Source organism: Amblyraja radiata, chromosome 11, assembly GCF_010909765.2.
Source record: "Amblyraja radiata isolate CabotCenter1 chromosome 11, sAmbRad1.1.pri, whole genome shotgun sequence".
Classification (NCBI taxonomy): Eukaryota; Metazoa; Chordata; class Chondrichthyes; order Rajiformes; family Rajidae; genus Amblyraja; species Amblyraja radiata.
The window spans coordinates 47,912,049-47,984,137 of NC_045966.1; the positions used below are offsets into that span (position 1 = coordinate 47,912,049).

At 45.5% G+C, this 72,089-nt stretch overlaps 1 protein-coding gene across 3 annotated transcripts; it reads right to left on the minus strand.

Annotated features, from left to right (window-relative positions):
• Window positions 1-18,444: 18,444 nt before the first annotated feature.
• On the minus strand, window positions 18,445-55,682 carry LOC116978603. 3 transcript variants are annotated; one of them, XM_033029868.1, is made up of 10 exons: window positions 55,498-55,682; window positions 44,237-44,345; window positions 41,698-42,036; window positions 35,331-35,600; window positions 33,040-33,387; window positions 32,693-32,959; window positions 27,218-27,325; window positions 25,573-25,659; window positions 19,138-19,179; window positions 18,445-19,013 (listed from the first exon to the last, which is right to left on the minus strand). In XM_033029868.1, exons 1-9 carry the CDS (start codon window positions 55,534-55,536, stop codon window positions 19,172-19,174), a joined length of 1,575 nt encoding a protein of 524 aa, XP_032885759.1. In that variant the 5' UTR covers window positions 55,537-55,682; the 3' UTR covers window positions 18,445-19,013; window positions 19,138-19,171. The 3 variants fall into 3 exon arrangements, with proteins under 3 accessions (XP_032885759.1, XP_032885760.1, XP_032885758.1); XM_033029869.1 differs by lacking the exons at window positions 18,445-19,013; window positions 19,138-19,179 and adding an exon at window positions 24,345-24,539 and having other exon boundaries at window positions 32,852-32,959; window positions 55,498-55,632; XM_033029867.1 differs by lacking the exons at window positions 18,445-19,013; window positions 19,138-19,179 and adding an exon at window positions 24,345-24,539 and having other exon boundaries at window positions 55,498-55,632.
• Between the last annotated feature and the right edge of the window lie 16,407 nt (window positions 55,683-72,089).

Sequence of the window (72,089 nt, forward strand, 5' to 3'; positions counted from 1 at the left end):
TGATCCATTCCGATTGGACATCTGTGTGCATCGGGCATTGTGACATCACACGATGGAACGTTCACCAGGGGCTGGGGCTGGTGCAGCTTCTGTGGGTGAGAAGCCAGTTTAGTTTTGAAATATTGGGGGGGGGGGGGGGAAGGATTTGATTAAAAACGTGTACTTAAACACGACGAAATGTAATGTGGAGCGGATACTTAGAAAGAAAAGTGAAATCTCTACCGAAATGGAAAAGATGTCGGCGAATCTGCGTCTGGTTTCGGAGTTGCAGCGAATCAAAGGAAGAAATGCGGCCGGAAGCCGTACATGTAAATGGATCCATTCTGATTGGACGTCTGCGAGCGTCGGGCATCGCGATTGGACGTCTGCGAGCATCGGGCATTGTGACATCGCACGGCGGGAACTAATCGAAAGGCAGGAAGGGATCCGGACGCCAGCCGGATGGATGGGGCGAGAGTTTTATATATTAACTAGGCCAAGTGCAGAACCGTTGGGTCTGTTTCCCCAACGGGGTTTGGGGGGGGGGGGTGGGGTGTGAGAAGAGGGGAGGGAGGGGAGAGGAGGAAGAGGAAAGGGGATAGATTTGGGAGGGAAAGGAGAGCGGGGTAGGGGGTGAGAGATGGGGAGAGAGATGTGGGGGAGGGGGGATGGGGAAGATGGGGAGGAGGGGGGGGGAGGGGTGGGGGAGAGAGGGGAAAGAGTGGGGAGGGAGAGTGGAGGGGAAGGGGTAGAGAAGTGGAAGAGTGGGGAGGGAGGGAGGGGTAGGGGGAGTGATGTACCTGCCTTCTCTCCATACCCTCTGAGCCCTTTAGCCAACGCAGTCGTTCCCTACCCATAGGGGGGGGGGGGCGGCATCACACACACTAACCACCCCCACACACAGAGGTGGAAAAGTGTATAAAGACCAATCCCTACCTGTAGCCCCCAGGGGAGACGTCGTCGTTGAAGTCGGGTCCCGGCCGTCTTAAAATAGCGTATCTTGAAGTCGTCGAAGTCGGGTCCGTCTCGGCAACGCGGGGTGGGGGGGGGTGGCGGGGCGGCATCACACACACGAAGCATCCCCACACACAGAGCCTTAAAAGTGTAATGCCCCAACGCAGCCGTTGCCTACCCGTAGCCCCCACGGGAGACGTGGTCCTCGAAGTAGAGCCGTTCCCGAAAGGCCGTTTTTAAATGGCGTCGCTTGAGGTTGTGCTGCGGGCGCCAGCAGCCGTTATGGTCGCTGGCCAGCAGGAGGCGACAAAATGAGTGAGGGGGGGGGGGGGGTGGGAGAATGTTTTAATGAAAAAAATGGACATAAACATAACGAAATGTAATGAGGAGTGGATAGCTGGAAGGGAAAGTGAAATGTCTACCGAAATGGCTGCTTGTATGGGTGAGAAGCCAGTTTATTTTTGAAAAATTGGGGGGGGGGGGGGGGGGGTTAGAAGGTTTTTATTAAAAACATGTACTTAAACACGACGAAATGTAATGTGGAGCAGATAATTAGAAAGAAATGTGAAATCTCTACCGAAATGGAAAAGATGTCGGCGATTCTGCGTCTGGTTTCGGAGTTGCAGGGAATCAAAGGAAGAAATGCGTCCGGAAGCCGTACATGTAAATGAATCCATTCCGATTGGACGTCTGCGAGCGTCGGGCATTACGATTGGACGTCTGCGAGCATCGGGCATTGTGACATCGCTTTCTGCTTTGCCCCTTATCCTTAAACTTTGACCCCTTGTTCTGGTCTTCCCCAACATCCGGAACAATCGTTTTTGCATCTAGCCCGTCCAACCCCTTAAGAATTTTATACGTTTCTATAAGATACCCCCTTAATCTTCTAAAATCTAGTGAGTACAAGGCGAGTCTATCCAGTTTTTTTTCATATGAAAGTTCTGACATCCCAGGAATCAGTCTGGTGAACCTTCCCTGTACTCCCTCTCTATGGCAACGATGTCTTTGAGCATTGGGCATTGTGACATCACACGATGGAACGTTCACCATTGGCTGGGGCTCCTGCAAAGGCATATGTAAATGATCCATTCCGATTGGACATCTGTGTGCATCGGGCATTGTGACATCACACGATGGAACGTTCACCAGGGGCTGGGGCTGGTGCAGCTTCTGTGGGTGAGAAGCCAGTTTAGTTTTGAAATATTGGGGGGGGGGGGGGGGAAGGATTTGATTAAAAACGTGTACTTAAACACGACGAAATGTAATGTGGAGCGGATACTTAGAAAGAAAAGTGAAATCTCTACCGAAATGGAAAAGATGTCGGCGAATCTGCGTCTGGTTTCGGAGTTGCAGCGAATCAAAGGAAGAAATGCGGCCGGAAGCCGTACATGTAAATGGATCCATTCTGATTGGACGTCTGCGAGCGTCGGGCATCGCGATTGGACGTCTGCGAGCATCGGGCATTGTGACATCGCACGGCGGGAACTAATCGAAAGGCAGGAAGTGATCCGGACGCCAGCCGGATGGATGGGGCGAGAGTTTTATATATTAACTAGGCCAAGTGCAGACCCGTTGGGTCTGTTTCCCCAACGGGGTTTGCAGGGGGGGGGGGGGTGTGAGAAGAGGGGAGGGAGGGGAGAGGAGGAAGAGGAAAGGGGATAGATTTGGGAGGGAAAGGAGAGCGGGGTAGGGGGTGAGAGATGGGGAGAGAGATGTGGGGGAGGGGGGATGGGGAAGATGGGGAGGAGGGGGGGAGGGGGAGAGGGGTGGGGGAGAGAGGGGAAAGAGTGGGGAGGGAGAGTGGAGGGGAAGGGGTAGAGAAGTGGAAGAGTGGGGAGGGAGGGAGGGGTAGGGGGAGTGATGTACCTGCCTTCTCTCCATACCCTCTGAGCCCTTTAGCCAACGCAGTCGTTCCCTACCCGTAGGGGGGGGGGGGGCGGCATCACACACACTAACCACCCCCACACACAGAGTTGGAAAAGTGTATAAAGACCATTCCCTACCTGTAGCCCCCAGGGGAGACGTCGTCGTTGAAGTCGGGTCCCGGCCGTCTTAAAATAGCGTATCTTGAAGTCGTCGAAGTCGGGTCCGTCTCGGCAACGCGGGGTGGGGGGGGGTGGCGGGGCGGCATCACACACACGAAGCATCCCCACACACAGAGCCTTAAAAGTGTAATGCCCCAACGCAGCCGTTGCCTACTCGTAGCCCCCACGGGAGACGTGGTCCTCGAAGTAGAGCCGTTCCCGAAAGGCCGTTTTTAAATGGCGTCGCTTGAGGTTGTGCTGCGGGCGCCAGCAGCCGTTATGGTCGCTGGCCAGCAGGAGGCGACAAAATGAGTGAGGGGGGGGGAGGGGTGGGAGAATGTTTTAATGAAAAAAATGGACATAAACATAACGAAATGTAATGAGGAGTGGATAGCTGGAAGGGAAAGTGAAATGTCTACCGAAATGGCTGCTTGTATGGGTGAGAAGCCAGTTTATTTTTGAAAAATTGGGGGGGGGGGGGGGGGGGGGGGGGGTTTAGAAGGATTTGATTAAAAACATGTACTTAAACACGACGAAATGTAATGTGGAGCAGATAATTAGAAAGAAATGTGAAATCTCTACCGAAATGGAAAAGATGTCGGCGATTCTGCGTCTGGTTTCGGAGTTGCAGGGAATCAAAGGAAGAAATGCGTCCGGAAGCCGTACATGTAAATGGATCCATTCCGATTGGACGTCTGCGAGCGTCGGGCATTGCGATTGGACGTCTGCGAGCATCGGGCATTGTGACATCGCTTTCTGCTTTGCCCCTTATCCTTAAACTTTGACCCCTTGTTCTGGTCTTCCCCAACATCCGGAACAATCGTTTTTGCATCTAGCCCGTCCAACCCCTTAAGAATTTTATACGTTTCTATAAGATACCCCCTTAATCTTCTAAAATCTAGTGAGTACAAGGCGAGTCTATCCAGTTTTTTTTCATATGAAAGTTCTGACATCCCAGGAATCAGTCTGGTGAACCTTCCCTGTACTCCCTCTCTATGGCAACGATGTCTTTGAGCATTGGGCATTGTGACATCACACGATGGAACGTTCACCATGGGCTTGGGCTCCTGCATAGGCATATGTAAATGAATTCATTCCGATTGGACATCTGTGAGCATTGGGCATTGTGACATCACACGATGGAACGTTCAGCAGGGGCTGGGGCTGGTGCTGAATCTATGGGTGAGAAGCCAGTTTAGTTTTGAAATATTGGGGGGGGGGGGGGGGGAAGGATTTGATTAAAAACGTGTACTTAAACACGACGAAATGTAATGAGGTGCGGATACTTAGAAAGAAAAGTGAAATCTCTACCGAAATGGAAAAGATGTCGGCGATTCTGCGTCTGGTTTCGGAGTTGCAGGGAATCAAAGGAAGAAATGCGGCCGGAAGCCGTACATGTAAATGGATCCATTCCGATTGGACGTCTGCGAGCGTCGGGCATTGCGATTGGACGTCTGCGAGCATCGGGCATTGTGACATCGCACGGCGGGAACGAATCGAAAGGCAGAAAGGCAGCCGGACGGATGTCGGACGGATGGGGCGAGAGTTTTATATAATAATAGAAGATAGATAGATAGATAGATAGATAGATAGATAGATAGATAGATAGATAGATAGATAGATAGATAGATAGATAGATAGATAGATAGATAGATAGATAGATAGATAGATAGATAGATAGATAGATAGATAGATAGATAGATAGATATAGATAGATATAGATAGATAGATATAGATAGATAGATATAGATAGATAGATATTAAGGTTGCCCAGCTGCTCACCTCACAATGCCTTTGCACCTGGCCCAACTGCTTCCTGGTCCGGCCTGCCAGGTTGTTGATTACATTGCTTTTAATTGAATTGAATTATTTCTTATTTAACATCACTAATTATTAACGTTAACTTTTAATTTCAAAGACAGTTTAAAAAATATAATTTGCTGTCTTCATTGACAGCTTAGATCGGACCCGCTCTGTGTGTGTGTTTGTGTGGGTGTGATTTCCAAAGAGCTGCCGACCAAAGATCATAGAGGAGCAAGATAGACCACTCCTCGAAAAACGCGTAGTATCACGTGTGTGATTGTCGACGCCATTTTATTGAGCATTTTTTTGGGCTTCCCCCACACTGTCATGGCGTCCTCATGTAAATCTTCATCTCACTGCTCCGCTATCAATTGTTCTAATCGTAAATCTAAACGACCAGACCTGTCATTCTTTAGGTTCCCCGATAAAAAAGAAAGGTAAGAAAATATTATTATTATTTTTTGTCGATATTCTGTGGTGAAAATGTTATTTTCTGTTCTCCCATCAATGGCCATTGGGAAACTAGGTTTGTCGGTACATTAGAAAGTTAGTAGACTTATTTTTAATAGATCTTTACTTACCACTATAATAAAGACAATTTTAACACTTCTGTACGTTTTTGGTTTTGTTCTTGAAAGGGATTGGTCTCGAAAACATGGCCCGCGGGACACATTAGGCCCAGTGACAACGAGATTTTTAGAGCTCAGATTCAAGTCCGAGAACGCGACGGCTGTTACCCGTTATATTCCTCGAATTGTCGAGACATCACAAGCAAAGATCACAAGCCCGCCGTGAAGAAGGGTGCAATCAAAGATTATACAACTCTGCTCTAGCATCTTTGGGTGCAATGGTGGGCCGGGGGGTTCGGCGGCGGCCGCAATCAAAGGTACGAGAGGAGCTCTGCTCTATAATCTTTGGTCGGAATGGGACGGCTGCACGTTATAATGTGCTATCGTTCCACTCCCTCTCCCCCCTTCTCCCTCTCCCCCCTTCTCCCTCTCCCCCCTTCTCCCTCTCCCCCCGTTTCCCCTTCTCCCTCTCCCCCCTTCTCCCTCTCCCCCCTTCTCCCCTTCTCCCTCTCCCCCCTTCTCCCTCTCCCCCCTTCTCCCTCTCCCCCCTTCTCCCTCGCCCCCCTTCTCCCTCTCTTCTCTCGATCTCTCTCTCCCCTCTCTTCTCTCGATCTCTCTCTCCCTCTCTTCTCTCTCTCTCTCTCCCTCTCTTCTCTCTCTCTCCCTCTCTTCTCTCTCTCTCCCTCCCTTCCCTCTCTCCCTCCCTTCCCTCTCTCCCTCCCTTACCTCTTCGCGAGAGTTGGCAGCTCTGCTATGCCTTGGGTCCAAAAGAGGATAGAAAGAAAATACTTAATGGTCTTTGTAAGAAGATTTTAATAAGCTCTTCTACATTTAAGGTAAATTGACATTTTAGAGGCAAAAAGCATCTTCAATATACAGGTCTCTCCACATAACTGAAAACAATTGCATTTAAGTGATATATCATCCATTGTTCAGGCATGTAGTTATGATCATCTTTTTTCTTATTAGTTAATCCTAAATGATATCTCCTGTAATTTCAGATGTCAACAGTGGGTCCAGAATACTCGTCGACAAGATCTCCTGCACCGAACTGCAGAGTATTTGTCAAATAACTGCCGTCTTATGTACATTGTGTGAAATTGTGATTTGTTAACTGCACAAAACTAATGCAAATGGCGATGTATTTATTATTGTATCTACGTTGGACATTTTGCTCTTTGGTGTCAGAACGCGGGGTGGGAGATTGCAACCTTCACGTGGTCCGCCCTGTTTTGACAAATGCAATCAACAGTCAAATAAGTGCACAGTCAAATAAGATCAAATAGAACAAGTTGTCCTACAACTTTAGGTTGTGCACGCCATACGCAAGAAGAAGAAGTTGTGTCAGAACGCAGTCTGAAGAAGGCTTCCGACCTGCAACGTCACCTATTCCTTTTCTCCAGAGATGCTGCCTGACCCACTGAGTTACTCCAGCATTTTGTGTCTATCTCTGTTTAGATTGGACTCGTGGGTGGAGATTACGGCTGGTCTGGTGATCTAGAACGAGGGCCAAAGTCTCAGAATATGGGTCATGATATTTAGTAATGAGACAAGGAGCAGTTTCTTCACTCAAGGGCTGGGAATCTTGGAATTCTTGATCGCGTGAGATGGTGGAAGTCGAGTCCTTGAAAGGAGAGATATTTTTTTTCAAATACGAAAAGGGTGAAGGATAATGGAGAGAATGTGGGAATAAGATGTTGAGGTGCAGGATCAACAATTATCTTACTGATGGTGGTGTGAACTTAGATGGCTTATCCTTGCTTTTATTTCTTACAGAGATACAGCGCGGAAACAGGCCCTTTGGCCCACCGCGTCCACTTTGACCAGCGATCCCCGCACACTAACACCATCCTACACACACTAGGGACAATTTACACTTATACCAAGCCTACAAACCTGTATGTCTTTGGAGTGTGGGAGGAAACCGAAGATCTCGGAGAACACCCATTCAGTCATGGAGAGAACCTACGAACTCCGTACAGACAGCACCCACTGTAAGGCAGCAACTTTACCGCAGCACCACCATGCCGCTCTTAATCCACTAGGGCACTAGGTTACAATAAACTTCCTACATATTCCAGGAATGCATCTCATAAAAATGGGAGAGGTTTAAATGCATTGTAAAATCTGCTGTCAGTTTCCTATATCGGTATTGCTCTAATGGCCTCTTTGTATCATTTTCTTTGATTTAAACCATCCACTGTTCTGCATTTAGATTTTATTTTTTCCCCTGTGGATCACAAGGCACTGTTTGTTTCAGGGGTGACTCTAATCTCCAGCGTAATTTGACAAGACAGCCAAGAGGGCAAACACAGGCAGTTCAGATCTGCTGCCTGTATCGCATGAGAGAACAAGAATGAGACCAACTTGTTTTTTGCAGATCATCAACCCCTGACTGATGTTATCAATGCCGATGGTGACTCAAGGAGACTCAACCAGGTGGTGGTTTACAAAGGTCCATGCCCATTGTTCCTCATGGCATACCACCAGCCTCAACAGATCACCGTCATAGAGTCTCACAGCTTAGAAGCAGGCCCTTCAGCTCAACTTGCCCACGCTGGCCAACATGTCCCATCTACACTAGTCCCACATGCCTGCATTTGGCCCATACCCCTCTAAACCTGTCCTAACCATCAAATGACCTAACAGAACTGTCATATGAGGAAAGATTTAAAAGACTAGGCTTGTATTCACTGGAGTTTAGAAGTATGAGGGGGGATCTTATCATATTGTCTACAGTGTACTATGTTTACAGATTCTGTTGTGCTGCTGAAAGTAAGAATTTAATTGTTCTATCTGGGACAAGCTAGATGCAGGAAATTGTTCTACATGACAATAAAACACTCTTGTTAGATGCTAGGGGATCTTATAGAAACATATAAATGAATAAAAGGACTGAACAAGCTAGATACAGGAAAAATGTTCCCAATGTTGGGCGAGTCCAGAACCAGGGGCCACAGTCTTAGAACAAAAGGGAGGCCATTTAAGACTGAGGTGAGAAAAAACTTTTTCACCCAGAGAGTTGTGAATTTGTGGAATTCCCTGCCACAGAGGGCAGTGAAGGCCAAATCACTGGGTGGATTTAAGAGAGAGTTAGATAGATCTCTGGGGGCTAGTGGAATCAAGGGATATGGGGCGAAGGCAGGCACGGGTTATCGATTGGGGCTGATCAGCCATGATCACAATGAATGGCGGTGCTGGCTCGAAGGGCCAAATGGCCTCCTCCTGCACCTATTTTCTGTTTCTAGAACACTCATCCAGCAATCCTCGAGCCCACCAGCTCATCCCGTAGTCAATTCATCAGCTTTTCCATAAGAACTTCCATCAGTTCTTCCAAAAGAATGACAATCAGACAATCACGATAATCCTCAGCCCATCAAGCAGCCCCTTAATTCATCCAGATGTCTGAACTATTGAATGCTCACTGCATCTCTTTCCATGTCGGCAAGTTAATATCCAGCTGCATGAACCATGTGAAAAGGGAATAAATAGATGCATGTGGTGCAGTGATTTGTGCAGCACTATAGGCCTGGATACCAAGAGGAGTTCACCATTGAACGGAGTTTGGACGGGGATCTTGAGGCCCCCGACCGAGGAAGAACAAAAGGAAGGGACTTGAACTTTATTTCGCCTTCCATCACAGTGCGGAATGTGTAGGAGTCACTGTGGTGAATGTCCGTATTAAAATGTGTTTTTGAGTGCTGTTGCTTTTAATTGTATGACTGACCTGGCCAATGAAATTCCTCGTATGTTGCAAAACATGGCAAATAAAATCTGATTATGATTCTGAAAAGCCTTTTCCTTCCATACTCTTTCCTCTCTGATCTTTTTGCAGTTGCCTGCCTTTCTGTACTTGTTGCAAGAGATTGTCGTGGCATCCGGCATCCTCGGAGAATGTAGAATTAAAGGCAGGCAATGCCAGTTTTAAAGATGGTTATTTGCCTCAAGATTGGATTATTGTATCTCCAGAACCTCCCCAGAGGCTCTGGGAGACACAAGGTTCAAGAGGGAACACAAAAAGCCTAATTAGGAAGAATATTAAGCGTAAGATTTCAATTAAAATACTGTAATTGATGGAACCTTGCCTTTAAATTGGTTCTTGGATGAAACCCTGATGGTTCTCACATTGTCTCTTTAAATTTACTCTCCTTTTCACACTTGCATTAAAACACACAGCCACCGCCATTCACAGTGATACTGCCCGGCAGTCTCATAATTACAGTCAACACAGCCACCTTGACAGCCACACAAAATGATGTAAATAAAAATAGTTTTCCTTGTTTAAGAAGTTCAATTTACAATTATTTGAAATTGTGGGGGTTGGTACAAAATACTGCTGACCCACAAATGTGTTGCTATGAGACATTCACATTTAAAAAATCCATGTCTCAAAAAAAGCAAGAAGGTGCCCATGTTATTTGACCAACTTATCAGATGAATTTAAATATGTAGGTATGTATGCATTAGTTTTGCTCCTAATTCCCTTTTCCAAATCATTAATATATATGGTAAACAGTTGCGGCCCCAACACCAAGCCTTGTGGCAAAAAAATCCAGAAGATTAGTCAAACATGATTTCCCTTTCATAAATCCATGTTGACTTGGACTAATTATTTTACTGCTATCCAAATGCCCCATTATTACATCTTTAATAATTGACTCCAGCATCTTTCACACCACTAAAGTCAGGCTAACTGGTCTGTAATTCCCCGTTTTCTCTCACGCTCCTTTCTTGAAAAGTGGGATAGCATTAGCTATCCTCCAATCCACAGGAACTGATCGTAAATCTATTGATCGTTGGAAAATGATCATGTGTATAAATATATATGTATGTGTATATATGCATGTATGTGTATATATGCATGTATATGTATATGTGTGTATATATGTATGTATATATATGTTTATATATGTGTGTATGTATGCATATACATTTATCCATATGTATGTGTGCATATGTATGTGTATACGTATGTATGTATGTGTATATATGTATGTGTGTATATATGTATGTGTATATATGTATGTGTATAAATATATATATATGCATATATTTATTATTACTATATAATTATATATATAATTGCCTTTATGGTTTATGCACATCATCTTACAAGACAAATGAATTAATAGTGATGATTTAAATCAAAGTTGCTTCTGATCCTTGAGAATAAACTTTATTATCTCTAACTTGCCTCTCACACACAGACACACATTCATATAAATATATAAAATATATATACGTTAAATTTAATTTTGTGCAGTGTGTGTTAAAGGGAAACTGCACAATACAATGCAAGGGAAACTACGCAAAGGAGGGGGCTGTTCCCGCTACAAGATACTCGAGGATCTTTGCTTTGGATCAAAGATTATAGAGGAGCTCTATAATCTTTGCTTTGGATCACAGCGGGTGGCATACCGGAAGTCGCGTGTCGCTCAAAGAAATGGCGGCCGTGACGTGCCGTCACGTACTACACGTCAGTCCATTGGATTTCGGAGGAGTGGTCTATCTTGCTCCTCTATGATCTTTGCTGCCGACAGCTTGCGTGCATGAAACACGGACGCTTCATTCCAGAACATTCTGAATGCGTGATGCACGGTTGCATTTCGCTCTCTCTGTCTCTCCCCATCTCTGTCTCTCCCCATCTCTCTCTCTCCCCTCTCTCTCTCTCTCTCTCTCTCTCCCCCCCTCTCACTCCACCCTGCTGTGTGGTTAGCTTGTGTGGAGGGGTAGTTATTGTGTGTGACGCTGCATGTCGCCCCCTCCAGCCCCCCCTCCCCCACAACCCGCCGTGTGCCCCGCGCGACGATAAGGTCCGCCGCCGCCATGTTCTACAATTGGGCGGGGCAGGCGGAGAGGGTTCAGAAGCAAGCCGGTTTCCTCCGGCTCTGAGCGAGCGACGCATCTAGCGAGGGAAGATTTCTCTCTGCCCGTGCAGCTCGTGAAGCCCCGCCCCTCGCCCGCCCAGCTGTCGGTTTCCAGAGAGCTAAACTCCTGTCTCACAGTGTGAGTCGTTAGCGTTCCCGAGTACCTGCCATTAGCGTTACGAGTTCCGACGTTCCCGCTACGTTAATTCTGCGTGATTAAAAGTTTGATTTGTTTTAACTCGTGGGTGGACTTGCACCGTGAGACAGGGCCATTAAGCGCAGCCCACTCACTCGCCCGGTCCCCCCCCCCCTCCACCCCCTCGCCTCCTCTCTACCCGTCACAGGGGGCGACCTCCTCTCTGTCCGCGGCCCGATCCTCTGTAACGCTGGCGTAAGCTATTGGCAGTCCTCAGCAAAGATCCTATTGCGAGCTATAGGCTCTTTGGTCCTCTGGTCACTCCCCCTCCCCTACCCCCTTCCCAGCCCCCCTCTCTATCTCCTCCCCTCTCACTCCCCACCCTCCCTCTCCTCCTCTCCCTCTGTCTCTTGCCCTTCTGTCTCTGCCCCTCTCTCTCTGTCTCTCCCCATTCTCTCTCTGCCCTCACTCTCTACCCCACTCCCTCCCTCTCTAGACGCGCCTGCGAGTTGGGGGCTATGCGTCAGTGGATAGGGCGGTTATGGTGTAAAAGGAGCAAATTAATAATATTAATATATTATCAAGGGGGGTAGTTAGCGTGTGTGGGGGTGGTTATTGCGTGTGATGCCGCTGGTGAGGCTTGCCGGTGTTGAGTCTTATCTCTTGCCTGGCATATGTAGTCCATGTCTCACTGTCATACAGCAGTGTGCTGTTGTAACAGGTGTTGTAGACCACTATCTTTGTCTTCACTGTCAACTTTGGGTTGGTCCACACTCGAGTTGTGAGGTGAGCGAGATTTGTAGCTGCCTTCCCGATCCTCTTATCAATCTCTGTGTCCATGGAGAGGTTGTCGGTGATGGTGGAGCCGATGGACGGCATCAAGTTTGTAGTCATCGATGACAGGCAGCGCCTCTGTATCCTGCTCTAAGACAGTGTGTGAATGTGTGTGTGTGTGTGAGTGATTGGTGGTGGTCGGAGCGGCCGTAGGCGCAGAATGGCAGCCACGCTTCCGTCAGTCTGCCCCAGGGCAGCTGTGGCTACAGAAGTAGCTTACCACCACCGAGTGTGACTGAGGAGTGAATGAATAATGCGATGTAAAGCGCCTTGAGTATCAGAAAGGCGCTATATAAATCCCATCCATTATTATTATTATTAAGACATTCGTCCTCTTCAGCTTGATGGTCAGCCCGAAGTGCTTGCATGCCCGATAGAAGTGGTCCATCAGTGACTGTAGTTCCTGCTGGGTGTGGGACACAACTGCAGCATCGTCGGCAAACAACATGTCTCTGATGAGAGCTTCACGTACTTTTGGAACACTACGCCAACCTCTATCCCTCAGTACAGCGGTTGTAAAAGGAAAGCACCGCTGGGGGGGGGAGAACACACACATGTGGGGAGTCTGACCCAGGTCAGCACGGCTGGGCTGCCAAGGGTAAAGTTGCAGGGAGGGCAGGAGCATTAAGGAGGGGGGTGGGGATCATGCCATCAACTCAGTAGCTCGGGTGGCTGCGAACGGCTGCAGGGACCAGACAGTGGAACTGCAGCTACTCCCGGGGCTCGCAGGCGACGTGGGAACTGCAGCTGCTCCCGGGGCTCGCAGGAGACCTGGGAACCAAAGATCATAATCTTTGCTGGGAACTGCAGCTAGTACCGGGGACGCGAGGGATCTGGGAACTACAGCCAATCCCGGGGCACGCAGGCAATCTGGAAACTGCAGAAAACTACCGGGTAATTGAGAAACATGTGAAAACTATATTATTACTAATTTATGTATTATTAGTATGTATTATTACTAACTTAGTTAGTATGTATTATTAACTCCTAAGGCGAAAGATGTGGCCCGCCATCTGCTCACAAACATGGATCCTGGCCCCTATGAAAAAAATGTTGCCGACCCCTGGACTAAACCAAACCCTTGATCCTGTCCCGCTAGCCTTTTAAAAAAAAATTAGCACCTCAAATTAGGGGTGCGTCTTCCACGCATCTTCATTGCCAGAAAATATGGTCATTGTTTAATGCGGCTCACCCACTACCTTTTTAGGGCAAGTAAGAATGAATAATATGACATTGATCAGTAAAATCCACATCTTGTTAAGAAACATAGGGACAGCAAAATAGCCAAAGTAGACAATAGTTATCTATTAGCAACAATGCACATTTTATTCATAGAATCGGTGGTTAATGCTTATTTTAGAAAAAGAAATGTGTGTTGCGGACAACCGCCTAATTGTTTTTGAAGTAAAGGGTGAAACTATCAGCTAAATTGAACCTTTGTAGGAAATCATCTAACAATTCAGGAATTATATCACATGAGATATTGCTTGTGTACCTTCAAAATAAACTTGTTTCAGTTGTATGAGTGCCAGTTTAACTCAAGATAACACCCAGCAACGGATGCTGTGAGGTGTCTTCTCTGGGAATCTATAAAACCAGACGGGAAGAGATCAATCCCAATCTGTCCAAGAAATGTCCAAGATCACCGGTTTGGTGGACACTCTGGTCAGTCTTGGTCATTGTAGAACCCATTGTCTGTTGTTAATATGTAGTTCAATAGAACCTATAGCAGGTTTACTGATTTCCATAGCCCAAATATCAATTACCTTTCTATAATCAGACATAATTAGGAATAAAACATTATTTGAATTTTTTAATTATATTTTGTGATTGGAAAAGGCCAACAAATAGAAAGGCCTGGTATAAGTTGCAGAGAGGCTTGAGAGAAACTGGTAAATTAGTTGCAGAGTAATGCTAATTCCCTGGTCTCTCAGCAATTTCTGTCCTTACTTCATATTGCTTCACAGCACCAAATAAACTGCAGAACCAGCAGATTAAATTCAGATGCTACACGCTTCGAAATTAAAACTCAAAATGTAGTATATGGAAGGGGTTACCATTTCAGTGAATATGTTTGTCAACTTATTAAAAATTATAATCATAGCAAATACTGTAATTGGATTGGTAGAAGCAAGATTTGTGTGTCTGAAAATCCTGATGCATTAAATTTCTCCAAACCTACCACTTCCAGATTGTCTTTAAATAAACCTCTTATAGGAGTAGTGGTAAAACTGAACAACAGATTCACACACACTTATACAGATTCACATTTACCTTTAGGCTCCAACAATGATGTGCATCTATGCTCCTTTGTCTTTTACAATATGAATATTTTTGATTGTTCTTTATAAGATATTTTAAGAAGTTATTCATTCACAAAGCCAAATAATACCTTGGGTCTTGTTTCCATATTATAATCTTATTTATTTCTTGTTGCCAGTAATAAAGAGTTCCCCAGCAAACCATTGGTAGAACTCAGCAGGTCGAGCAGCATCTGCTTGGGGGGATGGAAAATTGTTGACGTTTGAGGCCGAGACTCTGCATCAGGACAGAGTGCAGAAGGAAGATAACTGGTATACAGAGAAAATGAGGAGGGATAAATCAGGACTTAGTCAATGATAGGTGGACTGAGGAGAGGTGAAAAATTATGGGTAGATGGGGGGAGGTGGAGTTGGGATCAGAGGCAGATAGATAAGTAGACAAAGATACAAAAAGGCAGATGGAACCAGATTGGGGGAGAGAGAGGCCGAAGGTGGAGATATCTGGTAGTGTGATACAGAGGCTACCACTGCTGGACCAAATGCCAGCATCCTCAGTCTCTTGTGTTTGCAGAAGAATTTAGCATATCTGGTTGGTTTATTGAGCTTTGAACCAATGCATTGAGGGATAATAGCACCATCAGACGAATTTTTTTGCAAAGAAGGGTGGCTGATCTTCCACACAATAGCCCACAGAATCCCACAGAAATGAAATCAAACACCAGAGGATGAAATACAGAGTGCAGTTTCCCAAATTTCTAGTGTTATCTGGAATTTTACTTAATGAATAAATTAGTGATTATTCATCCCACACACCATGCAATGGGATAGAATAGAGATGGAGCTAAATTATATTGAGCTTCCTTTAATTTACTATGAACACAAAGTTATCCTTATGTCTCTTGCAACACATATCCAACAATGTTATTTCTTGTTGCCAGTGTTAAAAGCTTCGGACTTGCAAACCATGGACTAAAGCAGGAATGGTGCAATGTTGAGTGAATTAATGAAATAATCTTTGTTATTAATAGGTTCATTTGGATATAGAAAGCAAAATTCAATGGCATGCTACATTGTTTGATTTTTGTTGGTTATTGTACTCCGGAGATATTAATATAATAATAATAATAAATTTTATTTATGGGCGCCTTTCAAGAGTCTCAAGGACACCTTACAAAAATTTAGCAGGTAGAGGAAAAACATGTAAGGGGAATGAAATAAATAGTAGAGACATGACTAGTACACAAAGTAAAGACAGAATACAAATTCAAAACACAATATGAGGCTATTAATGCACAGATGAAAAGGGAGGGGGACGTGGGGCTAAGGATAGGCAGAGGTGAAGAGATGGGTCTTGAGGCGGGACTGGAAGATGGTGAGGGACACGGAATTGCGGATCAGTTGGGGGAGGGAGTTCCAGATCCTGGGAGCTGCCCTGGAGAAGGCTCTGTCCCCAAAACTGCGGAGGTTGGACTTGTGGATGGAGAGGAGACCGGCTGATGTGGATCTGAGGGACCGTGAGGGTTGGTAGGGGGAGAGGAGGTCAGTGAGATATGGGGGGGCCAGATGGTGGAGGGCTTTGTAGGTGAGGATCAGGATTTTGTAGGTGATCCAGTGGGAGATGGGAAGCCAGTGGAGTTGTTTGAGGACTGGAGTGATGTGATGCCAGGATTTGGTGTGGGTGATGAGTCGGGCGGCTGCGTTCTGGACCAGTTGGAGTCGGTTGATGTAGGTGGAGCTGATGCCAAGGAGAAGTGAGTTGCAATAGTCCAGTCGGGAGGAGATGAAGGCATGGATGAGTCTTTCAGCAGCGGGAGGTGTGAGAGAGGGTCTGAGTTTGGCGATGTTGCGGAGATGAAAGAAGGTTTTAATGACATGGCGGATGTGAGGCTCAACGGAGAGGGTGGAATCAAAGATCACGCCAAGGTTGCGGGCCTTGGGAGATGGGGAGACAGTGGTGCCGTCGATAGTGAGTGTGGCTTTGGAGCCTATGAGGAGGAATTCTGTCTTATCGCTGTTGAGTTTGAGGAAGTTATGTTGCATCCAGGTTTTTATAGCTGACAAACAGGAGTTGATATGGGAGAGGGGAGTGTTGTGGGGGGATTTGGTGCCGAGGTAGATCTAGGTGTCATCAGCGTAACAGTGGAAGTCCAGGTTGAAGTGGCGGAGTATCTGACTAAGGGTGAGGATGTAGATGATGAAGAGGAGGGGGCCGAGTACGGAGCCTTGGGGAACGCCTTGAGTGACTGTGGCTGTAGCAGAGGTGTGGTTGTGGAGAGAGATGAAGTGGGATCTGTTGGAAAGGTAGGAACGGAGCCAGCTGAGTGCAGAGCCTTCAATGCCTAGGTCTTGTGAGTCTGGTGAGCAGGATGTTATGGTTCACTGTATCGAAGGCTGCGCTCAGGTCGAGGAGGATGAGGATGTTGAGGGAACCAGTGTCAGCAGAGGTGAGGAGGTCGTTGAGGACTTTGAGGAGAGCAATTTCTGTGCTATGGAGGGGGCGAAAGCCAGATTGGAGGGATTCAAGTAGGTTATACGCAAGGAGGTGGGAATGAAGTTGCGACGCAAATATACGCTCCAGGGTTTTTGAAAGAAAGGGGAGGTTTGAGATTGGGCGGTACTTAATGAGAGAGGAGGGATCAAGACCAGGTTTCTTTAAGATTGGTGTGACAGCAGCAGTTTTGAAAGCGGAGGGGACAATTCCTTGGGACAATGAGGAGTTGAAGAGATTAGTGAGGTAGGGGCAGAGAACGGGGAGGCAGGACTTCAGCAGGGGAGTGGGGAGGGGGTCGAGGGAGCAGGTAGTGGGTTTGGAAGAGCTGATGAGTTTGGAGATTTCAATAGGGGTGACCAGGTCAAACTGGGAGAGGAAGCAGTGTGGAGGAGGGGTAAGGAGGTCAGTGGAGATGTTGAAAGGAGGGGCCTTGGTAGGTGGTGGAGTAGATGCTGTGGAGTCGGGTACAGGGGATAAAGATTGATAGATGGTGCTGATTTTATCAGCGAAAAAGTGGAGGAATGAGTTGCAGAGATCCGGAGTAGAGGTAGGGAGAGTGTTTGCTTGAGGTTTGAGGAGGTTACCCACTGTGGAGAAGAGGGTTCTGTGGTTTAGGCAGGGATCAGTGAATATGGAGGAGAGGTAGGCAGATTTTGCAGCAATGAGGGCATCTTTGTAATCAGTGAGGTGGAGTTTGTAAGTTTCAAGGTGGACTGTGAGAGATGATTTCTTTGTGAGTCGTTCAAGTCGGCGACCAGTCTGTTTCAGTTTACGAAGTGCAGGTGTGTACCAGGATGAAGATGTGTTGAAAGTTACGGTTCTTGTTTTGAGGGGGGCCATAGTGTTAAGGGAGGTAGACAAGGTGGAGTTGAGATGGTTTGTGAGATCATCAGGTGAGATGGGGGCTGAGGCCAGGGGGAGAGTGGTGGAGAGGTCAGAGAGATGGAGGGGATCAATGCATTTTAGATTACGGAAGGTGATTTCTCGGAGGAAGCGAGGGCGAGGTGTCGGAGAAGGGATGGTGAACCGTATAAGCTTATGATCAGAGAGGGGGAAGAGGCAGGGATGGAGGTCGAGTACCGGTTGATTTGTGGAGCAGACCAGGTCAAGGATGTGACCTTTGTCATGGGTGGGAAAGGTGACGTGCTGAGTGAGAGAGAAGTTGTCAAGTAAGAAGGCAAATTCAGATGCGAGCTTGCAGGTGGGGGAGTCCATGTGAATATTTAAGTCACCAAGTAGCAGCAGACGTGGGGAGAGGGATGAGGCAAGTGTGAGGAGTTCAGTGAAGTCAGATAGGAAGGAGGGGTTTGGTTTAGATGGCCAGTAAATGTGGATGACTGTCATGGAGGAAAGGGTTTTGAAGGCGAGGAATTCAAATGATGCTACTGGGGGGGAAGGTGAGTTCAGTGATCCGAAAATTCTGGTTGAAAATAACAGCGAGGCCACCTCCATGGCGGGAGGGGCGGGGTTTGGAAATGTAATTAAATGTAATTAAATGTAATTAAATAATTTAATCAGCAGCAAGATTACATTTACACATACAGGAATTTATTTTTGATAATGCAGTTATTTGATCTATACATTGCAACTGTAGAAGCTGTGAAAGAGCTGTTGAAGTTATATTAGGTAAGCCAATATGGTTTCTAATGAAAATATCAATTTTTAATTGATGTTCACGTTTGAAAGGGCTGGTGCAATCAGAGGAAGAAAGCCACAGGAGCAAAAAAAACAAAAAACAAATTGCTGGAGGAACTCAGCAAGCCAGGCAGCATCTATGGAGGCAGAGGGAGAGTCAATGTTTCAGGTTGAGTCCCTGCATTTCGACCATCCTTTATCCTCACCAGATGCTGCCTGACCCACTGAATTCTCAGGCAATTTGTTTTTTTGCTCCAGATCCAGCACCTGTAGTGTAGTCTTTTTTATTTCCAAAGCTACAGAACTGTTTGCAGATAAAGTCACCAATTCTTGAACATGTTATATTCCACATATCGATTTTTAAACTCTTCCTTTTATTTTCTGTAGCTTATTCATACGTAACTTATGCTACTTGTATGTAGATAAGCGATGAATAGTCTTCCTCTGAAATGAACGGGATCTGCAAAGAGAAATTAACCACCGTGAAATGTTATTTCACTTCGACATCAGAAAGAAACGTTATAAATTTGTTGAAAATGTTACGAAAGACGATTCATTTCATTGAGAGGAATCAATTTACTTACAGCATTTGAATATTGTTTGGTGCACCAAATCTGGTTACTGTCCTGTAGTAAATTTCAAACAACACAATTAAAGGATAACATTGACAACAATAAACTTCAAAGATATATCATTTAACTTGTTGCATTTAATCTATCCAGAGATTAATGAGCAAGACACTGATTAACTGTTCGCTATATGTGCGAGTCAGTACCAGAAAATGTTCTACACATGTATTTGTTAGCAACATCTCCAATAATGCAAGCTACCTCAGCTTGGATTATAGAAATCAAAGCCTGGTTCAAGCATGCCCCCAGGCCTCCCCCTCCGTTCACTTCCTCTCCCCCATGCCCCACAACCTCAAAGGGTGTTATCCTGAGTTAAGCTGGCACATATACAACTGTCGGCGACTGTCATAGTCATAGCAGGTCGCCGAAAAACCGGCGACTGGATCCCCACCACCCCCCCCACGACAATGTCTACAACAATCTACTACCTAGTTGACATCAAGCTACGGCAAGCTACCGACAACCGGCGACCCATTAGGATGCCCACCTATGACCACACCTATTGGCGCCATGTCCACGGTTGCCAAAATTTTTGAACATTTCAAAATCCAGCGGCGACCAGAAAAACGCTACGACTCTTTGGGCGACTGAGCAGACTATTCACGACCATACAGGCGTCACCCCGGCGACCATGTGGCGACAGCCAAGTCGCCTGCAGTCGCCTAATAAATTGCGTGTGGGACAGGCCCTTTACTTCAAAAACAACGAAGCGGTTGTCCCCAACATCCATTTTTTCTCCTAAAATAAGAATTAACCACCAATTCTATTAATAAAATGTACATTATTGCTAATAGATAACTATTGTCTATTTTGGCTATTATGCTGTCTTTATGTATGTTCCTCAAGATGCGAATGGTACTGGGCAGTGCCACACATTATTCATTCTTACTTGCTCCAAAAAGGTAGTGGGTGAGCTGCTTGAAACAAGTATGTACCTCAGATGGAGCAAGAATTAACCACACTAAATTAAAAATTCCATGAAAGATTCAAGCAAGTGGTTGTCCAAGACTTTCTGCCATTAGAACACGAGAAATGGGATATGAAACATCAAACGTTTTGAACTCTTGACTTTCAAGCTGTTGTTCTTGTGTCATAATGGAATTGCTGCCTTTAATTTTAATTCATTATAGTTTGGTAGTTAAAACATAATGCTACCCAACTCTATCCTCCCCAAACTAATTTTTAATTGAAACCCCTATCTGTCCATGTTCGATACCCAGTTCTGACTATTTTAACACAGCCCTGCTTTTCCTTTCATCATCGAATCCTCTGAAATAGCCGAGAGTTGTCCACAGGATGGACAGCTGGTGTTGAATGGGTTGAATGCTGCAAAGTCTATTGTAATTTCAAAGATCATTTCTAATCCAAATAAGAAGCAATGGCTAAAGTCATTGAATATATATAAGGTAGACAAAAATGCTGGAGAAACTCAGCGGGTGCGGTAGCATCTATGGAGCGAGGGAAATAGGCAACGTTTCAGGCCAAAACCCTTCTTCAGATGATGCAGGGAAGGGGGGAGGGGGGGGATGCGGGATGAAGAAAGGAAGAGGAGGAGCCAGAGGGCTGAGGGAGAGCTGAAAAGGGAGGAGACAGCAAGGGCTACCGGAAATTGGAGACGTCTATGTTAAGGCCGCTGGGGTGCAGACTGCCCAAGCAGAATATGAGGTGCTACTCCTCCAATTTCCGGTGGTGCTCACTCTGGCAATGGAGGAGGCCCAGGACAGAAAGGTCGGATTTGGAATGGGAGGGGGAGTTGAAGTGCTGAGCCACAGGGAGATCAGGTTGGTTAATGCGGACCGAACGGAGGTGTTCGATGAAACGATCGCCAAGCCTACGGTTGGTCTCACCGATGTAGAATATATATAGGTTTGAATTTTTAAAATGTATTATAAGCACGAACTGAAACTTTATTAATGATTAATAACGGGATGTACCAGCGAGAAATTTAAATTCCTGAAGTATTAGACCACATTTTAGGATCTAGACAGGATGGAAGGATTGCACAGCTGGAATCTAAACGAATAGGAAGACTTGCTGAGGTGCTGAGGATACATTTTGAGATAATATGGCAGGAGATAAGACCACAAAAGTAATATTAATGGGAAAGTATGCATTAAAGGGATTAGATGGGATAAATAGGTACTGCACACAAAGTATATTTTTTACAAACCGGAAGTATCCAAGAAGGTCTATAATAGGTTTCCATGTACGCGAATACAAGAAGCACTTTTAACATGTTTGATGATACAATTAGTCAAGTCAAGTCTTATTCGTCACATGCACATAAAGCAATCACACAAGATCACAATGTTGTGGTGATATCAAATACTACTCGATGAATTCCATGGGCCTTTAACAAGTGGGAAGGACAGTGTGGAGTCTTTAGACAGAAATCACAGGGATGTGCAATTACCCTGTACCATGAAGTAGTTATAATGGTGGGATTTGGAGGGGGGGGAGGGCGAGTGGGGAACTCAATTCTCCGGATATGGACTGGTATTGCAATAACCTATGAAATAAAGAGCAGCACATCGGCGTAGCTGGTAGACCTGCTCCTTGTGTAAGTTAGGTCCACTAGATGAGGTGTGATCATTTGGCACCACTTTCCTGCATTAAACCCATCTTCCATGATTTTCTTAAATGACTGACTTTCCAAAGCCCTCTATGACAGTAAATGCCGTTTGGTTAAAGACATTTATTCACATCTCAGACCAAAATGGCCAGCCCTTGACCTTGAGGCAATGACCTCTGGATCTAGACTCTCCAATAATGCATGAGGTAGTCAAGAAGAGAGCATGCAACCAGTAGGACATGAGATAAAGCAGAAATAAACCATTCAGTACCTCGTGTTAGTTAGTGTCAACTAGATAAACAATAGACAATAGGTGCAGGAGTATGCCATTCGGCCCTTCGAGCCAGCACCGCCATTCACTTTGATCATGGCAGATCATCCACAATCAGTACCCCGTTCCTGCCTTCACCCCATATCACTTGACTGCTATTTTGAAGAGCTCGATCTAACTCTCTTGAAAGCATCCAGAGAATTGGCCTCCACTGCCTTCTGAGGCAATGGATTTCACAGATTCACAACATTCTGGGTGAAAAAGTTTCTCCTCAGCTCCGTTCTAATTGGCCTACCCCTTATTCTTAAACTGTGGCCCCTGGTTCTGGACTCCCCAACATCGGGAACATGTTTCCTGCCTCTAGCATGTCAAATCCCTTAATAATTTTATGTTTCACTAAGATCCTCTCTCATCCCTCTAAATTCCAGTGTATACAAGCCCAGTCGTTCCATTCTTTCACCATATGACAGTCCCGCCATCCCGGGAATTAACTTTGTGAACTTACGCTGCACTCCCTCAATAACAAGAATATCCTTCCGCAAATTTGGAGACCAAAACTGCACACAATACTCCAGGTGTGGTCTCACCAAGGCCCTGTACAACTGCAGAAGGACTTCTTTGCTCCTATTCTCAACTCCTCTTGTTATGAAGGCCAACCTGCCATTTGCTTTCTTCACTGCCTGCTCTATCTGCATGCTTACTTTCAGTGACTGATGTACAAGGACACCCAGATCTAGATTTAAGAGTCAAGAGAGTTTTATTGTCATGTGTCCCAGATAGGACAGTGAAATTCTTGCTGCTGCAGCACAACAGAATATGTAAACATAATACAGAACAGGAGATAAAAGTTCAGTGTGTCTATATACCATAGACCATATATACACAATAAATAAACAAATAAAGTGCAATAGTAATAATAGACTGCTATTGTTCAGAGCTTGTTTGATGTTGTGTTTAATAGCCTGATGGCTGTGGGGAAGTAGCTGTTCCTGAACCTGGATGTTCCAGATTTCAAGTTCCTGTACCTTCTCTCCGATGGCAACGGAGAGATGAGTGTGTGGCCAGGATGGTGTGGGTCTTTGATGATGTTGGCAGCCTTTTTGGGGCAGCGATTGCGATACATCCCTTCAATGGTGGGGAGGTCAGAGCTGATGATGGACAGGGCAGTGATCACAACTTTCTGCATTTTTTTCCGCTCCTGGACATTCAAGTTGCTGAATCAAGCCACGATGCAGCCAGTCATATGCTCTCTACTGTGCACCTGTAGAAGTTCGAGAGTCCTCCTTGACATACCGACTCTCCGTAATCTTCTCAGGAAGTAGAGGCGCTGATGTGCCTCCTTTATAATTGCATCAATGTGCTGGGACGAGGAAAGATATTTGCAAATATGCACGCCCAAGAGTTTGAAGTTTTTGAACCTTTCCACCATTGATATCCACCATTGATATAAACGGGATTGTGGGTCCCTATCCTACCCTTCCAAAGTCCACAATCAGTTCCTTGGTTTTCCTGGTGTTGAGAGCCAGGTTGTTGTGCTGGCACCATTTCGTCAATTGGTCGATCTCACTTCTATACTCTGACTCATCACTATCAGTGATTCGTCCCACAACATTGGTGTCATCGGCAAACTTGATGATGGAGTTCGCACTATCTCATTGTACTTCCCCTTTCCCTAACCTGACACCATTCAGATAATAATCTGCCTTCCTGTTCTTGCCACCAAAGTGGATAACCTCACATTTACCCACATTAAATTGCATTTGCCATGCATCTGCCCACTCACCCAACCTGTCCAAGTCACCCTCCATCCTCATAGCATCCTCCTCACAGTTTACACTCCCACCCAGCTTTGTATCATCTTCAAATTTGCTAATGTTACTTTTAATCCCTTCATCTAAATCATTAATGTATACTGTTAATAGCTGTGGTCCCAGCACCGAGCCTTGCGGTACCCCACTAGTCACTGATGAGATGGGATGTGATCATTTACTTCGGCACCACTTTCCTGCATTACACCATCTTCCTTGATTTTTGTAACAGCTTCATCATGTGGTAGTCAAGAAGATATTTTGCATTAGTCTTCCTTAAAGGATGCTGCTGGAGTCTCAGCAAAAAACGATGCAACTGTGTTGAACTTAAAGCAGATAAACCAACTGGCCTGGATTTATTACATTTAGGTTGCTGACAGAAGCGAGGAAGTAAATTGCAGAAATTCTGGTTATAATTTTCCAAACGTCTACAGATTTCTAAGTAGCGCTGGAGGACTGGAAAATTACAATTGCTACTCTTGGTCAAAAAAAGGTTTTAAAGATAAACGTAGAAAAAACTAATTAGCCATTTTTATTAAATATAGATAATTTGGATTTTGATGTACAAAGCATATTTTCCATATTTGTGAATGGCAGTGTAATGAAATACATGAGGAATATAAGAAATATAAGGAGATGCATACGAGTGATGGAATGGCAAAGTGGCATCAAAAGTTGGATTTGAAATTTAAGTTTGGAGATATTGCTGCAGTAAAAATTAGAGAGCACAATCTAAAAATGGGAACGAGAACAGGAAGGTTTGTTGATACCTATGCAAAGTTCAATGGAAGTGGTTACATGCACATGGGATCCAGTGCTTTCTAAAGATAAGCAGAGAAAACAAGGCAAGGAAGTTGCAATAAATATTTTTGAAATAATAACGTTTTATTAAAAAACTTGAGTATCATTTTTTTGGAGCTATACATTAAGAAAATTGGAAATGGTGCAGAACAGATTTACCAAAATTATTCCAGAGATGAGCAACTTTGGGCATTTGCACAGACAGAAGCTGGGATATAACGTGAAACTGCTCGAAACACTCAGCAGGTCATGCAGCACATGTGGAAAGAAAAACTGTTATTGTTTTAGGCCTGGGACCTTTAATTTACTGGAAAAGTTGGGGTTGTTCTTATTGGAACAATGGGGGTTATGAAGAGATCTGATTGAGGCGTTTAAATCTTTAATGGTACAGAATGAGTATTGCTTCCATTGATGACTTCAGTGAATTGAGTGCTTAAAGTCGGGAATACAATGCTGAGAATAATAATCTCGGCAGTTTTAATAGTAAAATATCAATTTTTTAAGAAAAAAATCACATTTTTGATTGGGAAGTTGCATATTTCCCAACAGCAATTGTGTCATTCCGAATTAAGACGACCCGTTGATGGACTCGTATAATAATGCAGAATGGAAGGGGATGGCCACACTGTTTCGCCAGTTATTAATTTGATCTTTGAGAACTGTTATTCACAATATTCTTTACTCTGAGATAATAGAATTCTTAGATATTAGGTGCTTCCAGAGATGATGGGAGAGTGAAGGAACAGGGAAAATGGAAAATGCTAATGGAGGATTAAAAATCTATGGATTTTTTAGATATTTAGAGGTAATTGCAGAACTTTTCTGTCTCTGAGGATTTCTTATTTACATGAAAATTAAAAGGGGTAACCATTAAAATTGAACACAGATTAGAACATTTATAAATGCTCTTTTAATTTTTTTATATATTTCAGTGGTACCTTGCATTTGTTGTACTTTGTGATTTGAGAAAAGTTGAGACGTCTCTTCTTTTGATTGAAGAGGATCCTTGCTTTGCTTTTCCAAACCTGTGTGAGCAGGTCACATTAAAATCCATTCAGCTTTTCTTATATATTTTATGCATTCAAACAAACTAATTAAAATAAAATGCAGTTGTTCTTTCAAAGCAGGGAAGACATTAAACAAAGATACAATATCTCCACCGATATTAAAGAACAAGTCAAGTTGAGGTTATTGTCATGTGCATAAGTACTGAGAGATGCAGGGGTAACAAAAATCCTTTTTGCAGTAGAATCACAGGTAATTCATGGACATCACCAATTGCTGGGTGTCTCCTCTGGTGATGTTCTGCCAGGCTTATATTGCAGCCATCTTTAGCTTATGCTTGTTTTGGGGGCTAGTCCCATTCTGCTTTCTTTTCAGCTTATATATAAGGCATGCTCAATTGGGTTCAGATCGGGCGATTGAATTGGCCGCTCAAGAATTGAGCATTTTTTAGCTTTGAAAAACTCATTTGTTGCTTTAGCAGTATGCTTGGGATCATTGTCTTGCTGTAGAATGAACCGCTGGCCAATGAGTTTTGAGGCATTTATTTGAACTTGAGCAGATAGGATGTGTCTATACACTTCAGAATTCATTATGCTACTACCATCAGCAGTTGTAGCATCAATGAAGATAAGTGAGCCAGTACCTTCAGCAGCCATACATGCCCATGCCATAACACCCCACCACCGTGTTTCACAGATGAGGTGGTATGCTTTGGATCTTGGGCAGTTCCTTCTATCCTCTTTACTTTGCTCTTGCCATCACTCTGATATAAGGTAATCTTCGTCTCATCTGTCCACAAGACCTTTTTCCAGAACTGTGGTTGCTCTTTTAAGTACTTCTTGGCAAACTAACCTGGCCATCCTATTTTTGCAGCTAACTAGTGGTTTGCATCTGGCAGTGTAGCCTCTGTCTTTCTGTTCATTAAGTATTCCGCAGACAGTGGTAATTGACAAATCCACACCTGAAGAGTGTTTTTGATCTGTCGGACAGGTGTTGAGATTTTTCTTCATTATAGAGAGAATTCTTCTGTCATCAGTTGTGAAGTCCTTGGCCTGCCAGTCCCTTTGCGATTAGTAAGCTCACCAGGGTTCTCTTTCTTCTTAATAATGTTCCAAACAGTTGATTTTGGTAAGTCTAAGGTTTGGCTGATATCTGTAACAGTTTTATTCTTGTTTCTCAGTCCCTTAATGGCTTCATTGACTTTCATTGGCACAACTTTGGTCCTCATGTTGATAAACAGCAGTAAAGGTTTAAGGAGGCAATTAAACACACCTGAGCAATTACAAACACCCGTGAAGCCATGTGTTCCAAACATTATGGTGCCCTGAAATGGGGGGACTATGTTTAAACACAGCTGTAATTTCTACATGGTGAAACCAAAATGTGTAAAAATGACCTTTATTAAAATCTGACAATGTACACTTTAACCGCTTAATTTTTTTTCTATTACAAATCTCAAATTGTGAAGTACAGAGGCAAATGAATAAATGATGGGTCTTTGTCCCAAACATTATGGAGGGCACTGCGATTGTCACAATCAATTTTTTAACACATGCGGTGTTAAGGTTTCTGACTTACCTGAAACCTTGCGCTTTCTTAGGCATAATATTAGTGGCAGCATAATGATGATTAGTAGAGCCAGACATCCGATAATAATCACATTTGTGTGTTTGAAAGTGTAATCATCTGTCAGAACAATAAGCAAAACCTTTAGTTTACAGAATGGTTACCCAGTAACTCAGTAGATAATTCCATTGAATTATTTTTTTTTAAGTCAAACATAATAGCGGATCAGGATTTAAACTCATGAATTAATTCACCTCACTTGGAAAGGTTGGAGTTTTATAACAGCTTTCAGTTCAGAAAAGGGAAATAAATCACAGGATGTTGTAGTTGCTGGTTTCAAACGGGATGCTGGTAAACCGTAAGATCGTAAGAAATAGAAACAGTTAGCTTAATGGAGTCTCAAGCCTCCCTTGCTATTCAGTGACATCTTACCAAGTGAGTTGGGTCAACCATGGTGTCATCATGGATTTTGATTGCCTGAGGATGTTTTTGTGAGCGAGGGGGCAAAAGTGGCGGCCGAGGGAGAGCAAGAGCGAGGGCACGAGCATGCGAGAAAGAATGAGGGCATGAGAGAAAGAGAGAATGAGAGCACGAGAGCGAGATGATAGGCTGGTTATGCGCAATGAATTTTCTGAAATTAAATATAAAAGTCTTCCTCTGTCAAGTTTCAGTGAAAGGGACCACCAATGGATTGTACCTTAGTCTATTGAAGTGCACAAAGACTTTGACATCTGTGTACTTTCACTCAACAATTGAGCTTGACCTGAGCTTGCCATCAGTTAATGGAGCCACTCAAGTTAAATATACAAAGACAGTAAGAAATTATTTAAGTATATGCCACTTCCTTTTCAAGCTTCACATCATCGCCTTTTCTTTTAATTCTATACCAACTTTAACTTACTTAATCAACTCATTTCATGTTTGCAAACGCCATTATCTACATACTTTTAAAGCTGTGTGCGTGTGTGTGTGAGCGCGTGTGTGTGCGTGTGTGTGTTTTTGCCTGTGAACCGCATCTCCTCGAAAAGCAGACGCCAAAACGGGAACAATTTTACATATTTCAGTAGAGATTTTCCTTGTGATTTTAGAAATCCACTCCTCTGTACATTTGGTACATTATTTTCCCGACTTTTTTAATTAAAATTGTTGACCAATCTGAGCTTTTTTTTTAAAATCTGACCGCTGCCAACATGCTAATGTAACAATAACAGTGACATTTTTATATCTACTGGTAGAAAATATCCTTGTGATTTCAAACATCCAATCCTCTATAAATTTGGTCCATTATTTCCCGAGATATTTACCAAAAACTATCACCAAACTGACATTTTTTTTAAATATTAAGGTTGCCCAGCTGCTGACCACACAATGCCTTTCCTCGTGCCCCCCCCCCCTCGGTCGCTCTGGATTAATGCAGCTGCTGTCAACGTGTATGCGCAGTTTTCCACGAGGTACGTTAGCCCACCCCCCCCCCTCTTCAAAAGGTGCAGAAAGATCGAGAAGGTTCTGCAGCAAAGATCCTACAGCTCAGCTCCGCTATAGGATTTTTGTTCTGCAGATCGCGGGGTCAGCGGTGCCCACGCGCGGAAGAGGTTTTCCCCTCATTGCTGGCGCAGCTCATGAAGCCACGCCCCTCCCATCGCCCGCCCGCACGCTCACTCAGCTGTTGTTTTCCAGTCAAGCCGCTTCTGTCTCTGTCCGCATTTCGCAGCCCTCTCACTCGCCTGGCTCCCCCCCCTCTCTCTCTCCCCCCCTCTCTCTCTCCCCCCCCTCTCTCTCTCCCCCCCCCTCTCTCTCTCCCCCCCTCTCTCTCTCTCTCTCTCCCCCCCTCTCTCTCTCTCTCCCCCCCCTCTCTCTCTCTCCCCCCCCCTCTCTCTCCCCCCCCCCTCTCTCTCTCCCCCCCCCCTCTCTCCCCCCCCCTCTCTCTCTCCCCCCCCTCTCTCTCTCCCCCCCAATGACTGTGCGGAACTAAGGCAAATATTTAATATAGATATTTGAAGCCTTTTGGAGTATCATTACTGTTTTTCTGTTTTAAAATGATGCATTAAGGTTAAAACCTGTTTATAAAATGATTTAACTGATAGCTTTAAAGCGCTTTCTCACGGGGCGACTTGACGCAAGATGTAACCAGAGTGAAGTGGTCGTGGTCTAGCACGATATCACACGATATAACGGGGGGTAGATAAAGAGTTCCCACGGTACTCGGCATTTCTGTTATTTGTGCGAGTGACTTGTCCGTCTCCCGAGCTTTCCCGTTAAATCTTGAATGAACATTGTGAACTGTAAAAGTGTTGTTAAATCATCACGTGGCACAAATGATGTCACTTTTTTTTTCACACACTATAAATATCCTCCCTTGGTTGAATTGGCTCATTTGGAGACATGCCTGTACTAATGCCGTGACTTTACTGCAGGAAGATGCCACATTACTTAGGAGAGAGGGGGAGAGAGACAGAGAGAGAGGCACAGAGGCAGTGTGATGTACTTCGGGGTGACTGGCGGAAGAGGGAGGGAGGGAGAGAGAGAGAGAGAGGCACACACAAGGTGGATGTGAAATCTCACCTGCCTGTTTCAGTGACAGACACCCGCCGCCAGTAAATGAAGACACCCCCATCTGTCTCCCCCTCCTCTCCCTCGACTCCCCCACCTTTCCCTCCCAACTCCAGTCCCGTCCCGAACCCCTGGGAAACTGAAGGGAGCAACAATCAACTGCTGCCTGCCCGCTGACTTAAAGAGTTCCCACGGTAGACTGTAAAACTGGGACCCTGGTTCTGGACTCCCCCAACATCGGGAACATTCTTCCTGCATCTAGCCTGTCCAATCCTGTAGATACTGATTAGACCGGTATATATTTATTTACTTTATTAATTATTTCAATTAAATATTGGGAACATCAGGCCGCAAACGTTATTTCTTGAGTGTTAGTGCTGGACTTTGACTCGACCTTCCTAGTTAGCCGGCGCCTGAGACTGAGCCAAGCAATGTCCAGGCCTGACTTCAACACAAAGTGATGGAGGAACTCAAAGGGTCAGGCTCGTCCAACGCTCTGTGTTTTGCTCGTGATTCCTGCATCTGCAGTTCCTCGTGTCTACAGACCAGAGTTGCCACTTGACTCCGAGATGACCATCACAGAGCATACGGAAGATAGACACGAAATGCTGGAGTAACACAGCAGGACGGGCAGCATCTCTGGAGAGAAGGAATGTGTGACATTTCGGTTCGAGACCCTTCTTCAGAGTCTCGTCCCGAAACGTCACCCATTCCTTTTATCCAGATGCTGCCCGTCCAGTATTTTATGTCTGTCTCCAGTATTACTGTGTCTATCATCGGCGCAAACCAACATCTACAGTTCTTTCCGACACATTAGAGGATACCGTCTCGCCATCACTCGGATCACCCGCTTCATTTCCATAACGTTGCCACCTCTCTTTACTTTGCTTACTGAAGCCTGATCCTTGTCACACCCAGTGCTCTATCGCCCAGCCTCTCATCTTTCAATTTGGTTCGGCCAGGAAGGAACTGCAGATGCTGGATTAAAACGAAGATAGACACAACATGTAGCTCAGCGGGACAGGCAGCATATCAGAAGGGTCTCGACCCGAAATATCACCCATTCCTTCTCCCCAGAGATGCTGCCTGTTGCGCTGAGTTCCTCCATTTTGTGTCTACCTTGGGTTTATCCAGGATCTCCCCGTTGATGTCCTAACTCGCTTTGGTTTACAATACAATTCAATTTATTGTCATTTGGACCCCTTGAGGTCCAAACGAAATGCCGTTTCTGCAGCCATACATTACAAACAAATAGACCCAAGACACAACATAATTTACATAAACATCCATCACATTGCTGTGATGGAAGGCCAAAAAAACTTTTCTCTCCACTGCACTCTCCCCCCCGATGTCAGAGTCAAAGTCAAAGCCCCCGGCTGGCGATGGCGAATTGTCCCGCGGCCATTAAAGCCACGCCGGGTGATGCAAGGTCGCACACCGGGTTCTAGATGTTAGAGCCCCCGGCGTGCGCTCGCAGTCCCGCAGCCATTCCAAGCCGCGCGGGGCGGTGCTGTAAGGCCCCGCTCAGGTGCTCTTCAACCCCGCAACTCGGGCGGGAGAAGTCGCCGTTCCTGGAGGCCCCGAAAAGCGGTCTCCCTCCAGGGACCCGCGGGCTCCCGGTGTCACTGTCCGCCAGACCCGCAGTTGCAGCCTCCGGTTCTCCGGAGGTCGGGCCGCAGCAGCGTCCACCACAGCTCCACCCGCTCTGGACTCGGCCAGCTCCGCGACGGTGAGGTGAGTAGCCGGCACCACAGCCCCCGGACTTCCTGTTGGAGGCCGCTCCTCGTTGCAGCCCCAACGACAACGGAGACCCGACAAAGAAAAGGTCGGGTCTCCCGTGCAGGGAGATTTAAAAGTTACCCCCTCCCCCCCACACACATACCCCAACAAAAAATAACAAAAACTACATAAAAACATAGACATAAAATAATAAAAACGCAGACGGACTGCAGAGGCCGCTGCTGACGAAAGTCGCGCCGCCCACCGTTGTCTCATATCGAGAACCAGCAGATACAGGTTTAGGTTCGGGGGGAATGATATGCGGATGATATGCGGTTGCAAATCTTTATTTTTTCAATTCAATCCCACAGAAGACAATTTTTACTCACCTTCTGTCCCCTCTGTCCAGCTTCCGGGTTCACCGTTCGCAGGAGTTCCCACGGTAACCGCAAGAGTTATTACAGATATCGCACTGGCCACTACGTTCATATAATGTTGCAATGCTCAACCACAAGTGTACGTCACTCTTGGAGAAATTCAAACTTGCTTGAATTTTCTCCCGAGTCACCAAGTTACACGATTACCTGCCGTTAGCGCCACGGTGGTCCACGAATGCCGTACTGTTTTCGCACGAGGTTCCCACGATGTTAAACTCTGGTTAACTCTTGCGTCAAGTCGCCCCGTGAGAAAGCGCTATTAGATTTTGTTTTAATGGAATGGGGACATTCTGTCTTTGGTTTAGTCTAGGTACACCTTATAAATTGGACGTTTCTCTTCATTTCTGTGTAGACATCCAACGAATGTCGGGCATTGTGGAAATCGACTGACAGGCTTCTCTTACCCTGTCCCCACTGCTAAACTTCCTGCAAAACCCACCCTCCACTTCGACCCCCATTGGAATCAAAACTGAGTTCAGCAATTTGTGCAAAAGCATTGCTGTTAGTCATAAAATACAAATCAGATTTTCCATTTTTACCCATCCCAGCAAAACTGGATGTCAGGAGCAGAACTATTTAGTGAAGTACGCAGGGAGACATTTAAATCTTCTACAGGAGTGTAATGGAGCCCAAAGGTCTAAAAATATTGTTTAGGTGAACAACCATGATTAACCTGAGAATAATAAAGTGTGCAATTGGATATGAAATGTCAGTTAGTAATAATAAGCAAGTGTCAAGTACATTTGGTGGAAGTCACAAGGAGCAAGAATTGAGTACTTACTGGAAACCTTCTGATATAGAACTAAATGTTGCGGAGTGTTTTGATGAAACAAAACACACATCCAGCTTCCCGTGTCTCTATCTGCTTTCTGAGTAATCAGCTGCAAAAAATTATCTTCTGGCTCTCCGCCTTCAAAAAATTTCTCTTCAACAGTTTTACCTTCACTGTTGATCCACACAAGTCTCATTGATTCAGTGACCTCAGAAACAGAGCAGGTCAGAGTAACATTGTCTCCTTCAGTCATTGCATCTGATGGTTCAGCAGTAACTGAGGAAACAAAACAAAACATTTAGATTTTAAATACTGATTATTAATTTAACTGGAAAGAAAAGTACCCTGTTTCTTACCTTTAACAGTAATTAATTTAATGGTCACGAATTTATCTGAACCCAAAGAACACGAATAAACTCCTGCATCTTCAAAAAGCACAGGGGTAATCCTCACATTGAAATCTAAGCCATTAAAGTTTGCCATTATAGGTACCAGTCGATTCCCAAAATGGGTCCTGTTCACATTGAAGGGCATAAATCTTGACGCGGATACTATTTCTTTCTCTTGACTTTGAAGATGAGATGACTTCCATGTCCATGCAGCGTAATCAGAGTAAACAATATTGTAATAATGAAAGCAAATCAGCTGGAGTTCACTGTGATCTGTAGCCAGGCGATAGAGTTGGTAACTCTTAAGATTTAAATCTGCAATATATTGATTAACATGTTAGAATTTAATAGTGGATGAGATGGAGAAAAAGGATTAATCCTGCCCACAGTGTTTACTCTATTTTTAATCACAGCTTCATTTTATCAAGTATTGAAACATCACAATCATAAAATTGGAAAAGCCAGAAACATTCCTTGGAAGTTAAACACTTCATCCATGAGCCTCCTCCCTAAAGCTCTCCCCTTTCTTTGGACAGACTGAAAACTTACATTGACCTAGCTTTTTAGTTTAGTCATCAGTTTTTCACTAACACTGATGTGCAGTTAATTCTTGTTCAGCAAAGCACTAATTTTGATTATATGTTTTTAGCTTTGCCACAAATGTCAATTCCTGCCTTTCAGTGCAAAGTTCCACTATCAGGTTGTTGCCTTCCCCTTCACCAAGCTGTCTTTTCTCCTTGTATTTTATGTGTAATATAACTACTTCAGTATCTATAGTAGTAATTTTAGTTTTGTTCTGATGGACATCAAAAGGCCTTATAGTTATTTTAATGTCTACTTTTCTATATTTACACAAGTAAATACTTTCGCTATCAAAGCCGCCCTTTCAGTTTGTTTTCCTCCTTTCCCTCAAATCCCACTCCCCAGCTCTGCTTCCTTCCATAAGCCAATTCCTCTTATTTTATTATCACCCACCATCTTTGTTTTCATTTCCATTTGTATCCTTCCCTTTCCTATTCATGGCTAGTGATTCCCACTTTTCTCCTATTTCCCGTTTAATACAAATTTTAAGCCAGCATATCCAACAGGAACTTGGTTAGAATGGTCATTGAGAGGAGAAATGTTATTGTTCACTGCTGTTATGAATGCTAGGCTCCCAACATGCTGACTGTAACCAGAATGTGCTCATAGGTGACATCACTTAATCTTAAATGCTAGTCTGAACTTGTAACAATTTATTTGACAATAGACAATAGGTGCAGAAGGCCATTCGGCCCTTCAAGCCAGCACCACCATTCAATGTGATCATGGCTGATCATCCCCGATCAGTATCCCATTCCTGCTTTCTCCCCATAACCCCCAATTCCGCTATCTTTAAGAGCCATATCTAGCTCTCTCGTGAAAGTATCCAGAAAACCGGCCTCCGCTGCCCTCTGAGGCAGAGAATTCCAGACTCACAACTCTCTGTGTAAAAAAGCGTTTCCTCATCTCCGTTCTAAATGGCTTACCCCTTATTCTAAAACTGTTGCCCCTGGTTCTGGACTCCCCCAACATCGGGAACATGTTTCCTGCCTCTAGCTTGGCCAAACCCTTAATAATCTTATGTTTCAATAAGATCCCTCTCACCCTTCTAAACTCCAGAGTATACAAGCCCAGCCGCTCCATTCTCTCAGCATATGATAGTCCCGCCATCCCGGGAATTAACCTTGTAAACCTAGGCTGCACTTCCTCAATAGCAAGAATCCTCAAATTAGAGGACCAAAACTGCACGCAATACTCCAAGTGTGGTCTCACTAGGGCCCTATACAATTGCAGCAGGACCATCTCTGCTCCTATACTCAACTCCTCTTGCCATAAAAGCCAACATGCCATTCGCTTTCTTCACTGCCTGCCGTACCTGATGAACAAGGACCCCCAGATCCCGTTGTACTTCCCCTTTTCCCAACTTGACACCATTTAGATAATAATCTGTCTTCGTTTTTGCTACCAAAGTGGATAACCTCCCATTTTTCCACATTAAACTGCATCTGCCATGCATCTGCCCACTCACCCAACCTGTCCAAGTCACCCTGCATTCTCATAGCATCCTCCTCACAGTTCACACTGCCACCCAGCTTTGTGTCATCTGCAAACGTGTTAATGTTACTTTGAATCCCTTCATCAAAATCATTGATGTATATTGTAAATAGCTGCGGTCCCAGCACCGAGCTTTGCAGAGTACCCCACTAGTCACTGCATTCTGAGGAAACTGTGCTTACATGAGGACACAGAAAAATCTGTCCGTGCTTTGTGAATAATGGATCCATTTCCTTGTACTTCACAAACATACATCTCTTTATCCTCTACTGTAACATGTTTAATTATCAGATAGATTGTATGATTTAGTCGGATTTGATCAATGTTCCTTCTGTTCTGCTGAGATGTCTCTATTTGTTTCCAATGAAGACTGACAGTATCAGATGGTTTGGAGATGGTACAACTGAGTGTGACATCACTGCCAACCATAGGCTGCCGTGGGCTTGATTCAACTGTGAAAGACAAATTAAACAGTGAGATTTGTAGCATGTAAATACAATGAATAGGTTCAAATCAACCCCAAGATGTGCTCATTATCAATGTTCGCACATAAAATGTCAACCCAGATTACACAAGCGATTTAGCCATAGATTAACACAATGGAGCCAAAGATTCTTGATTTTACTTCGGAGTCACGTGAGTGACTACGTGAAGAACCCCGCCAGGACGCATGCGTGCCATATCGCTACACGCATTGCAACGAGTCACAGCAGGGGGAACGACGTTCCCCTTAGCGGCAGAATTTAAAAGCCGGGAACAGCAGGTAAGGAGACTCTGCGTTCTTTCCACTTACTTTATCACAGGTGGAGGCATGGACAGATCCAAGAGAAACAAGAAGGCTGCGAAAAAGCTGGCGGGGAAGAACCACGGAGTTGCGGGCAGCCAGCAGCAGCCAACGGCACACCAATCTCCCGTAATGGGAACAGCTGTGCCCGACTTCGCTCCCGCACCGGCCAAATCAACACCGCGGTAAAGCGAAGCAAAAAACTGACAGTCGTTGACTCCGATGAGTCCGACTTTGAACAGCCGCGAGCGGCCAGTGCCCGTGAGCATTGGGGCCGGTTGGAGCGGCTTCAGGAGCAGCCCCGAGCGGCCACTGCCCGAGAGCATTGGAGCCGGTTGGAGCTGCTTGAGGAACAGGAGCAGCCGCGAGTGGCCAGTGCCCAAGAGCATTGGAGTCAGTTGGAGCGGCTGTTGGAGCAAATACTCCAAAGTGGCAGGCTACAGGAGATGGAGACTAGTCACAGTGGGCAGCTAGTAAGTCCTACAGCAGTACCTCTTGTAGGGCTGCACAGTGTTTCTCCCTCATCAGAGGGGAGTACGGGGGGTCAATTCTGGGCTGACCCTGAAGAGGGGTGTGCAGAACATACTCCTAGTGTGCATGGGGTGCAAGAAAACCTATTGGATATGGTGTCCCAGTTCATTCAACCCGACCAAACTGGCCAAAACCTGGAACTTAAAATAGCTGCAAGTATTGACTACATGTCATTCAATCAGCTACAAGGACAGGCATTACTGGACACCACAGCAAGACACTTACCACCAGGAAACTGCAAATCACTGAATGTTCCCAGTGTCAACCAGTGTATTTGGAAACATGTCGGAGCATCAATCAGAGACAGGGACTTGAAACTCCAAAAAGTTCTGAAAGTCCTAACAGTGGGAATTACGGCTTTCGCCCGCACAATCAACGAAAAAGACATGACACAAGATCACCAGGATGCACTGGCTTTATTTTGCAACTCCCAATACGAGTTAAATAGTATTAGGAAGAGTGCCATCCAACCGGCTTTAGACCCCAAATTTGCAGGCCTGTGTAAACCTGGAACCTCCAAACCACCAATATTACTATTTGGAGGTGACTTATCCAAACAGGTAAAAGAACTTAACGAAGAGGCTAAAACCCTGGGGCTCATTAAAGCAACGTCTAAAAACTACTTTGGCCAGAAACAGCACCCCTACGCACCCACCAGTCGGACAAGACAAACTGGTGAAAGCTCGAAGGCCAGGTACACTCAACATCGGTCTTTTTTAGTCCATGGCCCAGACCGGCCTTCCTGGAAAATGCGCAAACCCTCAACACCGACCCAACTACAGACCCAGACACCGGCGCCTCAACGTCCACAGAGGATACCGAAAAAGTAATAAACCTACCACTGGTAACCATGGAGGTAGGTGGGTCTGGTTCCTTACGAATTGAAGGGAGCATGGAGGTTGGTGGGAGATTACACTTCTATCTGGATGCATGGAATAAGTTAACTACCGACACTTATATTTTAAGCAGTATCCAGGGTTATACCATAGAATTTATACAAAAACATAACCCTCCAGTTCAGCATGTACCGAACCGAATGTTTGTGCTTACAGGCAAAGAAAAATCAAAAGCACACGCTGAACTACAGCGGCTTTATAAAAAAGGAGTAATTGAGAAAACCCAACACGAATCACAGGAATTTGTGTCCAATATCTTTATCAAAAACAAGAAAGATGGTGGGTGCCGCATCATCATAGATTTGACTAATTTGAATACTTTCGTACAATATATTCATTTCAAGATGGAAACCTTTGTTACTACTAAGCAATTGATTTCCTAAGGTTACTACATGGCAAGCATCGATTTAAAAGATGCTTACTATACAGTACCCATCAGGGGTGACCACAGATGTTATTTAAAATTCAACTGGATGGGTCAGCTCTGGCAGTACAGGGCACTACCTAATGGCCTAACATCAGCCCCAGGCTGTTCACTAAAATTTTGAAACCAGCCCTAGCGTTTCTGCGGAAACAAAAACACATGGTAATGGCATATCTAGATGACATACTTATTGTGGGCAAAACTTTGGAATTGGCTAAACAAACGGTAACAGCCACAAAACAATTATTTGGGAAAAAACTGGGTTTATCATCCATCCAGTTAAATCTAAATTAACGCCTTCAACCACAATGGATTATCTGGGGTTCACCATTAACTCAGTTCACATGTCAGTGACTTTGCCGAAAGAAAAGGTTACAGCCTTAATAGAGGCTTGCAGCAAAATCATTGACATCACTAAACCATCCATCAGACTGGTAGCAAGAATAATTGGCAAAATAGTGGCTGCGTTTCCAGCCACACAATTCGGACCTTTACATTATCGAAATTTACAGAGGGCTAAAATACGAGCACTCAAAATTAATGGTGGTCATTTTGACAGACCAATGAAGCTACCAACAGAGGCCATAATGGAACTAAAATGGTGGAAAGATAACATTAAGCATTGTTCCAATCCAATCATTATCAGCAGACCCTGGGGCAGCGGCAACAGATGCATTTTCACTGCATTGGGGGAAATTGTTTATTTATGCATTCCCTCCTTTCTGCCTCATCAGTCGGGTATTAAGGAAAATACAGCAAGACTCTGCGTCTGGTATTTTGATAGTACCCGATTGGCCTACTCAACCATGGTTCCCGGTGATACTCGACATGGTATTAGAACCATGCATCACCATCCATCATAGACCTAATTTACTGGTTCATCCCGTAACAAGGGAAAGTCACCCATGTCATAATTATATAAACCTATTAATTTGTAAAGTTTGAAAGCACCTCTACTACACCTGGGACCGAACAGTGGATATTATTTCAGCGGCCCACAGACAGTCCACCAAAAAACAGTACTTGGTGTACATCAAGAAATGGGAAATGTACTGTCACAACAATAACATTACCCACAGATCTATGAACATCCCCTCTGTTCTGGAATTCCTGGCAAGCCTCCATTACGATGAGAGGCTCAGTTATAGTGCCATCAACTGCGCCAGAAGTGCTCTATCAACATACCTGTGGCAAGGAACAGAGCGGCATTCTGTTGGGACACACCCCCTGGTAACTAAACTCATGAGGGGCATTTTTTATGTTAATCCCCCAAGAACCAGGTACTCCCAAATATGGGATGTGAGCATTGTACTGACCATGTTAAGAAACTGGTCTCCAGCTACAGCGCTGTCCCTACAGAAACTGACTATGAAAACAGTCATGCTGATGGCCTTGGTCACGGTACAAAGGGTCCAGTCGCTACAGAAACTAAGGCTGGAAAACATGACTACTTCATCTGGAAATTTAACTTTTCACATCAATGAATTAGTCAAACAGAACAGACAGGGGTCAGCAGGCCTAAAAATAGAATTCAGGGCCTACCCGACAGATGATCGTCTCTGTATTGTAACACACTTGCTATTATATATGGAGTATACTAAGATCATCAGAGGCAAAGAAATGGCACTTTTAATCAGCTACAAACAGCCACACAAAAAAGTGACAGTCCAGACCATCTCGAGATGGCTAAAACAGGTCCTAATAAAGGCTGGAGTAGACACTAACATTTTAAAATCTCACTCCACCAGGGCTGCAGCTACATCGGCAGCTATGAAGTTGGATGTTCCTATGGACCAAATCCTCAAGACAGCAGGATGGTCAACGGATAAAACTTTCCAACGATTTTATAACAAACCAGTAATTGAACCTGGAACATTTGCAGAAACAATTTTAAGTTCTGTAATATAATTTTACCCCATAAATAGGGGCTATAATTTGGTGTTAATAAATTTATCATTGTTTTTTCAATATCGTATTGATGTCTAATGATGTTAACACTATTCTCCCCATAATCAAGGCAGATGTGATGCATGGACTCGTTTCCACGGCATGGAATCACAGAGCTTTAAAATCTTCACGTAGTCACTCACGTGACTCCGAAGTAAAATAGTAAGATTAAACGAGAATTTACCAGTTTGAAGTTTGATCGTTATTTTATGAGGAGTAACGTTGAGGGAATACGTGAAGAACCCCGCCAGAATGCATGCGTGTCATTCTTCAAAGCTCCCACCCTTGATCATATACTCAACTGGTATCGTCTTCTCTAATCTTACTATGTTTAGTCATTACAGTTATCTGTGATTTCACACCCCTGCTTTGAAGAATGACACGCATGCGTCCTGGCGGGGTTCTTCACGTATTCCCTCAACGTTACTCCTCATAAAATAACGATCAAACTTCAAACTGGTAAGTTCTCGTTTAATCTTACTATTTATTGACCTTTTCCCCCGAATCTGGTGGACTGTCACGATTCAGTCCAGTTAAAAGGGTTGGATAACATTTGTTCTGTCACCATTACAGTGGGCAGGGGTTTGAGCAGAGAATGTGTTAGAAACGTAGACCTATATGGAGAAAATCTCTGTTCACAATTTGCTGGCACATTTCACTAAGGCCAACAAACACATGCACTTTAGTCCACATTAGGGGTGAGCACTGCCTCAAAGTTATTTAAACTTGTGCTCTCCTCAGAGGACCCAAAGTGTTCAGCCTCATGGGGAATGTATTTTAAGGAGAGACATGTTGTCAACATGCCCACATTGGCGTTTTAGTCCCAACTACAATATTGTCAGTAATAATTCAATCTTGCAATGGATAGAGCTGAAGCAGAATGCTCAAGTGCTCCAATCCATTCAATATTGTCCTTCTGCTGTATATTATTCATAATGATATTCAAAATGTAACTAAATTGAATGAAACACCGCAGATGCTGGAATCTGTAATAAAAACAAAATGAACTGAAAAATAACAAGCAGATGAGGCTGAATCTATAGAAAACTAAACTAGAATTACTTTTCAGGTAATTGCTGATAGATTGAAACTCTTAATAACCTGAAATATGAACCCCATTGGTTCCAGTTGCTGTTCATATCTGGTGCCAACTCAGGAGAAATGGTCCCAGGACAGAACAATAAAGGGCCCACTTTCACGACCTCTGCCGAGTTTGCCCTTAACCCATACTCGCAGCATGGTCGTCATGAGGTTGTAGGAGGTCGTAGGTAGGTCGTAGCAGGCAGTGATGCTACTCGTAGGTACTCGTGGCAGCAAGTAGGTCGGGGCGTTTTTTTCTAGCATGATGAAAAATGTCCAAGAGTAAAAAAGGTTGTGAATTAGGTCGTGAAAGTGGGACAGGCCCTTTAAGATTAAGATTACAACAACAGTTTGGAACTGTAAATCATCCTTGCTGATTTAGAATAATTCAATAAACATAGATTTTCACAGTTCAGTAACTTCCTTTCTTGTCAGAACTTATTCCCTTTACTTTTTTTTAATGTTGTTGAAGAATCCAAGATCAATAATGCCTTAACCTCTGCAGTATATCTAGCAGGCACAATTGGAACAATAAGGAACTGTGACACTGGTCAAGCTTATCCCTATCCTATTATTATTTGCCTAAATTAGGACAGATGCTCTATTTTTTATATCAAACTTCAATCTATCTGAAAATGAGTGTCAGTTTGGAGACAATAATTCCTTCTTTAGATTGTTCTTGGTTTGCTATTTCTCATGGAATTACAAACCTGTTATTGCTAATTCAGCAACATTCAAGGATAAATCTTTCTCCTGGTTGTTTCAATGAGATATTCATTCTGCACAGTTATATATACATTAGACATGACTCTGGCAATTCCTTGATGTTAAATTATCAATTTGTTACAAAATCATTCCTGGATCTTTTCAAGATGTTGTCCACTCACCTTTAATCCCAAACATTTCATACCATTTCAACGTTTTATTTTTTGGGTGTGTTTGAGTCAAAATGAACAATCCGGCAAGTTTAAATGTGGGTTTTCTAATTTTCAGATTTAGAGTAGCATAATCCCATTTGATTTTCTTTTGCAAATAATTGTTGAGATGCTCACTCCACTGCGCACCCCAAGAACCCGAATCATCTTTGCTTAATGTAACCAACTGCTGAATTTCTTCTCCTGAATGTGGTTTCCATTCCCAGACAACAGATCTGTTTTCAGGAATATCTGGTCCTTCTAAAAGAATGTCACCTCTCTTATCCAAAAAGTAAATGGGATTTGGGTTGTCTGGTGAAAAAATAACAATATCAACAATTTAGTAATAGACTGCTCATGTTTTCGTATCTGGAATTATTAACAATTGTGATATTCTTAGTTATCTTAGTTATACTTTTATAATTAATAGCATCACCGTGACTACAGCGAAAAACAACCTTTCCAATATAAATTTGATAAATAGTTTACCAGAGTTATTACATCATACATTAATGCAACAAGACAATTACAATGAAAGAAGGAAATTACTAAGAGGTTACAGAAAGTAAAGGCTCCAAATTTCCCTCTGATTCTTGCACAAGAATGGGCAGTACAAAGACAGCCAGGAACAGGCAGAAGAAAATGGATGTAGAAAATAGTTATGTTAAATCTTCTCTTTGTTGTCACATAATGTCCCTTCCCCAAAGTAGGTGGAAATCAAATAGTTCTTGTTCCCTCACCCCTATCTGATTAATAAAGATACCAGGATACTGGGTCTATATAACAGACCTCCAGTCACTTTCCAATAAGTATATTTTTCTTATGAAGATGGCAGCTATGGGTGTTTGGGAACATTTCTACTGGGTCTCTGGTATCATGATTCACACGATTCAGGTAAATAGCTTGCAACTGCCTGCCAATAGACGCAATTTCACCAGCGTGCCTTCAGTCCAGTGGTAGCAATAGAATAGCACTGTTTCTGAACAGTTGTACAGAGTGGAAACAACCCCTTTGCCCACACCAAACAAAATGCCCCATCTATTCTTGTCCCACCTGCCTTCATTTGGCCCATATATCCCTCTAAACATATCCTGTCCATGTACCAAGCAGAACAGCAAATCTTAACTCTACTTGCACTGGATTTGAGGACAATAACCCCACTTGAATACTGCAAAGGCCAATGCCAGTCATGCATTGGTTATTATGTTTAATCATGTACCCCGCTATTAGAAAATATGTAAGATCTATTTTGATGTTTCCCATGGCTTTAAGAAATCAATTTTCACCTAAACATGATGCAGAATATATGAAAACTCTAGGTTATGTACTAGAGTTTCTCGACTGATGCCATACAGGAAGCTAGAATTGCACATTATCCACATTCTTGATTAGTACAAGTGTCAGGCGTAATGGGGAGAAGGCAGGGGAGTGGGGGAAAGATAGATCAGCCACGAATGAATGGCAGAGTAGACTTGATGGGCCAAATGGCCTAGTTCTGCACCTATCACATGAACTTATTATGAATATGAACACATCACAAAGGACATGTATTATTCCAGTTCATCCTCTTTAATATCCTCTGCACTTATTCAAGTAATCTTTTAAACATATCTTTTTTTTTTACCCTGGTGCTCAAAGCCAACTTCCCCTGGAGTATAAATTGGTATTTTCCTTTCCTGCTCCACGTGGGAGCAAATCCACACATTCTAAATGTATTCTGGCAGCGAATAAATAGTTCCTGGATTCTTTATTAAAATTATTGGTACATTTCATTCTCTAATCTATTCTCTCCCCCACCACCCTCTTTTGAATTCATGCAAAGATGAGAAAATCTTTTTTCTTTAAGAAGGAACTGCAGATGCTGGAAAATCAAAGGTAGACAAAAGTGCTGGAGAAGCTCAGCGGGTGAGGCAGCATCTATGTAGCGAAGGAAATAGGCAAAGTTTCGGGCCGAAAGCCTTCTTCAGAATATCGTTTCTCAGCTTTTTCCCTTAAACTTAAAGGCACATATTCTTCACCTTCCAGATATTTCTATTTCCGACCCTGTCAGAACACGATGTTCTGAGCTTCTCTGAATAAAATGCCTTGCTCTTATTCTCTGAATAAAATCATACAGAATTAATCTCAATATTTGAACATTTCATTAACACTTAACCAGGTTTTAACATTTAATATGCTGTAAAATATTGTTAAATTAGGTACAACCTGTAAGGCTAATAAAACTGTACAAGATTTTGAAGTACGCCTCCTCTCTGTGATGGAATCTCAATATCAACGTCAATGGATAAGTTAGTGGCTCATGAGACTAAGGAATGTGGGAAATGTAGTTGAAGGACAGTAAGGAACATAATGGCATACTGTTCCACTGTTGAAACCTGTAGAATCCATCTTATTTAAGGGAATGGTACGTGGAAACAAAGACGTTGCATATTTTCTAATAACTAGGTACGATTTGGTTAAATATGTTGATGTAAAACAACATGCAAGTGATTGGTGGATATAAGGCACTTACTTTGAGTGAAAGTAGATGGGAATAGAAAAACAGAGACACTGAATATGAAACCAGCAGGCATTTTGTAGAAGTAAAATTGTAGCTTCATTTGCAGATTCAGTTTCATTGCCTGCAGGATACAAGTAACATTGAGTATTTTAATGCAAGGAAAACTGGCGCCAGTACTCACAAAATGAGGAGTTAATCCATTGGGCAAAAGTCCTAAGAAACCAGAACAACAACAATGCAAACACTTTTTAAATTCAATGAAAAACAAAACAAGGTTGTGGCAATGAGGTGGCGATGGAATTTACAAAATGCCATCTTATCTTATAACTATTAAATTGTGTGTGTGTGTATGCGCACATATAATCACATCTACTCCAAAAAACGATGCTATAACGGTAAAATGTTTACATATTCCTATAGCGATCTATCCCGTGAAGTCAAAAATCGCCTTATCTGAAAAATTAATGCATTATTTCTCAAGTTATTAAGCAAAATGTTGAAAAACCACAAATAACTTAGAAAATGATACCGCCAAAACCGCTGGCTTTGGCTGATGACATGACAATGGTTGCACGTTGTGTTCACTCGCTGCGAGTCCGGTCGCCCAGGGCCGTCCACTCAAAAGACGCCACAAATCGGAAACCCCAGCTTCAAAAGGCAGTGGATACCCGGAAACCCCAGCTCCAAAAGGAAGTAAACTCCCCTGCCTCTGTGTCCGTCCCTGTGCCTCCGTGTCCCTCTCTGTGTCCCCGTGTCCCTCTCTGTGTCCCCGTGTCCCTCTCTGTGTCCCCGTGTCCCTCTCTGTGCCCCCATGTCCGTCTCTGTGCCTCCATGTCTGTCTCTGTGCCTCTGTCTCCCTCTCTGTGGCCCTGTGTTCTTCTCTGTGCCTGTGTCCCACTCTCTCTACCCCCCTCCCTCTCTAGCCGCACCTGCGAGTTGGGGGCTATGCGTGAGTGGATAGGGCGGGGATGGGTAAAAGGAGTGAATGAATATTACTATAATATCAATGGTGAGTGTGTGTGTGTGACGCTGCAGGCCGCCCCCTCCCCCGCTTCCGCGCGTTGAGGGGACGGGACCCAACGGATCCCACTTGGTCTCGTATGTTTAGATTTTTTTTTAACATCCTGATATTGGAAATAGGATATAAAACAGAAAATGCAGTACATTATCAGCAGGACAGACAATGTGTGTGGAAAATAAAAAAGGAGAGGGATGGCGATGCGCTTTGTTTCATGGTAGCTAGGCATCGAGCACTCTGGGATCATGGCTACCTCCTAATTACATCAAAACAGTACAATAAAAACGGTTTTAATCGTTACATTGCACATAAAGTGCAAGTGAAATGAATTTGTCAGCAGCGGTACAATGATAAAGAACACACAATACACAATAAAAATTTAACACAAATTTAACACAGTGTCAAGGTTTCGAAGGAATAAAGGTAATGCTAACCTTGTTGATAATTTTGTTTTACAATTGATTTATCTTTGTAAAGTTATGATGTGAACTGTTAAATAAAAATGATAAATAAAAATGTAGAGCTAGGGTTAGGATTAGGATTTGGGTCAGTTAGTCGGTATGTAAGTTGGTCGGTCGATCCCCAGTGGATGATGCCGTTTCCTCCTGCCTGTCCGAGATATATTTTATCGGGCTACTACCTGATGCCGAAAAATCGTTCTGACTTCCGTTCTCGGAAGTTTTTAAAAACAATCGCGGGACAATTAAATCGCTGGAGTAAAATAAAAAAGCTACCTATAACGCCGTCAATGGGACGGATCTCACGTAGGGGACAAAACATAAGGTAAGTCATTTATTTTACATATAAACTTGCTTCCTAGGATGACTTTAATCCAAATTTCATTGGCGAAAATGTGAATATGGCCCCATACGAACCGGCAGTGTTTTTCCTGCCGATATGGGGTTCAAATTCACCACAAACCGCAACGTTCCAATCGATTGCGTTCCACAAAAACCCACTCATAAGATGATTTAAAAGGCCATTAATTTACGGGAATTAAACATTAAATTCCTTCCATTTGGCCTATAAATTCATGACAATGAGATTTAAAAATCATGTTATATTGTGAATTCTTGTGTGAATGGTATTTGGACACTTGGGCTATTTAAAATGTTAATCTTTTCTTAAGTAATGGATAGATGTTTAAATCTAGCAATTGAATTTTGTAATTAACTACAATAAGGTATCTAACTAATTATATGCTTTAATTTCAGGTCATCCAAGTAAGATTGTTTCATATTTGTTTCAGAATGCTTCAATCTATAATGACTGAACATTTCTTTCAGTTCTCTTAATTTTTAAGAAAGTTATGGGATTTTGACTATCCTCGATCACAGCTTTTGTGTTAAATCAATGGAAAAGCAATAGGGAACAAGATGCTAATTTCCGAGTATGAAATTTTTTTAATACTGAAGATATCAAAGTGAATTAGGTGTCAAATTAAACTTCTTTAGACAGAGCAGTTACCAAACCAAGCTGTGATGCATCTAAATGGGATGCTTTCTACCGTGCATCTGTAGAAATTTGCAAGAGTTATTGGAGATGTGCCAGATTTCCCTTCATCTTCTGAGGACAGATGTGATGGGGTGATTTCATGGCTGTGACATCAAAGTAGTTGGACCAAGACATATTTTTGGTGAAACACTCAACCCTCTCCACTTCAGCACCATTGACATAGACCGGACCCTGTATTTCACCCCGCTTTCTGAAGTTGATGACGAGTTCCTTCATTTTGCTTAATTGGGAGATTGTCATCTTGACACCATGTTACTAAGCTCTTCACTGCCTTATTATTTTTTTTTTGCCTACAGTTCAGTGCCTATCCCGCTATACATTAAGCGCAATCATACATAAGTTTGAGAGTCTATGATAGTGGACCACACTGAGCCTGTACACAACAGTCACAAGCCTCAAGTGCATAATAGAGTTCCCTTTGTACATATGTATAGAACTCCTTACAGTCCTTTTTATGTTTTTTGAAATGTACTCTCACATTCTACCTAGGCGCTGTTCATCAATTAGATTGTCTTCCTTGGTCAAAAGGTGCGAATGCTAAAATTGGTGTAGCCTTAAAATAGAATTATTTGTCGAAAATTTTACAAATAGCATACAAGTTAAAATCAAAACCCAAAATAAAATATCCAAAGAAACAGACTAGTCTCTTTGTTGTTTACTTTAATGATGATCTTTCAACTGCCCTTTCAATTCTGGTCCTAACTGTTTGCAGTTCTCCAAGGGTCTGCTATCAAGGAATAATGTTCTTGCTAAACATTCCCTAACATCTCTCACTTCTCTCAAGCAAACATCTTTGGTGGCCTTCATGAGATGGACCATTTACGGCAAATTGCCACATGTAGTGTTGGTCTAATATGGTCTTCATTGTTACTATCTCACTGAGTATTGGCTTGTTCCACCATGGTCATTCCTACTTCTCCTTGCTCCCATCCACCAGAAGGTACAGAAGTTTGAAAACGCGTACCACCAGGCTCAGGAATAGTTGCTTCTCCTCTATTTATAAACTCATTCCATAACCTATGGTACGATTGATTCACTTCTACCCCATTGCAGACATTGGACTTTGTTTATGGAACTGATGTGCTACTAAACCAATAACAATATTCTGCAGCCTGTATCTTCCCCTTTGCTCCACCTATTGTACTTGAGTTTATGGCAGGGGTCGGCAACCTTGTTCTCAATAGGGGCCAGGACGCATGTCTGTGAGCGGATGGCGGGCCACATCCATCATGAGTGCTCATGGATCCCGTCTCCGATGGAAGGCATCAAATCACGTGTTCACATAGATCTTGCCCTTTCGAGGACGCCACCTGGAGCACTGGCCCCTAGTTACGGGTGCTCACAAACATGGTGTACCATTAACTTGGCTCTGTCCTGAAGGCGGTGGCTCAAATACACACTCACTCGTCCCGGGCCTGTTAACAACCCCGATCCTGACAGTTAAACCCAGACACAGAAGGTGCGCGCCCGTGCTGGCGGCTTTGCGTAGGATGTGATACCACCAGAGCTCAGCACTCGGCCGTGCTCGGCGCTTGTCGGTGGCATCGGAGATGATGGAAGTCTGCAGGTCGGATAATTATGGGGAAAAAAAATACACCTGCGGGCCAGATGGTTTCGGGTTACGGGCCACATTCGGCCCGGGGGCCGTAGGTTGGCGACCCCTATTATATGGTATTATCTGATTAGATAGCATGCAATGCAAAGCCTTCCATATATACCTCACACTCGTGAAAATAATAAACCTAAACCTAAGTTTCTAATATGAGCATGCATGTCTTCCTTTGCTCACGTCCAATTGACTCGTTATACTGTCTACTACTACTCGTGGTTGAAGTAGTCTTTTTTTCTTTTGTGATCTAGTTCTAGTTTGTGATTTCTTAAGTCTATGCATATACCAATTCATCACCCTTGGAGTTGGGGTATTACAGAAAATCGATTTACTCAAATTCGCTCAGTGTGATGATCTAGCCTTCTTCAGCAGTTGCTTGACTACCTTTACTGATATCCTAAGGATCAAAGAGCCTTTGAAATATTCACAAGGCATCTGGGAATGTCATATCTGGTTAAGTGTCCTTTTTGACGTGATCATCAATGAATGACAGTCAGTAAATTTATCTCACACATTACCATGTCAAATAATCAACTGTCAACAAATATAACCAGGTGCAATACATAATGTGATTTTCACAATCCAGACGTAAACCATTTGGTATATTAAGTTTATGCCTGTCAAAAAAGAGTTATCCAGCCTAATCTCAACTTCGAGCACCTTAACAGTGAAAACCACTACTTTTCAAGCCAATATTTTGATTTAAATAAAATAGTTCGTCTCTACCACCCTTCCAAGATAATAATGTATTGACCTCCCATCATCCTGAATGGGAATACAGAATATTTCATCATCTTCCTTTTAATTCCTCAACCAAGTACCTAAATGTTAAGTCTCTTTGTTTTATGATTCAATGATGCTTTGTCAGATACGCAACTGCACAGTGAAATTCTTTTTGCATACATTACACAAGCTGGCACCACCATTTTTGGCCCCATTATTCAAAGTCCAAAGTCCAGCTGGCCAATGCACTCAGTGTACTGAAGCAGTTCCAGAACCGACATCCCTCTCCCCTCCTGGCCATCTTTGTGTCCCGGGGCACCTTCTGCTTCCTACCTTGAAGGCACTGGAGGCATTACCCTAGTTCACCCTCATACCAGCACACTCCCAGCGCCCAGGCGGCACAGCGATAGAGTTGCTGCCTTACAGTGCTTGTAGCGCTGGAGACCCGGGTTCAATCCCGACTACGGGTGCTGCCTATACAGAGTTTGTACGTTCTGCCCGTGACCGGATTTCTACGACATCTTCGGTTTCCACCCACATTCCAAAGATGCAGGTTAATTGGCTTGGTGTAAGTGTAAATTGTTCCTAGAGAATGTAGGATGGTGTTAATGTGCGGGGATCGCTGGTCGATGCGGACTCGGTGGGCCGAAGGGCCTGTTTGCATGCTCTATCTCTAAACTAAACTAAATAACTAAGCCCGAAGAGTCCTGCTCCTTCCTAGTCCCGCCACCTGACTAGCCAGAGGAACAACTCCAGGACTGCTTGGAGTCTGTAGACTGGGCAATGTTCAGGTACTCAGCAACGGATCTGAATGAATACGCCACAGTCGTTACAGACTTCATAAAGAAATGTGTGGAGGACTGAATTCCAACAAATACCTTCCGAGTGTTCCCTAACCAGAAGACTTGGATGTATCATGAGATCCGCATTCTTCTGAAGACCAGATCCCGGGTATTCAGGTCTGTAGATACAGAGGTCAACAAGAAGTCCAGATACGACCTTGGTAAGGGCATCAAAATGGCCAAATGGAACTTCTGCTCCAAGCTGGAGGATGAGACGGATGTTCGGCAACTGTGGCAGTGCTTGAATGCCATCACATCCTACAAGACAAAATCAGGAAGCAGCTCAAATGTCAGTGAAGCATCACTCCCTGACGAGCTCAATGAGTTCTAGGCACGCTTTGATAGTGATAAACACTAATGTGCCTTCCAGAGTCCCCATTCGCCATGATGGTATTTTAGTCACAGTCACAGAGGCCGGTCAGAAGATCCTTCAGGGGGGTGAACCCTCTGAAAGCGCCTGGACCTGTTGGTATACCCGGTCGTGTTCTAAAAACCTGTGCGGACCAACTGGCTGGAGTTTTTAATGGCCATTTTCAACCTCTCACTTCTCAGGTCTGAGGTTCCCACCTGCTTTGATAGGGCATCAATAATACCAAGAAGAGTAAGGTGACGTGCCTCAATGACTATCGACCAGTGGCACTAACGTCAGTGGTGATGAAGTGCTTTGAGGTTGATTATGGCACATATCATCTCCTACCTTGAGAAGCACCTTGACCAACTGCAGTTTGCTTACTGCCACAACAGATCAACTGTAGGCACAATCTCATTGGCTCTCCACTCCGCTCTGGACCACTGGTATGGTGAAACTCATACGCCAGGCTGTTAGTCATTGACTACAGCTCGGCGTTTAATACCCTCCAAGCTGGTTTACCAAGCTCTCAGATATGGGTCTCTGCGCATCTCTCAGCAGTTGGATCCTCGACTTCCTCATCCACATACCACAGTCTGTTCGCATTGGTGGTAATGTGTCATCCTCGATAACAATCAGCACGGGAGCACCTCAAGGCTGCGTGCTCAGCCCCCTGCTGTACTCACTCTATACTCATAACTGCGTAGCCGGACAAAGTGAGAACTCCATCATCAAGTTCGCTGCCGACACCACTGTTGTGGGACGAATCACTGATGGTGACGAGTCACAGCATAGAAGCGAGATCAACCGAATGACCAAATGGTGCCAGCACAACCTGGCTCTCAATACCAGCAAAACCAAGGAACTAATTATGGACTTTGGAAGGGGTAGGTTAGGAAACTGCAATCCCATTTATATCAAAGGGACGATGGCGGAAAGGGTCAAGAACTTCAAATTCCTGGACAGGCATATTTCCGAAGATCTTTCCTGGTCCCAGCACACTGATGCAATTGTAAAGAAGGCACATCGGCGCCACCACTTCCTGTGCAGATTACGGAGAGTCAGTATGTCAAGGAGGACTCTCCCGAACTTCTACAGGTGCACAGTAGAGAGCATACTGACTGGTTGCATCGTAGCTTGATTCGGCAACTTGAACGTCCAGGAGTGGAAAAGAATGCAGAAAGTTGTGGCCACTGCCCAGTCCATCATCGGCTCTGACCTCCGCACCAATGAAGGGAGCTATCGCAGTCGCTGCCTCAAAAAGGCTGCCAACGTCATCAAGGACCCACACCATCCTGGCCACACACCCCACACCATCCTGGCCACACACTCATCTCTCCGTTGCCATCGGGAAGAAGGCACAGGAGCTTGAAATGTGGAACATCCAGGTTCAGGAACAGCTTCTTCCCACAGCCATCAGTCTAATAAATACGACATCAAACTCTGAACTATAACGGCCGATTGCACCTTATCTGTTTATTTATGTGTATATATACGATCTATGGCATATAGACACACTGAACTGTTCTGTATTATGCTTACAGTATTCTGTTGTGCTGCAGCAAGCAAGAATTTCATTGTCCTATCTGGGACACATGACAATAAAACTCTCTTGACTTGACCCTTGGCCTTCAGGTGGGATCTCCGGCAACTGACGAGTCCGTGCAGGCCCTGACGAGTTTTCAGGTGGGTTACCGGCGATTGACAAACCTTTGGGTGGGCACCAGGTCACGCCGTCCGATGAGTCTTCGATTGACAAGGCTTCAGTGGGCACAGACAAGCCATCGGGCGGGTTCCCAGTCCTGTCAACCGCCAAGCCTTCGGGCGAGGTCTCGTCAACCGCCGAACCTTAGGGCGAGGCCCCGTCGACTGACAGTACTTCGGGAGGATCCCAATGAGCCCTCAGGCAGGTTCCCAGTTCCATCTACAAAGTTCCAGGCTACAAAGAATGGACCCTGCACCCTCTCCTTCCCATTAACCACTTAAGGCAAGATTCCAGTATGAAAAGATTGGACCATTTCCCACCCCAACCAACACTTCACACTCACTCACAGCTTGACCTCATTCTGCAAAGACTAGGCCCTTCTACACCCACCCCCCTCCAATCATCACTTCACACCCAATCACCCACACCCTCTGTCTGCACAACATCACTTAACCAATATCGACAATAAAAATAGAGGAGGTGGAGAGCCTTCTCAGAGGACAAAAAAAACGGAAATCTCCAGGACCTGACAATGTTTTCTCCTTTGCTCTTAAGCTCTGTGCCAAACAGCTGGCACCGGTCTATACCGACATTTTTAACCAGTCCCTGCAAACATGTACTGTCCCTGCCTATTTCAAAGTCTCCACTATTGTCCATGTACCCAAAAGGCAAGGATTACTTGTCTTAATGACTACAGGCCTGTCGCACTGACCTCTGTAATCATGAAGACACTCGAAAGGCTTGTGCTCGCCAAGCTGAAATATATCACAAACTGGACCTCCAACGTGACCCCACCACTCGCCACATCTTCCCATCTCCCCCCGTCTGCTTTCCGCAAAGACCGCTCCCTACGTAACTACCTAGTCAATTCTTCCCTTCCCTCCCGCTCCACCCCCTCCCCGGGCGCTTTCCCTTGCAACCGCAAGAGATGCTACACTTGTCGCTTTACCTCCCCCCTCGACTTCATTCAAGGACCCAAGCAGTCGTTCCAGGTGCGACAGAGGTTCACCTGCATCTCCTCCAACCTCATCTATTGCATCTGCTGCTCTAGATGTCAGCTGATCTACATCGGTGAGACCAAGCATAGGATTGGCGATCGTTTCGTCGAACACCTCCGCTCGGTCCGCATTAACCAACCTGATCTCAGCACTTCAACTCCCCCTCCCATTCCGAATCCGACCTTTCTGTCCTGGGCCTCCTCCATGTCCAGAGTGAGCACCACCAGAAATTAGAGGAGCAGCACCTCATATTCCGCTTGGGCAGTTTGCACCCTAGCAGCATAAACATTGACTTCGCCAATTTCCGATAACCCTTGCTGTCTCCTCCCCTTCTCAGCTCTCCCTCAGCCCTCGGGCTCCTCCTCTTCCTTTCACCTTCCTTCTCCCCATTGTTCCCCCACCCTACATCAGTCTGAAGAAGGGTTTTGGCCCAAAACATTGCCTATTTCCTTCGCTCCATAGATGCTGCTGCACATGCTGAGGATCTCCAGCACTTTTGTCTACCTTCGATTTTCCAACATCTGGAGTTCCTTCTTAACCAATCATGCAATTCTTCTAAACACCTTCTTTCATTTTGCGTTAATTCCAAATAGCAGTGTTTTCCCAACAGTGTCCATCCCAATGGTATATATGTTGAAACAGGTTAAATATAGAGTATCTCATCAAGCTCTCTTGCCTGAATACATCTTTGAATACATCTGAGAGAATTTTGAGAGAATACATCATTGTATTGAGACACTGAAAATATTTGGAGAACAATATAGCAATTTCTATTTTTATTCCTCCCTCTTTCCCAATATCCACGTGTTCATAGGTTAATTTGCCACTGTAACGTGCTCTTGGTGTTGGAAAGTCAAGATATAAAAGGAAAAGAGATGAAAGGGGCTGAGGAAATATTGATAGGGATGTGGGGGTCAATAAAATATGACTGCTACAGGATGTGTAAAATGGGTGCTTTATAACTAGATTAGAGTTAGTGAACCATATGCACTGTTTCCAGGCAAATATTACTCCATTTCCAGCATCTCCAAGTTTGTTTGGTTTTCAATTAATTAACTTTCCCTTGACAAGCCTGGCAAAGTATTTTCTGTATTCAGAGCTCCATCAACATCTTATGGATCCAAGCAGACTTGAGCTTGATTTCTCCTGGGAGTAGGTGGGTCTACTTTGGGCTACTCAGACTGCTTTAGTCTCTCCTGTTCAGTTCTCTTTTTCTCCTGGTGAGCTACTAGAATATGCACCCACAAATGATTAATCAGCTCTCATCAAGAACCAGGTGATATCCACCTTCTGGTTTCCACATTCTGTGGGGAAATAACATCCACACGCACTACACATATTGGATGCAGAAACTATCAGTTATAAACATTTGCGATCCCATCGTGACTTTTAACTGTACAATCTTCAATTTTTTTTATATTTCCAGATATAACATTCTCCTGGTCAAGGATGATGAAAACAACATCTTTCTTTAGCCTCACGTTGTTGCAACAACATTTAATAACTAAATTAATACAAACGTTAAAGGAGTACAGCTTAAAAACTGTTCCTAACTAATGTGTAGGAAGGAACTGCAGATGCTGGTTTTACACCAAAGATAGACACAAAATACAGGAGCAACTCAGCAGGACAGGAATCTCTGGAGACAAAGAATGGGTGAGGTTTCAGGTCAAGACCTTTCAGCCCGAGTCAGGGGAGAGTCTAGATATGGAGGGGTAAGGTGCGAAAATAAAAAAAGATAAAAGCAGACGACGATAAGGAAATGTAGAATGGTTCAGTTGAAGGGAAGGTGACAAGGAGACATATGAACAGCGAAATTAATCAGGACAGTGAAACTGGTCAGACAACTAGGGTGGGGGAGTGAGAGAGGGAAAGCAAGTGTTACTTGAAGTTAGATAATTCAATATTCTCCCCTAGGTTGTAAGCTTCTCAAGTTAAATATGATGTGCTATTCCTCCAATTTTCCTCACTCTGTGACATTGAATATTGTTCCTAACTACTATTGCACACGGAGACACAGGGAACTTAAGATGTTAGAACCTAAACAAAATAAAAAGTGCTGGTAAAACTCAGCTGGTTAGACGACATATGTAGAGAGAATGGACAGGCGACGCTTCGGGTCGGGACCCTTTTCCAGACATTACACGTGACAATGTTACAGCTGGTTGCTCGATGTGATCAGATCGGCGTCGAACATGCGAGCGTGAAGCCAACAAAATCCGTAGCTGGGCGAGGCCGAGGTTGAGAAGTTGCAATATGAACGAACACCATGCAAAGTGCTTTAAAGGTGACAGTGGTAAACAGAAAGAGAAAAAAAAGTGGTTGCAAGGATAAAGTTGCGAGTGAGTGCACGGATTTCAGATGTGCGTGCGCTACGCGTGTTTTCTCAGACATGCTGCCAGCGGCCCTCCAGATGCTGGGAGAGCGGCCGCCCAGTGGAACCTGAGGTACCCGGCTAATGGGCCCGGGCTCAGTGAGGGGGGAAGGCGGGCCGGGGGACTCTCCGCCACTCACCCGGCAACCGAAGGAAGTCTGCCGCTCCCTAGGACCCATCACGCCGAGCCTGCGCGCCCGACATCTCGGATAGCCCTTGCTATAGGATCTTTGGTCTGAGCGCCCAACAGCCTGACTCACTGCGCCTGCGCGACTGGCAAGCTCGAGGATCACGTTTTGCAGCGCCTGCGCGCTTGGAGACTGCTGGCAATGCGCCTGCGCGCTTGGAGCTTGGTGCTGGCGCTGGAAACTGCTGGCAATGCGCCTGCGCACTTGCAGACTGCTGCGGCTCTGGAGATTGCTGGCACTAGGCCTGCGCACTTGGAGACAGCCGGGGCACTGCGTCTGCGCATTAGGAGTTTGCAGGCACTGGAAACCAAAGATCCTATAGCGGAGGATCTTTGCTGGAAACTGCGGGCACTGGACCGGCGCGCTTGGAGATTGCTGGCACCCCAAACCAAAGATGCTGGAACCAAAGATCATAGAGCGTATGATCTTTGGTTTCCAGTGATCTGCGCTCTTTGGTTTTGCTGGAAACTTCTGGCGCCGCGACTGCGCACTAGGCGAGACAGAACCGCGCTTGTCGACGCCGTTCGCTGCGAACTCAGGCACCGCGCCTTCTAGTAGCTTCTCCCGAGGATGCCCGCAAAGACAGGGAGAGGGAGAGCGATTTATCAGTTTCATCGGGAATTGACTGCAGGTCAGAGGGGACAGGCCACCCATGGTGAGGGAAATCTGGTTGAAGGAGCCCAGTCTTCTCCCGCTTCAGCCCTGAGCCCGGTTGTGTTGGGAAACATGGCCTGCAACTGCGTCGTGTCCCCACCCCCCCTCCTTCAGTGAGCGGCCAGGAAGTGCAAAGAAATAGCATAACGAGTGAACAATGGTCGCAATTAGGGCTGCACAGTGGCGCAGCGGTAGAGTTGCTGCCTAACAGGGCCAGAGACCCGGGTTCGATCCTGAACACGGGTGCTGTCTGTACGGGGTTTATAAGTTCTCCCTGTGACATTGCATGAGTTTTCTCCGAGATCTTCTGTTTTGCTTGGTATAAATGTAAAAATAGAGCCTAGAGTTGGATAGTGTGTAAATGTGTGGGGGTCGGTGGGCCGAAGAGCCTGTTTCGGCACTGAATCTCTAATCTAAAATTGGATACACAAGGAATTGCAGATGCGAGAATTTTGAGCAAAAAATACAAGTCACTAGAGCAAAAAACAAGGCGCTCAGTGGGTCGGGCAGTATCTTGAAGACTGAAGAAGAGTCCTGACCCAAAACGTTGCCTGTCCATTTCGTCCATGGATGCTGCCTAATCCGCTGAGTTACTTCATATTTTGTGCTTTGCACGGGGCAATAGAGCATGGAAACAACACGGAGGCAGCAGATGTCCCGGGGAGCCGCGCAGACACGAGTCAGCCACTGAACAACCTCGCTGCCGACAGGAACGCACCCTGGTAGGCCCGACTCGCCCCCCCCCATGCCTCCCAGGGGACAGCAGTGAAGCAGGACGGTGAGGCCTGCCCTGACCGAAGGAGCGGCAGCAGCAATGGGGGTGGTGGCAGGAGCAGTAGCAGTGGGGCCTTGCAGTCGATCAGCGGTCTATGAGCATGGGGGGTGGGGGGTGGGGAAAGGGGGCCAGCGTGGAAGTACCGCTGTTAAGAAAATTGTTGTGTATGAAATTATGATTAGCACATTTAATGTCTTGCGCAATTGTACGCATGCGCAGAGGAGACTCAAGATGGCGATTACAATAGAAGAAGGTTGTTAATTACTCTTGTGTCCAAGTCTTATTTTAATTCCGTTTCAAGCGCAAATACACAACAATTCGGTGATGAGGATGTCGATTCCGTTAGCACGAACAGAACAGCGATCAATTTGAGGTTTTCCCAAGGTCAAAAGGAAAGTTAAGGGAGAGTTTGTATTTGGCGCAACAAGTTGGAATGGCACCAGGCAAAAAAAAGTTGGAATGGGAACGTAAGATCGCCAGGCAACAAGCAGTGCTGTAACGGAGCAGCACAGCTCACCGAATAGCACAGCTGGAAGCTAGAAGCCTAACCAGCAGAACAGCGACGGTGCCTGCTTACCTGAAACGCTTTCCAATTTACTGGATAACTGCTCAGTGTGTAAAGGAATTAAGTCCATTGCAGAGAAGACCGTGTAAGAGGACAGCACGTAGTGTACCTGAATAGCAATTGCGTAGCCATGGCTAATTCAATTGCAGGGAATGTGCCCCAGTTAGAATCTGGGTATACTTTTGAGGAATGGACCGAAGTATGAGAGACTTGGTTCACTTCAAATGATATCACTACAGAAGAGAAGAAAAGAGCATTGTTCCTTACAGGTTTAGGAAGCAAAGGTTATCACAGCCTACGTGCGTTGCTGCAGCCAGCGAAGCGTGCTAGTAAAACGTACGAGGAATGTAAGGAGGCATTAATTGCTAATTTCTCGCCAAAACCAACAGAAATATTGCAAAGATATCGGTTTTATACATGCACGCAAGCAAATAAAACGATCCCTCAGTTCCTAGCAAAGCTTTGACAGTTAAGTGAGAGGTGTAATTTTAAGGAACTGGAGAATATACTAATGGATAGGTTGGTGGTAGGATGTGCAGATATTAACATGCAGCGAAAACTGTTAGGTACACCGAAATTAACATTTGAGAATGCAGTCAATATTGCAACAGTGATGGAGGTTGCTAAACAAGACGTTGAGCAGATCAAGAAGATCGGAAGGCCTCAAGATGATTTTACCTCCGTCCATCAGCTTCAGAGGAAGGAGCCTGTACTAAAGAAGACAAGGAGTCCACCAAGGGCATCCAGAGACAAGATGCCTGGACTAAAGAAGACCAGGAGTCCACCAACGGGATCCAGAGACAAGGTTCAACACTCCGAGAAGTGCTGGAGATGTGGCGGCAGCCATGAGCCAGCGACGTGTAAATTCCGAGATGTTAGATGCTTCAGCTGCTCGGGTACGGGTCACACCCAAAGCCAGTGTGATGCTGTTAGAGCTTACCAGCAGAGGAGGAGACGATTCCAGAAAAAAGCAAAGCACTTGGAGGAGACTGATTTGAATTCATCAGAGGATTGTATGAGCCACTTGGAAGATGAATCAATTAACAAGTTGACAAACTCTGAACCGTATACAGCCACTGTGACAGTGAACGGCAGGGAGGTATAATTAGAAGTTGACACTTTTTTTATTTTATTTTTTTTAATTTATTTTTTTATGAAACTACTTTTATTCAAAAAATAAAAATAAGCATAGAGTATTAACACAATCAAAGACTGCCTATGCTGACAGTTTACAAACAAACGATCATCAAATTAATATAACGTCAACTTTATCAACAAAACAATCGACCTCCAACGGCGACCAGCATTCACGGAAGGCCTCCAAAGTCCCCATGGACACCGCGTGTTCCCTCTCCAGGGACAGGCGGGCACGGACGTAGTCCCGGAAAAAGCTCAAGCAATTAAAAAAAACTCTTAAACAAAATTATCAAATTAAAATATTAACATTTTTATCTATAATATATTCAACCTCCTGTGGTGACCAGCGTTCACAGAAGGCCTCCACAGTCCCCATGGACACCGCGTGTTCCTTTTCTAGGGACACGCGAGCTGGGACATAACCCCGGAAAAGGGGCAGGCAGGCGACCGCTGTGCGGCCATCGACTGCCCGCTGCCTGGACCCGCGAATGGCCAGGCCCAGGAGCAGACCGACAGGGAGACCCCCTCCTCCCTCCCATCCATCCCCCCTCTGCACCGGGTGCCCATAAATTAATAGCGTTGGACTAAAATGTAGCCAAAACTTGAGGAGCAGCCCTTTCAGATACTCAAACAGTGGCTGCAACTTCTCACACTCTATGTACACATGGAACACGGTCTCCTGCTCACCACAGAAATGACAAGCAGGGGAAGAGTCCGTGAACCGGCTCAAATACCTATTACAGGCCACGGCTTTGTGCAACACTCTCCACCCCAGGTCCCCGATGTAAAGGGGGAGGACTCCCTTGTAGATAGACCTCCACTGGGGACCGCTCCCCTCGTCAGGTGGTAACACGGACCGCCAGGGTGTGTCTGGACGGAAGACGAGGGCGAGGAAGTGGAGAGTGTGCAAGAGCAGCCTGTACAGTACGCGCCTCTCCGCGTCACAGAACGGCACGCTGGGCATCTCGGAAAGGCGGCTCATGTTGCATGGGGCCGGCTCTCGGGGAGGGACCCGGGCCGTGGGCCCTATGAACAATTACGACTGAGCGGGGGTAAGCTCGTCCGGAATCGCTCCATGCACACGCCTCTCCTCAACACCCACCATCACAGTCACGACACCCCCCTCCCCCTGAGGAGCAGGGCCCCGGCTGAAGGTGACCAAATTCCTGGCCTTCAGGAGGTCACGGTAAAAGCCAGGCACCTCCCGCCTATCCCGCCTAGCGCGTCGACTCATGCCCGCTACTGGGAGCCGTGAGCCCTCCTGAAGGCAGCGCCCCTGGCGGAAAAAATACGTCGCCAGCACGTGCCATTTAGGAGGGTAGTCCGAGTAGACGTACCTGCGCAGGGTCCTGAGTCGGAGAGCTGCCACCTGGGTACGAATACAGACCAGCGCCTGACCACCCTCCTCCAACGGGAGACTCAGAACCCCAGCAGAGACCCATGTGGTTCCTCTCACCCCAGAAGAAGTTGACCAATCTCCTCTGTAACAAGGTTATAAAATAAGAGGACGGGACCATAGTGGCCATCCGGTACCACAGCAGAGAGGCCACCAGCTGGTTTATAACTACAACCCTGCCCCGGTAAGAGAGCACACCAAGTAGGCCGGACCAACGTCCCAGCCGGGCGATCACCTTCGCCTCCAGCTCCTGCCAGTTCGCCGGCCACCCCCCCTCATCGGGACTCAGGTAGACCCCCAGATAGAGGAGGTGCGTGGTATTCCACGCAAAACCTGCCATCTCCGGCAGTGGGTCCACCTGCCACCCACCCACCCACCAAGAGACCAGAACACTTCCCCCAGTTGATCTTGGCGGAGGAAGCAGCTGAGAAAACCTGCTGGCACTCACGCATCCTCCGCAGGTCAACAGGGTCGGTGAACATCAGAACGACATCATCGGCGTAAGTAGAGAGGACCACCTCCATCCCCGGCCCCGGTAAAGCCAGGCCTGTCAACCGCCTCCGGAGAAAGCACAGGAAAGGCTCAACACAGATGGAGTACAGCTGGCCGGACATGGGACATCCCTGACGAACCCCCCTCTCAAAGGGAATGGGGGCCAACAAAGAGCCATTGACCTTAACAAGGCATTCTGCAGCAGTGTATAAAAGTCGAACCCAGGCCACAAAGTGTGGTCCAAATTCCGAACGCCTGTAGAGTCCTCAGAAAGTAGTCATGCTCCACCATGTCGAATGCCTTCTCCTGGTCGAGGGAGAGAAAGGCGACTGACAGACCATCCCCCTGGGTCAGATAGATCAGGTCCCGGACTTGATGAACATTGTCCTGGATGGACCGGCCCGGGACTGTGTACGACTGGTCAGTGTGGATCACCTGGGACAGCACGGGACCCAGGCGATTCGCCAATGCCCGGGCAAAAACTTTATAGTCCGTGCTGAGGAGAGAGACCGGGCGCCAGTTCTTCAAAAGGCGGAGATCGCCCTTCTTGGGCAGCAGGACAACAACTGCCCTGCGCCACGAGAAGGGCATCTCCCCAGTCGCCAGGCTCTCCTCCAGGACCTTCATATAGTCACCCCCCAGGACATCCCAGAAGGCTCTAAGGTTCTCCACAGTCAGCCCATCCAGCCCTGGAGACTTGCCCCCCTTGAGCTGGTGCAGGGCACCAGTCATCTCCTCCAGAGTTAGGGAATCATCCAGGTGTTCAGCCACATCCTCGCACACAGCAAGTAAGCCCTCCCACAGGACCTCTTGCGCCTCCCCACTCGATGTGCCTGCCGAGAACAGTCTTGTAGAAAGACCCAACCGAGGCACCAATGCTCTCTGGATCTGTGACAGAGGAGCCATCATCCGCAAGCAACTCAACAAGCTGCCTGCGGGCTCCTCGCCCCTTCTCCAGAGAAAAGAAAAAGGGGGAGGCGCGGTCCAGATCGTGCAACATCTGCACTCGCGACCTCACATACGCACCCCGGGACCTCCTAAGCTGCAAGTCCCTCAGTGCTCCCTTCTCCTGGTACTCCTCCCACTCACACGAAGCCCCACCAGTCTGATCCAGACGTGCCTCCGAGTCGAGCAACTCTCTCTCAAGCCGTCCGATCTCGGAGTCTCGCCTCTTAGTCGACCCCCTCGCGTAGTCCTGGCAAAACAGACGGACGTAGGCCTTCCCCACGTCCCACCACTGCCTTAGGGAAAGGAAACGCCCTTGCCTCTCTCTCCACCTCGCCCAGAACTGCCTGAATGAATCCTGGAATCGGCAATCCTCCAACAGCTGGCTATTAAAATGCCAGTACGCGGACCCAGCCCATGTGCGCATCAGGATAAAATCCACTCGCACCAGGCAATGGTCCGAGCATGGTGCCGGCTGAATGGAGGCCGCCGAAACACAGGAGACATAGGCCTTGGACACGTATAAATGATCAATACGGGAACCACCACCCTCAAACCTGTACGAGAAGGCGTTAGAGTCGGGGTGGAAATTCCGCCAAGCATCCACCAGCTCGAAAGAGTCCACCGTATCCCTTAAAGTCTTTACTGCACCCGGGTCACGCTGAATGCCAGTGTGATCTCTTGCCTCGAGGGCACAATTAAAATCTCCCCCAAGGAGAAAACACTCCCCACGGTCGATAGTATTCAACAACGTGGTCACTTCCCTTGTTAAGCGCGTCTGCATTACATAGAAATTTGGCGTTTGGCCTTCTGTGTCAATGAATATCACTGTAGCTCAATAAACTCAATGCTTTTTGATATGCAGCCATTCCAACCTTTTACTTCAAATTTCCACAATTGTTAATTATCACCTCTTTTGATATTTTAATTTATCTCCTATTTACTTTGCATCCTGACCTGCCTTTGCTAATTCTTTTAGCTGGCACCATGACGAGCTGTGTCATTTTGTTTCTCCTGATTTCCACATACCAATCTTTTCTCCCTTCTCGTGAACTTTCACTTGAGTATAACACCTGTATTGTTTCTAACATTCCGCAGTTGTGAAAAATGATCATAAAACCCAAAAGTTAGCTCTGTTCAGATGCTGACTTGCTGAATAATGCCAGCATTTTCTGTATTTATTTCAGATTCCCAGTATCTGTATTGTTTTATTGAATTAGGTGAAGATTCATCAGAACCACGAATAGGTGGCAGGGCACAGGATTTCGGACACAAATAAAGAAGGGAGAAAAGCTCGGGGTGTAAAGGACAACTTGTACTGTAATTTCTGCAGATATGTGAGGAAAAAGGGAGAAATTAAATGTTGGAAGAGGTGATCAGGCAATGTACTGTAACAAAAGCCTGGAGCAGCAGACAGAAGAGAGCGCAGATGTTGTAATCTTGTGCAAAAACAGACTCCTGGAGGAACTCAGGCAGCATCTGTGGATGGAAATGGACAGATTGTGCTTCAGGTCTTGTGTCGTGAAGGAGAATCCTGACCTGAGACATTGTCCATTCCCTCCACAGATGGTGCCTGTCCAGCTGACTCCCTCCAGCAGCTTGTCTTTTGCTCAAAAAGTCGAGAGCTGCTGAAACTCAGAACTGTGATCTGAAATATCCAAGTTCTAATCTGACTGAGTTGCTGGCAAGACATTAAGTATACCCTCAGGTTAGGGTTGCCAATCTGGAATAAAATGGATAGTCTGGTCTAACAGGTCTAGCACGTAGCTCATGTAGCAGAAGGTAAAGTGGCTTGTTGTTGATTGATGCAGACACTGATAAGAACAACACATGGATAAGAGTTGGGGGGGGGGAACAAAAATATTGCTTTTTGAGTGTAATTGGATAGGGTGAGAACAGTAAATCAGGAGCAGATAGTGTAATTTGGCCAAATTTAAAGTCAGCATTATCCTTTATTTTATTATTTTAAAGTGCATGAACTGCAGGGTAATGAGATGGAGAAACTGGGAGGAAATGTTAGCTGACTCTATTCATCAATATTCCCTTGGTGGAAACATACTCTTTCTCTGAGTATCGAGCGCTTTTTACAAAGAAAAATAATTATCCACTAATTTGAACACAGATGTACATCTGAGATAAATTAGCATTTGAGAAAATAGACCAACATGAATACAGTAACTCTACTGCGAGTATGCAAGCTTTTGAATTGATAAGATCAATCTTTATGCGGAAATTGGATCGCACTCCATTCACACCCACCAATATCCTAACTGCTGCCTGAAAATTGGGTTTAAGTATTCAAAACAATTGGGCAGTTTACAACTGGTATGAATGTGGATTTCTCTAATTTCAAGTAAATCCCGCATTCCTTTCCCTCCCCCCTCTCCCTCCCTTCCTCCCCTTCCCCTCTCTCCCTCCCTCCCTCCCTCCCCCACCCTAGTCATCCTACCAGTTCTACTGATCGCATCCTTGTATCCCTCTTGTTATAGAAACATAGAAACATAGAAATTAGGTGCAGGAGTAGGCCATTCGGCCCTTCGAGCCTGCACCGCCATTCAATATGATCATGGCTGATCATCCAACTCAGTATCCCGTACCTGCCTTCTCTCCATACCCTCTGATCCCCTTAGCCACAAGGGCCACATCTAACTCCCTCTTAAATATAGCCAATGAACTGGCCTCGACTACCCTTTGTGGCAGGGAGTTCCAGAGATTCACCACTCTCTGTGTGAAAAAAAGTTCTTCTCATCTCGGTTTTAAAGGATTTCCCCCTTATCCTTAAGCTGTGACCCCTTGTCCTGGACTTCCCCAACATCGGGAGCAATCTTCCTGCATCTAGCCTGTCCAACCCCTTAAGAATTTTGTAAGTTTCTATAAGATCCCCTCTCAATCTCCTAAATTCTAGAGAGTATAAACCAAGTCTATCCAGTCTTTCTTCATAAGACAGTCCTGACATCCCAGGAATCAGTCTGGTGAACCTTCTCTGCACTCCCTCTATGGCAATAATGTCCTTCCTCAGATTTGGAGACCAAAACTGTACGCAATACTCCAGGTGTGGTCTCACCAAGACCCTGTACAACTGCAGTAGAACCTCCCTGCTCCTATACTCAAATCCTTTTGCTATGAAAGCTAACATACCATTCGCTTTCTTCACTGCCTGCTGCACCTGCATGCCCACTTTCAATGACTGGTGTACCATGACACCCAGGTCTCGCTGCATCTCCCCTTTTCCTAGTCGGCCACCATTTAGATAATAGTCTGCTTTCCTGTTTTTGCCACCAAAATGGATAACCTCACATTTATCCACATTATACTGCATCTGCCAAACATTTGCCCACTCACCCAGCCTATCCAAGTCACCTTGCAGTCTCCTAGCATCCTCCTCACAGCTAACACTGCCCCCCAGCTTAGTGTCATCCGCAAACTTGGAGATGTTGCCTTCAATTCCCTCATCCAGATCATTAATATATATTGTAAATAGCTGGGGTCCCAGCACTGAGCCTTGCGGTACCCCACTAGTCACTGCCTGCCATTGTGAAAAGGACCCGTTTACTCCTACTCTTTGCTTCCTGTTTGCCAGCCAGTTCTCTATCCACATCAATACTGAACCCCCAATGCCGTGTGCTTTAAGTTTGTAAACTAATCTCTTATGTGGGACCTTGTCGAAAGCCTTCTGGAAGTCCAGATACACCACATCCACTGGTTCTCCCCTATCCACGCTACTAGTTACATCCTCGAAAAATTCTATAAGATTCGTCAGACATGATTTACCTTTTGTAAATCCATGCTGACTTTGTCCAATGATTTCACCACTTTCCAAATGTACTGCTATCCCATCTTTAATAACTGACTCTAGCAGTTTCCCCACTACCGATGTTAGACTAACTGGTCTGTAATTCCCCGTTTTCTCTCTCCCTCCCTTCTTAAAAAGTGGGGTTACGTTTGCTACCCGCCAATCCTCAGGAACTACTCCAGAATCTAAAGAGTTTTGAAAGATTATTACTAATGCATCCACTATTTCTGGAGCTACTTCCTTAAGTACTCTGGGATGCAGCCTATCTGGCCCTGGGGATTTATCGGCCTTTAATCCATTTAATTTACCCAACACCACTTCCCGGCTAACCTGGATTTCACTCAATTCCTCCAACTCCTTTGACCCGCGGTCCCCTGCTATTTCCGGCAGATTATTTATGTCTTCCTTAGTGAAGACGGAACCAAAGTAGTTATTCAATTGGTCCGCCATATCCTTGTTCCCCATGATCAACTCACCTGTTTCTGACTGCAAGGGACCTACATTTGTTTTAACTAATCTCTTTCTTTTCACATATCTATAAAAGCTTTTGCAGTCAGTTTTTATGTTCCCTGCCAGTTTTCTTTCATAATCTATTTTTCCTTTTCTAATTAAGCCCTTTGTCCTCCTCTGCTGGTCTCTGAATTTCTCCCAGTCCTCCGGTATGCTGCTTTTTCTGGCTAATTTGTACGCATCATCCTTCGCTTTGATACTATCCCTGATTTCCCTTGTTATCCACGGATGCACTACCTTCCTTGATTTATTCTTTTGCCAAACTGGGATGAACAGTTTTTGTAGTTCATCCATGCAGTCTTTAAATGTCTTCCATTGCATATCCACCGTCAACCCTTTTAGAATTAATTGCCAGTCAATCTTGGCCAATTCACGTCTCATACCCTCAAAGTTACCTTTATTTAAGTTCAGAACCATTGTTTCTGAATTAACAATGTCACTCTCCATCCTAATGAAGAACTCAACCATATTATGGTCACTCTTGCCCAAGGGGGCACGTACAACAAGACTGCTAACTAACCCTTCCTCATTACTTAATACCCAGTCTAAAATAGCCTGCTCTCTCGTTGGTTCCTCTACATGTTGATTTAGATAACTATCCCGCATACATTCCAAAAAATCCTCTTCCTCAGCACCCCTGCCAATTTGATTCACCCAATCTATATGTAGATTGAAGTCACCCATTATAACGGTTTTGCCTTTGTCGCACGCATTTCTAATTTCCTGTTTGATACCATCTCCAACTTCACTACTACTGTTAGGTGGCCTGTACACAACACCCACCAGCGTTTTCTGCCCCTTAGTGTTTCGCAGCTCTACCCATACCGATTCCACATCCTGCAAACTAATGTCCTTCCTTTCCATTGCGTTAATCTCCTCTAATCAGCAACGCTACCCCACCTCCTTTTCCTTTCTCTCTATCCCTCCTGAATATTGAATATCCCTGGATGTTCAGCTCCCAGCCTTGGTCACCCTGGAGCCATGTCTCCGTGATCCCAACTATATCATAGTCATTAATAGTTATCTGCACATTCAACTCATCCACCTTATTACGAATGCTCCTTGCATTGAGACACAAAGCCTTCAGGCTTGTTTTTACAACACTCTTACCCCTTATACAATTTTGTTGAAAAGTGGCCCTTTTTGATTTTTGCCCTGGATTTTCCGGCCTGCCACTTTTACTTTTCACCTTGCTACCTATTGCTTCTACCCTCATTTTACACCCCTCTGTCTCTACGCTCACACATTTAAGAAACCCTTTCCCTTTAACTCCATCCTCCACTAGCCCATTCGACACCCCACCCCCCTTATTCAGTTTAAAACCACCAGTGTAGCAGTGGCAAACCTGCCTGCCAGAATGCTGGTCCCACACCTGTTAAGATGCAATCCGTCCCTTTTGTACAGTTCCCCCTTACCCCAAAACAGATCCCAGTGATCTAAGAATCTAAATCCCTGCCCCGTGCACCAGTTCCTCAGCCACACGTTCAGGTCCCGTATCTCCCTGTTCCTGCTCTCGCCAGCACGAGGAACTGGAAGCAAACCGGAGATAACAACCCTGGAGGTCCTGCTTTTCAGCATTTTTCCGAGCTCTCTAAAGTCACGCTGCAGAATATTCATCCCCTTCTTACGCCGATCTTGGGGGCGTACACATTAATGAAGTGTAACAGCACGCCATCCAAGCGCACGGCCAGGTACAGCAAACGGCCTGGTACAATGTCCTGCACTTTGAGAATCTCTGGCTGGAAATACGGGGCCAACAGGAAGGCCACTCCACTCGAATTGGAGCTGAGATGACTCGTGTAGACCCCCCCCTTCCCACTCCAGGAGCCAGGTGGATTCATCACTAGCCACAGTGTGTGTTTCCTGCAGGAAGCTCACCGCATACCTCCCGTCCCTGAGCACTGAGAGATGGTGAAACCTACGGAGAGACCCCCTGCCCCCATTGATATTCAGGCTGGCTATAGCGAGCTTCATTTTGAAAGTACACTAGATCTTTTACCCACCCCCGGTGAAGGGTTGGAGCTGCCCCTAACCTTCTGCCCTCTCTTTAGGGTCTGAATAAACTCTTGGAACTGGCGCCTCTCATTTCTTATTAGCTCCGCCTCATTCCCCTTCTTCTGAAGGATGGCATGAATGGACTGCATGGGCGCACTCAGATCCGACCAGCGGTCGACAGCCAAATCCACCTTGTTCCTACTCCCTCTAGTGTCCTTTAAGAACTTCCGAAGTTCCCAGACTTCGACAAGTCGAGACGGGGCCGCGGGTGGAGCAGTCCGATAACTCACTGTCGATGGACTCCGCGTACCCCTCCTCCTCGCACTCAATGTCCGGGCCCGAGTCTGGAAGGGTACTACTCTCAGCCGCCTCACTCACCTCTCCCTGTGAGGTGGGCATTTCAGCCACATCACACAGTCCCTCCTCTGTCACCATCCCACTCCCAGGATCAGTGACAGGGGTAGGTACCAGTGCCTCTGACTGTGGCAAGCTATCTGACAAATGGCCAGTCTCCTGCACGCTCCCACCGCCCTCTGTAACCGGATTGCGAACAGTGAAGTCGGACCAAGTCCCCGGGCCTTGCTGTAAGCGGGCCTGTCTGAAGTCCGACCGAAGGACACGATCCGGAACGATCTTACCCTCCTCCTCACCCAGGGTACCCGCCCCTGCACCGTCACCCAGAGAGTCCCCATCCCCCTCCACCAGGTGAATCACCTCACTGTGGCCCTCAGGGGCCAATGTTACTGGAGTCTCCCCTGCTCCCTCAACCAGTGGGGCATCACACCCCTCAACTGGGCTTGTAGCCTCAACAGGGAGCTCATGTTGCGGACCCACCCCCTCACCCAAATCCTCCCCTTCAGGCTGCCCCTGGTCATCCACTAAGCTAGCAGACGCGTTCTCTGGGGGAACAGCCCCCAAGAGTGATATATTGCCACTCTCAGGTGGTCCCTGACCTACAGAGGCATCCACCCCTTCATGGGAAGCGTGCCCTGGGTCCTCCACCTCAACAGGAGGGGAAGGCTCCCCTTCAGGTTGCCCCTGACCTTCAGGGCCCTTCCCCATATCGGAGGACCCATGCCTCCTCCTCTTCCAACCACTGGCGTGCGGTGGTACGGTGAGCTCCATTACAGAAGCCTCTACCTCTGCACTGCCATCTATCTCTGAGGCGAGCACAAAATTATCTGCTGCCTGGAGTCCCACTTGGAGGTGATCATCTACTAGGGGACCCGCCTGGAGATGTTTCTTCTTTTTCTTGACTTTTTCCCCCCGCTGTTGCTCCCAAACCTTCCCGTCCACCCCACACACTTCTCCGGCATCCACCGCCACAGGTACTGGACATGGGGGTGGTGGGGGGATAGGGGTTGGGGGTAGAGGAGTAATGCCTTCACGGGCCACCGTGGTAAAACCAGCAGCCCCAGATGGGCCAGTAGTGCTTTCCCGGGCCATCGTGGTGGAACTGGCAGCCCGGGTCCTGGGACAATTCCTGCGAAAATGCCCCACCTTTTTGCAAGCGTGACAACGCACTTGGCCCGCGTTCCAGAACACGCGATAGGAGAAATCATCCACCTCCACCTCAAAACTCCCCTCCGTGTCCGTCCCCTGTGCCAACTGTATATACACGCGACGCTTGAACGTATATATATGTTGCATCTCAGGATCGTCAAACCTGTACAACAGTTTGGTGAGCCCTGACCGCACCTCCCCCAGCTTCCTTACATGTGGGATCAGGAGCGCATCCGGAACAAAAGTGGGAACGTTGGACAGAATGACTGGCAAAACGGGACCCCCCCATGGGTCCACCGCCGTGAAATTCCCACCTGCTGTTACCCTCCTTTCCAGAGCCAGAGCCACCGCCTGTCCAGTCTTTAGTAGAACAACAACCTTCCCACTGACCACCGCGCCCGAGACTATGGCTTTCTTGCCAACAGTCTCACCCAGCGCATCTAGAAAGGCCTTGAAGGGCAGGTTGCTCTGCATGTACATTTTTATACCATATGTGCGCCCCATCAACTCCTGACCCTCAGTCTCCGAGACTGCCGACCGTGCGACAGCTGCATAACTCTGAGGGGCTGCCATCTTTAGGGCATGGCACAACACACAAAGTATCAGTACTTTAAAATCCAAGCAGTCTTTCTGCTGTTGCTGCACCTCCACTCTTTTCCAGCAGTTAAATAGTCTTGTGAAGGCTTTCTTGGCAAGCAACAGAAGCAGTCTCCTGATAAGATAGGAAATGTCCGTGCCAATCCTTCCCATCGTTAAAAATGGAGCTTCCAGAGGCTTCTTCCCCAGGTCTCCGTCGCCTCCCCGGCTTCAATGAGATCCAAGGCACTGTTGCCGTTCTTACCCAGCACACCTGGACCGGGCAAGTCGGTGTAGGAGGGAGCTTTCCGATGTTACTGTCCACAAACACCACTCCAGACTCAGCTCCGACTTGTACAAGTGTAACCTGGCCTTCCGCCAACCACAGGCGCTCCTACGACTTTACAGATAGACGGACAAATCTTCCCTAATTAGAGGAATCTTTGAAACTAAGAAAGTCTCTGCAGATCGACAAAGCTCTGAACTGCAAAGTCTGACTGCTTTTGTTTCTCCCTGCCAAACAAATCCTTCCGAAAGTTCATCAAAACCTCCCCGCCAGCAGAAACGCTCCTCTCCTGGCCCCGCTCTGGGAGTGTGCTGGTGTTGGTGTGTTGGTGTTGTTGTTGTTGGTGAGTTGTTGTTGGTGTGTTGTTGTTGGTGTGTTGTTGTTGGTGTGCTATCGCTGGTGTGTTGGTGTTGTTGTTGTTGGTGTGTTGTTGTTGGTGTATTGGTGTGTTGTTGTTTTGGTGTTGGTGTTGTTGTGTTTTGGTGTTGGTGTCGTTGTCGTCGTCGCTGTTGTTATTGTCGCCGATGGAAGGAGGGAGGGAGGGCGAGGAGAGGAGAGGGAGGGGAGAGTGGGTGAATGTGTTGTTTGCGGGAGAGACGCGTGAAATTAGACGACAGAACGACAGAAGCTTCTTCATCTTTGGCCCGGCCCGGCCCCGGAGGCTGCGACTTGGACGATGCGCGACCTCGACTCCCACTGCCGCTACCGTTAGTTGATGTGCCTTGGGAGATCAAATACGGGTAAGTCACACAGAATGAAAAGTAGGTCCCTGGAATATATTGAGGAACCGAGGAACTTCAGAGTAGATGTCCAAGTACTCTTTGTCACGGTGTCCCCGCTCTGTCACCTTCAGGAGTACACTGGGAGTACATGGACTATCGTACCAGTAGCAATGGCATCTTTACCTGTGACAGTTCCGTCAGTAACATCCCTATACCTTGAAGTTCTGACCTTACAAAGCTCCCCAGGATTGGGAGCACGGGAATGCCTTTCTGTGCGTAATTTGTTTAACGCATTGATGCTACCAGAACAGCTGGTCATTGTTAAATGTACTGCACACACTGGTGCTGGGGACCCTATAGCAAAAGGCAATAGGTTGCCGATAGTGTATCCAAACAGGCAGCCTGTACATCCAAATGCGTAGTGACAGCACGTAAACAGATGCTAGCAAATAGAACGGTCCTGCCAAACATGAAGGAGGTATGTACATTACAGAGGGACGCCTCTCATATATAATAATAACTATGGAAACAAGAGGGCTGTGCCATTGATTCAGCACACCCCGCTTGGACAAGTTGGTGTATTCGATACATTTTAACCCATCTTACCCATGCTGGTAAGGAGGGAATGATAGGATAACAAAGGAAATGTGGTGGCAGGCCTATGAATGTAAAATTTGCCAACAAAATAATCCAGGCAAACTAATTAAGATACCCTCAGCGGTGACGCCAATGTCATCACGACCGTTTGAATGCATACAGATTGATTTTATTGAAATGCCAAGGGCCCAGTGTTATAAATATTGCTTAGTGATTTTAGATTTATTTAGCAGGTGGAGTGAAGCTCTACCAACCACTAATAATACTGCTGAAACAACAGTAACATTGTTGTTAATCCCAGGTTTGGCCTACCTACTGTCATAAGTTCAGACAATGGTCTTCATTTTATTGCCACTATTAATAAGGAAAAATGTGCACATTGTAATATTCGACAGCAATTTCACTGTGTACACCACCCACAGGCATCTGGGATGGTGGAAAGAGTCAGTGGGGATTGCAAAACAAAATTACCCCGGAGGTAAATCCTTTTTCTGACAGGCAACTATGTTATAAAAAAATTGGGGATGAAGGAAAATTTGATGGAGAAATGAGGATAAGGTAGGGAGACTGAAAAGTCACGGGGAGTCTGACTAATCAT

Bases quoted from the DNA above. Each gene is read 5' to 3' on its own strand.
- LOC116978603 (XM_033029867.1), bottom strand. From the start codon at position 55,536: ATGGGTCCTAGGGAGCGGCAGACTTCCTTCGGTTGCCGG. The intron at 27,326-32,692 runs GTAAGTACTCAA...TTGTTCTGACAG, and splicing joins TCTATATCAGAAGGTTTCCA to ATGATTACACTTTCAAACAC. The intron at 24,540-25,572 runs GTACCACTGAAA...TTTTTACTGCAG, and splicing joins CAAAGTACAACAAATGCAAG to CAATATCTCCAAACTTAAAT.